We start from the raw sequence: 72,089 nt of genomic DNA, 5'->3' as shown, positions 1-72,089 counted from the left end.
CCACCTGGACCCACTGCAGTTTGTCTGTCAGACAAAGACTGAACTGGATAACACAACTATCCATCTGCTCCACAAGGCTTATTCTCACCAGTACGAAGATGGCAGTACTGTGAGGATTAAGTGTCAGTACCATCCAGCCATCCCTGTTAAGGGGTAAGCTCAGAGATATGCAGGTGGATGAGCCTAGGATTATCTGTCGGGCAGACCAAGGACTGTGTTTCTGATGGGGATGTGAGCAACACTGGAACACCACAAGACACAGTCCTGTCTCGTTTTCTCTTCACTCTGTACACCTCAGACTGTAAATATAATATATATATAAGTCACTTGCAGGAATTCTAAGATGACTCTGCACTTACAGGGAGCATCGAGAAGGGATGAGACAGCATAGGAGTCAGGTGCAGAACTTTGAGAACTGTCTGCATTTTAACATCAGCAAAACCAGGAGGCAGTGTGGCATAGTGGGTAATTTTTAAAACTTCAAACCTTGAGGTTGTGGATTTAAGTCCTGCTGCTGATACAGTGTGACCGTGAACAAGTCACTGTGCCTGTCTGTGCTCTAAATGGAAAAGCAAAAGAAGTGTGACCAATTGTATCTCAAATATTGTAAGTCACCTTGGATAAAGGTGTTAGCCAAATAATAAGAAATAACAATGAAAAACTGGTTATTGACTTTCACCACACCAAAAAAACTCTGCACCCGGTAACCATTCAGGGAGTGGATGTCGAAGAGGCGCATTGTTACAAGTACATCGAGATCCACATCAATGACAGGTTGGTCTCGTAACACAGAGGGCTGAGCAGGCTCTTTTTTTCTTAGAAAACTGCGTTCCTTTAATATGGGAAGTGTCATCCGTCACATCTTTTACAAATGTGTGATGGCCAGTGTGATTTTTTACACTGTAGTGTACTGGGTGGGTAACATCACTTCAAGAGAGGCCCACCGAATCAACAAGTTAATTAAAAGGGCTGCTCAGTTATGGGGCACATAGTGGAGGTGGTTGTGAAGGAAAGAATGAAAACAAAAGTGAGTGCCATTATGAACAAGGCCAAGGTCCGGCTTACTTGACTGAACTTTCTCATGACTTACAAACCAGAGCGCACATTAATATATCAAGATGTCAGTCTGCTTATGATTCCAAGAATTAATAAAATAACAGTGGGAGGTCAAGCCTTTAGTTACAGGGTCCCTAAACTGTGGAATGGTCTGCCTACTACTATACGAGATGATCCTTCGGTCTCAGCTTTTAAATCCCGGCTGAAGACTCACTACTTCAGTTTAGCACACCCTGACTAGAGCTGCAGATTAACTGTACAGACTGCATCTCTGTTGTTAGTCATTAGTACTAAAACAAAAGTAACATGATCGTTATAATTTGTTACCAACTCTCACCTATTCTGTTTCTCTTCTCAGTACTCAAATGTGGCACTTGTTATTACGGCCCTCCTGCCAACTTGTTTTGCCTGCCTAAGGTAAAGTCATCCCTGATGGAGGATCACAGGAATAGTCGGGTAGAGGGGTCCTTTCATCGGACTGGCGGTCTCAGCTGTGGAATGGCCAATTTGAGGAGGCAGCTTGATGGCTGAGGTCTCCAGGACTCTAAACAAATCCAAATCATATTATGTGATATCATCTACTGTTAAATTCTGCTCCATACTTGTAATATTTATATACTGTATTGAGGATTACTTGTGTTCTGTTCTGTGTATTGTATTGTATTGACCCCCTTCTTTTTGACACCCGCTGCACGCCCAACCTACCTGGAAAGCGGTCTCTCTTTGAACTGCCTTTCCCGAGGTTTCTACCATTTTTTTCCCTACAAGTTTTTTTTGGGAGTTTTTTCCTCGTCTTCTTAGAGAGTCAAGGCTGGGGGGCTGTTAAGAGGCAGGGCCCGTTAAAGCCCATTGCGGCACTTCTTGTGTGATTTTGGGCTATACAAAAATTAATTGTATTATATGAACAACACTACACATCCTCTCACTAACACTGAGGACTTTCAGCCAATTAATTATTCAGCAGAAGTGCTATACCAACAACATTACGCCTGCATAATGCCTCACCATCACCGGGAATGCCAGGTCAAATATTTGTTTTTTTGTAATTTTCATCCTTTTTGTCATTCTGGTGTGTGTTCAGACCATAATGTGTGTGTATATCTATCTATCTATCTATCTATCTATCTAATGAGCTTCTGTTAAAAGCCAAATTTCTGTCTGGAGACAAATAAAGTTTTATCTATCTATCTATGCATCTAAAAATGGGAAAACAGTGAAGGGGTCTGAATAGTTTCTAAAAACACTGTGCATCATTAAAAACAGATTTGCTTCTATTAAGCCCAACTGCAAGAGGTTGGATAAGATTTTCTTTCTTCTTTCAATCCAAGCACACCGTGCTTCACTTCCCATCTGGTATTGTCTCCCTGACCCCCACGACGTGCCACATGCCCAATAACAGATTACGCTCGAACATTTCTTATCACCGAATGTCAAGAAGCTATCGCTCTCAGACTTGAAGCCTGGCACCCGCAATGCCATTAGTTCTGCTGACAGCAGTTAAGTGAATCCTCCAGGAGCCAAAAATGAAGGTGTATAGGTGTGCTTGGGGAGGCCGTTACCATGGTGACCGTTTGCAGTTGAGTGCAAACAAACACATTTGGCCTCGCCAGCATGCCGAGTGCAAGCCGCCCCTGTTTTAATCCACGGGCCAAAAAAAACCCCTGAAGGGTGTTGCGTCATAACAATACCATACACATAATCCAAACAAAAAGAAGGAAGACTCGATGGAGTTCGAATATTCCCTCCACCACAAGATGAATTCAAGCCGTCTCAAAGGAAATAAGCCCTGCTGAAGAATTTTCATGAAAGAGGCATAAATGCCCTAAACGCCCTTCCTTTAAAATGGCACTAAAGTCTGCGGGAAGCCCGACTTTATCCCTTAATACTTTTTTGTCTGTCCCGCCGCTTTCCGAGTAATCCCTGCCAATATCATTTCCGTGGAATGTGTAGATGCTATGAAACAATTATAAGGGAGTTGCTTAACACGGAACATTTCACCCCAATAAGCGGTAAAACTGAGCTCATTTCTCCGGATGACTCTGCTTTTCTGGAGCCTCGCTCAAAATGCGCTGCACTATTTGCTGTAAATCTCATTAACTTTGCCTACGTGCGGCTGTCAATAAAACGTCCCCTGGTGCCCTAGCATTTTGCACGTCTCACCAAGGCACAGGCTGGAATTAAGCAGCTCGTTAATTAATGGAGTCGGGAGGCAAAGTGAAGCGGGGTTACGTCAAGCAGCCCTGTAATGAACTGGAGGATGCACGCATAATTCTTTTCAGCAGGAGCATTTGGATGGCAAACCGCCGGCATCTCGTGCGAAGCCAAGCTCTAATGAATCCAGGGGATCAACTAGCAGCGGGTGGTCGTGGGGTTAAAATTTTGGCCTGGCAAAATGGCCCTTCAGTTTGAGTTTAGTGAGAGTTTAGAACTGTCAGTTGCACCTGCACACTTTATTCAAAGAAAACAATAAAAAGAAAAGAAAAGAAAAGATGACAGGCCCTTAGACTCCAAGGTGCATTGTCTTTATTTCCATACACTCCTAGTCCAATTCGAGGTCATGGCAGGGTGCCACCATACAACATCACGCTGACATACGGAAGGCAGAAGCCCACCCTGGATGTGGCACCACTCGATCACAGCACGGCGACCATTTCAAGCCACTAATTCAGGATGTAGGAATATCAGATAAAAGCCTACAGAGACATGGAAAGAATGTGCAGAGCTGAGGCTTTGGACTTCCAGCCCTGAGGCTGTGAATTCAAATTACTGACACTGTGTGACCACGAGCAAGGCACTTGTCACCTTGGATAATGATAGTAGATACACAAAGACAGTGACTTGAACCCTGACCACTGGATCCACAAGACAGCAGCACTAATCCCTGCACCATCTTGCAGCCCCTGTAACAAGGGGCTGCTCCACCAACAAGTTCTTTCAACAAAGAGGTGGCAGACAGACGTTCATCTCTAATGTGCCTCAATCAAACTGGACAGCAGCAAAGTCAGAGTGGAGCCGAGCCATCTAAACAGCAGGATGTTGATGAATATTCTCAAAATTAGCTCATCTTTGAAATATTGTATTGTGTTGCTCATACAAACTTCCTTAGGGTGCCATACACAGCATAAAGAAGGATTAGGAGCTCCTATGAGTACGCCATATTTAACAGACAACAGGAATTAAAATGACGTATAGAAAAAAATTAAGATACATTTTGCATAGACTTACAGTATTTATATATAGAGAAACAGCAATAGTTCTTTCACATATATTTATAAGCATCAACTAGACAAGAATATAGTACAGACGCACTGATAAGCCGTGTTCTGATTATTAGTTTAATATAATTACGCTGCGAAAACCAGAACCAGTGTAGTGTACAAGTGATAGGTGGGGATGAGCAAGAACGCATTCGGATTGATAACGAAACGAAATTATACATTGTGAATTAGTTGTTTATCTTCCTAGAAATTATTATCAGTGTAATGAATTTGTGAATTTCCCCTTGGGATTAATAAAGTATTTATCTATCTAATGTTTCTGTTTATTTTTGTTATTGCCTCATAAATTTCAACTGCCGTGCCTGATGCCATCACAGAAGGACCGCTTGAAAATGATTTTTGAAGCATTTGTGGATGAAAATCAGAGAATTCATTCACGAGTGATATTTTTCCAAACCCTGGTGAAGGGTACACGTGAAGTGTTCTGAGCCTTTTGGCCAATAATGCCGCCCCCAAAAATGTGCCGACCGGGGCGGACCACCCCCTCCGCCCGCCCCTAGCTACGCCACTGCTCCTGCTTCCTGTTTCTGTGTTCTTCTGTTTTGAATTCTGCTCAATCCATATTGATCAATGCATAAAGATCCTGAAGGCCCGGATTAGGTACAAGTGGCAACATGGCATAATGGTCAGCACTGCTTCACAGATTCAGTGTCCAGGGTTGGAATCTCATGCCTGGTCACTGTCTGTGTGTGTTTTCTCTCCAGGGTCTTCAATTTCTTTTGGGATGACTGGCAGCTCCGATTGCTTTCCTTGCAATGAACTAATGCCTGCTCTAGGGCTGGTTGCTGCATTGCACTCAGTACAGCCCTCCTGAACTGGAATTATGGTATCAAAACCAGAACTGACAAACAGGTGCCAACTGACTGGCTGCACAAGTAGCAGTCACTGCCTTAAGTGGAAAGGAGATGGGTGAGAAGCTGTTTGGGAGACCATTTCATGATGGCCACTGACTATAACTTTAGAAGGTTGCAGCTGATGACAAAAATGATGTTTGGCTTTGGCCCACATGTAACCCCAAAGATGGAGGTGAAAGGTCTTCCCTGCCTGAATATAGGTGACCACAGAATTAAGAGGAGATTTGACAGCATTCATGCTGAAGGAAGGAAGGAAGGGTGTCAAAAGAGAAATGGAAGGAGAGAAAGGAATTTGTTTTTAGGTGGCTAAGTAGGTGTAAGGATTAATTTCTAGGTAATATAAATGCATGTATATAGTGTATACTTAGATATATTTATATACATACATACACAACATACACTGCACACACACAGAGTGGCCACTAGGGGGTGCAGCAGAGCCCCAAACACCAGACACAACTTTATCACACACCGTCCTGGGTTCAAAACAAGTATTTTTATTTAACAGAGTACCTTTAACGGACTTCTTTTCACTACAACGTCTTCACTTTTCCTCACGGCCTACACAGAGCAATTCTTCTTTTCTCTCTCCTCCACTCTTCCCAGGTGAGTGCTGCCGGGCTCCTATCTGAACTCCGACTCCCCAGGCAAAGTGGAAGGCTCCCTTTTAAACCCAACACTGGAGGATTTCAAATGCCAAACCATTGTCTCTGGGGGAACCCAAGCACTCATTTCTCATGTGCTCCCCCTGGCAGCCTTCAAGGAACCCAACAGAGCAGCCTTGTGGGATCAAAACTCCAAAGCTGCCCTGTGAGCAGCCATACTGGGACTCACCACAAGGGACACTGCCACCTAGTGCATTAGGTAATGACCTGTGCGGTCTCCCACTGTCCCGCATATGTTGCCTCCCAACCAGGAAAGGGATTCATTACCCATTCCAGCCAAGACGGTGCTCCATCCAGTTTGTCAGTCTACTATGGGAGCCTCCCAGCTGGGTGAGGTATTCCCATCCATTGCATCAGTGTCAAACCTTCCTTCCTAAGGCTTCACTGGCCAGGCCAGGCCTTCAATGTCTGCCTGGAATACACCTCAGCCTGTAGGCCAATTCATACTCAAATGGACTGCCTCAGGCTTTGCAGGCCTAAAAGGAATGCTAGCCCCAAATCACCCTTAAATGTCTTAAATACCTCAAGAGTCCCAAAAGAGGAGGGTAACTGTAAACCTCGGCTTGTGCTCAGGCGAGCAAACAAATAAAACAGTATTAAAAAAGATTTATTTGAAAAAACACCAAGAGTGCAGCAAAACACTCACGGAGTTAACAGGCACATTAAAAGAGTTGCCAAAAAGGCAACCCACAGTGAACAAGTCCCAAAAAAACCAAGACCAAAATTATGAAAAATCCAGAAAATTCAGCCATAAACAGTAAATTCACAATATCGATGACAATTATTACCATTGAACTGCATGTATCCACCACCTTTATAGGGCTGGGGCCGGTTCCTAATTGGAGGCTGACAGGTGGTCCTGCCTCTTGGGGTTCGACACAAAAAGGAAATTTTAAAAGATAGTATACAAAAAAATAATCACATATGAAACAAATAAAAGTAACATGAAAAAAATAACTCAAATAAACAAAAACTATAAAAAAACATGCAATACCCATGAATTTGCTTCAATACTAGGGGGCTCTGCCCCCTGCTTGCTTCGCCCACCAACCCACCCGGCCCAGCCACTTCGCGTCTCTGCCGCTCGTGTTTGTGGATTTCAATTTCGCTAAACAACAATCTTTTAATTCTCACGGAATTAAATTAAATACGCCTCTTCATTGGGAAGAAACACTACTTTCCCTGATGGCAACATAAATTAGACGATCTACAAGTCTCCAACTTATTGTTTAAAGCCAAACAATACCTACATACTTCTGTCATATCATCTACTGTATTTCCATATATTCAATCTCTTTTCGCTGTTCCGTTATTTCACCAAGTAATAATTTCCATTTGTTAGCGCTAATGCGAGCTTCACTATCAGTTTTTTGAGACTTTCGAATTTTTGTACTTTCATTATCTCTAACCTGCTCTGTATGTGTATTGCGCCAACGTTTTTTAACCTCTTTTCGACATTCTACTTTGTCTTCTACTCTTTGTCTTTTATCTCCGACCCCGCTTGGAGCTGTCTGACAATAGCATTCACACGAATGAGAAGTGAGTAGATCGAGGGCGTGGTTGAAAATGTTTGAGAGGAGGGCGGGACTTGTCAAAATCTCTTGGCAAAATGTCTCATCTCATGGGACCTGAAATTATCTCTCGCGAGAGTTGAAATTATCTCTGAGAAAGTCTTGTCTCAGGATTTCCTTTTTTAATACAGAGACATGATAGTATGTTTTAGTTCAGATAAACTAACCAGTGTGTATATGCTTGAAAGATGTAAAATAGGTGCTTTGTTTACTTGTTTCTCATACCTTACCTCATCACTTACTAAAAATAGCCATCAGGCCATAGTGTAAGAAAAGTCACCTCTATTGGCTTGACGCAAATGTTACGCTGCTTTTGAGAGATGCAGATGACATATGGCTTTTGATATGAGAAATGTGAAATGCAGCAGTATGTTAAGTCTCTAGAGAGAATATGAGAAAAGCTATGCCATGGCACCTACATTTAAAGAATGCCTTATTTAGACTAAGAAGAAAGGACTCTCTCTGCACTATTAACATTGATTTGAATCTTCAGGTTCCATATTTTCTTCTACTTCTGACTGAGCATTATCTCACTGGGTCATATGCCTTGTCAGTGATTTGTAGTCTTCAGGTTCAATCTGTGCTTGATTGAGTGATCTGTTGTTTGTTCATCTATTTCAGATGTAGTGTTCCAGGGCCCAAAGGATATAGGAATCCTGGTAGGAGGGTCTTCTGGCTATCTCCCACCTCCAACTTGACCCATCTGAGGTAAGGCAGTCCTTTTTTATGCCAGACACAGGAGCACTTCTGGTGCCACAGCAGTACATGACAAGAGTGTTTCTACATCAGGTGGAAGCCCCTCAAAAACAGTTGGCTCACAGGACAATAATACACAACACACGTTTGCATTGGTGTACTGGCCTGTGAGCTCTACCACCTAGTGTATCAGGGAACTGTAAGACTTTGAAAGACTGCTTCCTATGATCCATCCGTGTTACCATTCTGTCCAAGAACAAGAATGGCCTCCTTCTGGCTGGAACATCAGTCCAAACCTCCTTCTATTACTATTAAACACAGTATATATACATATAGAGTGACTGGGCTACAGGTACTTCAAATAATACAAAGAAAATACACTATCAGGCAGCTAAGTTTAGCCATGAAGGATCAGCTGCAGACTGCTGTAGCTCATGGTGTGTACTCATATATCTTATGGTGATAGAAATCTTTAAAGTTGAGCAACTTACCCAGTAATTTGTTCTTTCTCTGACCAATCTACTTCCCTTTGAATAGCTGTGCGGTGCTGCCCCCTTTCAGCTCGACATTCTTTTAATCCTGAAGAATCCTCAAGTGGAACCCAACAACTGTCCAGTTTGCTGTGTGCTTAATCAAGGCTCCAAACCCTTTAAATTCAAGAATAAGGTTTGTTTTCAGGCATCTTCCTGGCTGTTTTTTATGCAACTCTATATATTTTATATATCCATACATATATATATATATCCATCCATTATCCAACCCGTTATATCCTTACTACAGGGCCACGGTGGTCTGCTGGAGCCAATCCCAGCCAACACAGGGTGAAAGGCAGGAAACAAATCCCGGGCAGGGCGCCAGCCCACCGCAGGGCACACACACCAAGCACACACTAGGGCCAATTTAGAATCGCCAATCCACCTAACCTGCATGTCTTTGGACTGTGGGAGGAAACCGGAGCACCGGAGGAAACCCACGCAGACACGGGGAGAACATGCAAACTCCACACAAGGAGGACCCAGGAAGCGAACCCAGGTCTCCTAACTGCTATATATATATATATATATATATATAGCCTGTGAATACTTATGTACATGTGCTTTCTCAATTTTTTTACTTTTAATAAATTTGCAAAAACCTCAAGTAAACTTTTTTCACGTTGTCATTATGGGGTGTTGTGTGTAGAATTCTGAGGGAAAAAATGAATTTAATCCATTTTGGAATAAGGCTGTAACATAACAAAATGTGCAAAAAGTGATGCACTGTGAATACTTTCCGGATGCACTGTGTATATAAATACACACACACATATGATATATATAAATATACACACACACTTTGACAAAAATAACAAGAATTAAAAAAAAATAAAAAATAAAAACTCTTTCTGAGACGCAATACACTTGTCCCACCACTTTTTCCATTGTTCAAAACTGTTCTGAAACTCTTGCAAAGTGATAGCCTTCGGTGCCTCCGTTGTTTCTTTCTTGACCTCCTCTACATCCTGAAAACGCTTTCTTTTAAGGTCCCGCTTCATTCTTGGAAATGAAATCTTGGAATTTTGGAAAAAAATCGCAGGGTGCAAGGTCCGGAGAGTAGGGGGGGAGGTGGGAAATCGTTGTCATACAATTTTTCATGAGAAACTGACGCACGCTCAATACTGTGAGGGCGGCAGTGTTGTCATGATGTAGAAGCCACTCGCCTGATCACCACAATTTGGGTCGTTTTCTTCTCACTGCATCACACAATCGCTTGAGCACTTCAAGAACACCGCTTGGCCAAATGATGCAGAGGGCAGTACAGTACACAGACTTAGCGGCAAACGTCAGAACTAATGCCCCTCCAGCCTCCAGAAAAATTTTTTTTGCTATATCTGGGTCCCCCCTCGTGTGTGTGTGTGTGTGTGCATATATATATTATATATACACACACACACGCACACACACACACACACACACACACAAACACACGCTGCTTGCAGTATTTGTTGTTAGGATTTGGAGAGACCAAAAGGCTCCCATTTTACACAGTGTAACAATTAATATTTAACTGGCTGATTTGCTTCTGGGTAATGTGTTTTTTTTGGTTAATAAAATTGAGTGTCTTCGTGCTATTTTTGCCATTCTAGGGCTTTTTGTTCCACTAAATTTCACCCTCTGACACCTCTGGTTAAGGGAATCGCCAACTGACATTCAATTGTGGAGGTACATGCTGACATTGGATAAATGATGAACACGTACAGAAATCCGAGAGAACCCATGGAGGCTGGGTGCTGTTGATTTGTGTACAAGCACCTCCCGAAAGGGGCCATCGGCTCACTTTGTGAGAGTTTGTGCTAGCAGGGCAGCAGCACGTAGTGTGGTCTGAAGAGCTGGACTCTGGGGCCCACGGCAATTAAGGGCGGTGTAATCACATGGGCCAGGACCTCCTGCGGTCACAGACACGGCTATCAGTTTCCTAATCATCCTGGAACAATTAGATTCATCAGTTATATCATGGATTCGTTTAATTAGCTTTTTGTCAGGCAGTTTTTCTACTTTTTGCTCTTTTTGAGAGCAAACTGAAAGAAAAGAAAAAAGACACAACCAAAACCAAAGAAACGCTAAAAATGAAGATCTTCAAAAACAACAAATCACCCAGAAGACAGTGTCAGGCACTCAAAGATAATCAGAGAAGCTGACAGTTCTGCAGACTTCAGGAGTGCCTGAGATGTCAAACGCTAGCACACATGCACCAATGCACCTTCACAGTGTAAGCACACCATGAACACTAAGATCATGGAGGTAACGTCACCAAAGCACAGCCACTTGGGACACCAGTAAAATGAAACAGGCAAGACAAAGAAACCAACAATAAAACACATAACATTGTAAAAAGCACCAAAAATCATAGTAAGGTGTGATTTTTGGACTAAAAGGCCAGCTTTAGGGAATCTCTACTATTGAATGAGAGTTAACAACAAAGATGTGCATTCTGGGATAGCCAGTCTGAGAGATGAGAATGAAATCTTGGCAGGTGAGGAGTTCCTTGCTTAGCATTAGTGAGAACGGAGACAAGGCCAACAGTTATGAGGAGATCATTGAGAACTTTATTATGAAGTCATCATATACTGGGTGGCAACGATGCCAGCATTGCCTTACTGTTAGATACTCCCCTTTACACTCATGACTGCCTGACATTGAAGTGATATGAACTCAAAAAGGTTTTAAAAGTGAGATAACGGGATGATCACTCGTGTCAATGGCAATGTATCACATAATCGCTCCAAACTGGTTGTTGGTACACCTCATCCAAAAGATGCTCAAATGGATTGAGATTTGGTTGATTAATCGTCGTATTTCCTTCTTAGGCTTGTGGCCTGACGCTCTCACTAACACATATGGCTGGTCCCAAGTCCTCATGTGTGGATGCTGGGCCCGGACTGGAACACGGATCCCTTGAGATAGAAGACAGTAGCACTCCACGTGCCATCATGCGACTCATGAACTTATCCTTTTCCAGAGCTCTGCCTACTTTGGTCCATCCACACTCTGAATATATTCAGCCCTGTTTATGCCCTATTGGTTTTGACATTGGATTTACGACATTTAAAAAATCGTGAGTGCTGAACCGCATTGCTATTAATTTAACATGAAGAAAGTTGTATTTCCCAAAGTCATATTTCATTCCCTATCTGATAAGCCTGTTTGCTTATGCTAAACTACAAAGAAGAGAAAAGTAAAATCCAGGGAGGAGTATCTGCTTCGAAGGAAACAGACTGATAACGCAGAAAGGAGGAGGAAGGGAGTGGAGGACTGTGGGACGCCCGACTGGATTTCAGACTTCACGCCACCTTCCTGAGAGAAGCAGCTCCTCCATTGGAGTCACATTTATTGTTCTTCAGTTTCTGTATCTTTGTAGAACAGACATACACTTCATCACACATTCCATGCCCTTCCAGAATGGCAAACTAATTTAGAGAGTACACTCACAAGCAATGCTCTTCCAAATCAGTCTCCCCTCCTGCCTACGCCCCTTTAGTCCATGTCTGTATGCGGCCTTCATTTCTGGGGTTTGAGCAGTAGTTCTGGAGGTCACCTCAGGCGTATCATTGCAACCAAACAGTTTTGCTTTCCTTGGCATTCAAATTGTCTTACTTTGAAGACACCGCTGGTGACTTTAGGCTGTTTGAACTGGCCACTTTGAATTTGAACTCCCACGCTTGATTCCTTGTGTGAGCCCGAGTGTGTTGATTAATATGCCTGGACTCCCAACTGTAAGAAAAACAGCAGCAAGCATTGGCAACATATTCTGATCCTGTAAGTCAACTTGGTAAAGCCATCAGTCGACTCCACTAAACCTAATAATCCAAACAGTGAATGAATTGTTTACAATCAATGCTTAATATCCTGTAACCCTAGCGTTACAAAAGATACATTTTAATATTCTGCCAAGTGGGGTGTACCTTATTTATTTCATACAAACAAACTGGATATGTTGATGCTGAGTTAAGTACTTGGTTCAAAAATCTCTTGTGGTGGGCCAAGTACCCACCACAGCCTGCAGTCATTCTCTTTTTGTCAGTCAGTCATTGTCCAACCCGTTATATCCTAACTACACGGTCACGGGGGGTCTGCTGGAGCCAATCCCAGCCAACAGAGGGCGCAAGGCAGGAACAAATCCCGGGCAGGGAGCCAGCCCACCGCAGGGCACACACACACCAAGCACACACTCGGGACAATTTAGGATCGCCAATGCACCTAACCTGCATGTCTATGGACTGTGGGAGGAAACCCATGCAGACACGGGGAGAACATGCAAACTCCACGCAGGGAGGACCCGGGAAGTGAACCCAGGTCTCCTAACTGTATATTATATATTATATTCTGTATATGCACACACATGCAAATGGTGATCATAAAGTTTTCTGCCCACTTTGTATCCAGGGGCACCATTACAGCTGACTTCAAATCATAAGCCATGGCGATGAAAAATCCTTAACAGCCTTGTGCCCCTTGAGACATCATTTACACTTTCCCCAAAATGCACTGCGTCTCCTGGGACCTTTGCTAACTGTAGTAGTTAGGCTCCTTTTATTCTCATCAATCCGTTTGGTGAACCTGCTTTCCTTTTTTTTTATTTTCCCCGAGCTGCAGGGACTCGAGGTCCTGTCACGCCAAACATTACCAGTGAAGTCTACGTTGGCCTACCTTGCGTGCAGCAGCAGCTCTCAAAGTGTGGTTTATATGCATGAGTCAAACGGTTCACAAAATGACATTTAAATTGCTGAGGTACCTTAATTAATTTTTATGTTATTTATTTTTAATGATTAGGCTACCATCTAACCTATGCACTTCTAAAGGAACTCCCCACCCTTAGGTCTATGAGAAACATGTCAACTGTCACCATGGGGCACACCTTTGGACTTTCTTGCAGACAACACCACTGTTTCTTGTAATGGAGTGCTTGTTGTTGGGTTTTCTCTGTACTTCTTCAAACAGATTTCTTAATCTCTGTCTCTACTTAGGTCTCTCTGTCTGGAGGGCCTACCTCTGGTCGAGGAAATCTCCAAATTCCATGTTGCTGGAGACTTTGCCACTACTGCTGCCTTACTGCTGCTTGTTGAAGCATTCATGGCTGAGAAGTCATTACAGAAGTCTGGTTGAAATTCCAGTCTTTGAACGGCACACAACCAGCATCACTGGATTAGAATCCTAGTATTTTTCAGATAAATGCCTGTAGTAACAAATATGTCACCTGTAGCACAGAAATACACCAAGATGGGATTTAGGTGGTATGGTGGAGCTTTAGCAAGGTGGTTTTCTGTCTGAAATACTTCAAGAACCACTGATGCAAGGTGTGAAATATAGGTGGACCTTGGGAATCTCAGACCCCTTAATTAACCTAATGGATCTCCCTGATGGCCTGAAAATAAGCATTGTGGGGAGGTCCCCCTGCAAATAAACTAAGAACATGGTACTGCATTTTCAAGAAAGGATTTTAGCACAGAAGCTCTTGACAGGCAGGCCAGAGCCGGCTGCCTGAGTGACACCATCCCATCTGGCCCACCTAAAAAGCATCAGCATTCTTTTAGAAAGTGGGTGCAGACGTGAGGAGAAAAAGCAAACAAATGTTCAGTGCCTGCCTTGATGCCATTGATACAGAGGAGAGTGATGGCAGCAGAAACTACCAGAGTATGTGGATACTGCGACAGCAGCAGTTCATGTTGTAGGGGAACAGCAGGACGTCAGATACATCTTGTCCCCAGTTTGGATTTGCTGTTTTGGAGTCATTTCCCAGTGGCCCGTAACAATAGGAAAGTTACGTAATCAGTGTTATTAGACTCCTAGAGTATTTTTCAGTAATAAACAAGCCCAGTAGTGGACCGAAGCATTATTAAGTGTGTGCCTCAGTGCTTACAACAATATGCTTAAATAGGAGTTCAGAATAATGTTAGGGTATCTCCTTTAACTTTAGCGAGGCTTACCATCTCAATGGCATGCTTCTGCTTTCCACGCATGTAATTAGAGCTGTAGTGCCAGTCTGTGACAGGATGGCACAGTAGATGACCAGCATACAGTTACCTGATGAATGATTAGATAGCGGCTTTAGCATTTCAGAGTGTCTAAGTGTGTGTCTGTGTTTTGAAAACTGGTTGTTCTGTGTGATGCTGGGCAGAAGTACACAGTGGCAGGCGTTTGTGTGCAGATTATCTGTGTATGATATGACTTGTCTACTTATTGTATTGTAAGTAAAAAGTGTCTCCCATTGTTTATGCAAAGATCTGCAGTGCAGGCTCTGATGCCACTTTCCACCTTATTTAAAGAATGGCTCCCCTGATACCACGCAGACGATGGGCACGCACATGGCACTGACACCCATGGAATGGCAATGGACACAACATTTACATCATTTAAGTAATGCACAGAAACTGCTAAAAAGACAAGTAAAATGTTAGATTATGCTGTAAAAACTTGACTATAAATCAAGGGACATTATGCTCAAGCTATATAGTAGACAAGATAGACTGCGTCTGGTGAGCTGTGTGCAGTACTGGGGCCTCATGTATAAATGGTGCGTACACACAAAAATGTTGCTTAAGCCTGTTTCCACGCTCACATCGCGATGTATAAAAACTAAATTGGTGTAAAGCCAAGTTCTCCGCTTGGTTTTGCAAACTGGTGGCACTCAGTGTCAAAGCAGTGACACTGTTCCAGTGTGGTTTCCCTTTATTAATGGTGCACAGAATGGCCAAACTATTCCAAATACCATACTTGCTTTAGTGTTGTTACTCTCAGTGCACCACTCAAAGAATTTTACTCCACTGTATCCGAGTCTGGAATCACAGCTCTACAGCAGCTGATCGGAACGAGGATTATTGGGATACAGCATCAAGCACACGCTGCCTCAGCCATGCGCACAGTCTATTTGAACTGCTCTCAAACGGCAAACGCTTCAGAACCTCCATGTTCAGTACTTAGAATTACAATTACCTCACTGTAAACTTGCACTACAGTTGTGAGATCTGCACTATATGTACATGTATATTGTACTTATGCTTTCATATTGTATAATTTTCATTGTTTTTTTTTTTTTAATTGTATTATTTTTTATAGGAAAATAAATTTATGGAGATTTGCATATTGCATCTCATTGTACCATACAATAACAATAAAGGAATTCAATTCATTTCAATAGAAGAGAGCGGTATTTACATATGATGACTGGCTTCTAAGTCGATTTAGATTTCCAAGCGCTATCTTCTTGGAGCTCTTGGTATCATTTTTAAGATGAAATGCAGTAAAATATGTATATTACATTATACAGATACATTTTTAACTTCATTTAAATAATGCATACTGTATGCTTCCTAGGACTGGCCCGACCCTGGATGGATAAATGGATGGTATAATTAAACATGTACTATGAAGATAATTCAATGTTCCTTAAATGTTTTGAAAAATCAGCGTTCTAAGCTTACAGATGGCTTAACGTCTATTACAGAGCTGATTGTGTGGCGATTGGTTACTTGGAGAAACAAAAGGAAGGACAGGAATTGGAGGTTGGTACTTTGAAAGAGACATTACTGCTGCAATAAATTATTTCATCGAAGGTCGCACACAGCACAGCAAGCATCCTGTGGGAGGCATGAACAATCTCTGGACAAGGCGCCAGCTCGTCGCTACCATTGCGCCAAAGTGCCCTCATGTTTAATACATGCTTTAATGCATTTTATCATGACAATAATATCAAGTATACATATTAGTATTTAAATTGTTCAGAGAGCTGTAAAATCACAAATGTAATGGATTCTGTGTCCAGTCGGAGGAAGAGAAAGCCTGTTTAAGAAGCACGTAGTGATTCACACACATAGAGCACATAGAACAACTACAAAACAAAGCATTTAAAATGCTACTTTAGTTACGATGGGATTTGAGAAACTAGTAAATTAAACGATTTTAAGATGAAGTTTATGATGCTCTACTTTAATGACAACATAAACTACGTGATTAAAGTGGAATTTTAGAGATTAAAGTTGACATTTGGACATTTTTTTCCCCCACTGTGTCCCTATTTTTTTTCTTTTCTCTGTACCCTAATAAGCTTCCATATGACACTCAGACAGTGGGCTACGGACTTGCCTTTTCACAGAGACTTTGATATCTGACTACTTCTTATTTATTTCGGGCACTGTGTGACTTTCTGAACTTGAACTTTTGAGTTTCTCCGCCACTCGATCAACTTCCTTTAGTTGTTTATACCACTGTTTAAACCAACAAATAGTACGTTTTTCCTTGCCTCCACTTGGTATTTGCTGAAATTCTTCTATTTTCCCCTGTGCTTTTGCCATTGTCTTTTCACAGAACGCTGCACTTAAGGGCTATTTATATTGATTTCCATATTCAAAGAAGCGTAATTCTGGGAGGGGCGGCAGGCACGTGCGTTACTTTTCACGCAGACCGGAATTTATATAGCGGAAGAAGGTGGAAGTTGGCTTACGCGTTGTTTTGTGCATCCAAAATGTTTTGTGAGTACGCACATTTCTGCTTTTATCCGTACACCATGATTGTGTGTGAATTCTACGCACGGCGTTATACATGAGGCCCCAGGACATGTCCTACTCAGACAGACTCAGAGAATTAAATCTGTTCAGTCTCGAGCAGAGGAGACCACGTGGGGACCTCATCCAGGTCTTCAAAACCTTCAAAGGCATTGATAAAGTAGATTCAGCAGAATTCTTTCAACTTAATAGTGTATCACATAATCAAGGACATCAGTGGAAATTATGGGGAAGTGCATTTAGGACTTAGGCCTGGGAAAACTTCTTTACACAAAAGAGTTGTGGGATTTTGGAACAAACTACTGAGACATGGAGGTGCAGCAGAAACCTTGACAACCTTTTCAGAAGAATATGGATGAGATATTGGGACAGTTTAGCTATTAGCGAAAGAAACAAGCTTGATGCAAGACTCCAAAGTTTAATATTCTTCTTTGGATCTCCTATTTAATTATAATGGTTGAATATTGTTTTAAGTGTTACGGTACCTGGAGTTGTAAGTTAAACTTTTTCAAAAGCTGAAGGATGTCTGCATTGTTCCAGTTTACACAAGATCATTTTTTTTCTTCGTAGGTATATATTTCTGCTTTCAGATCATCACAAATTCTTTTTATACATGCGTTAATATTAATATGTTCAGTTTAGTTAATGCCTACAACTAGATGCCAGTGACGAATGCACCAGTGCATGCATCTACAGTAACAACAGAGGCATTTAGTAATTATCACGCCAGACAGCGGAGCTCTGCTTTCTGGTTTGGGTGAGCTCAAGCCATGGCAGCGAGAGGTGCAGTCAGAGTCCCATCAAATTCAGGCTATTCGCTGATCAACGCCAACTTTTGCAGTAGCTGCAGCTGATAGAAGGCATTATGACTAACGGCTGACAGAGCTGCTATAGGGGACACAGTTTATAAACACTGGCCTAAGCTGCTCCCTGGGAAATTTGGGCAAAATTTGGCAGAGACAGGTTCAATGGTTTTTGCTTAACCAACACACACCAAATCCCCAAACAACCCAACTTCAGCTTGATATATTAGATAAACTTATCAAATGTGTGCTTTTGATTTATGACGTCTTTATGATTTAATTTTTGATCATTTGAGTCTTCTCTTTCGCAGATCATAATGGTAAATGAGAACTGATTCTCAACTGACTTAGAAATTAAATAAAAGTTAAATAAATAAGACACCTCATTTATCAGCAAGGGAGTTTAAACACCTTTACTCTCTTCGTACTCAGTCTTGGCACCACTTGTCTTTATTTCATTTTAACCCATATTGCTTTCTTAGACCTGTGACCCTGAACTGGATTAAGCAGGTCGGACAATGCTTATTTGCCAGTGCAGAGTCCGATTGCTTTGCTTGTGTTTAAGTTGTTTAGATGGTGACCTTGATGCCTGTATTTGTCAAAATGTCCTTGCCTGCTAATTATTTTTGCCAACCTTTTCTGTTTTGTCCTTGGTGCTTTGGCCTCCAGCTTTCAGTTTACTTCACTTAATTCCGTCCACGTTTTACTAAAGGCACCCACCACTCTCTCCTCCTCCTCCTCCTCCTCCCATAAAGCCGAGTCTCGTGTGTTCACAAATGGCCCAGCTCTCAGAGGGCCAAGGAGGAGGCCAAGATGTGTTTGGGCCGGGCTGCTTTGACTATTTTGATGCTATTTACTTATTAAAACTGTGAAAATATGTGCAGTGCTCTCAGAGCAGCACATAAAACAAACTGAACAGAACTTTGAGAAAAGCAAAGTCAAAGGAGGCATTTTAAATAGACAGTGGATTCGCAGAGTATTCAGACCCCTTTACTTTCTGCACACTTTATTGCGTTGTACATTTAATTTTAATAGGAAACATTTGCCGTTCTCCCCATCAATCTACACTCAATAACCTCTAAAGACAAAATGCAAACATGCTTTAAGAAAGGTTTGCGAATTTATTAAAAATTTAAAACTGAAATCTCTCATGTCTGTAAGTATTCAGACCCTTTGCTGTGGCACTCCAAACTATGGTCAGGCACACCCTGTGTGCTTTACTGATCTGAAGTAACTGGACATCACTTAGAAGAGCACACGTTTACCTGTGTATTTGTTTTGTCTTGGTAGAGTAATATTATACTCTACTTTCCCCTTTTGTATTATTAATATGTAGCTTTTGTCAGAATGCCTCAAACCTCACAGACTTACCCCTTTTTATAAGGTATTATACCATATAACTTCTCCCCACCTTCCTTTCTACATCTATAACCTCAGGCAATTAGGTGTAGTAAAAGACAAGCAGGAGTTTAGTTACAATTTAATCAATGTATTATTGGTAATATTCATAAATAACAACAATATGCAAAGTACATTTGAATATTGACAACCATACAACCTGATAAATGGTGATGTGTAGCGTCAGGCAGCACACAGACGTGTTAGTTACTTAAAATGTCTCTAGTTAAGGCATCATTTGTGGTCAGCTTTCTTCAGAACAGGCCGCATGCCTGTCTCAATATGGCTGCCGAGCTGTGCTCTTCATTGTGTTGTCCTTTTCAGTTCATGGTGTGTGAGATGCTCCTTCATCATTTGGTAAGAGAGAGAGAGTGAAGGAGTGAGCAAATTTATAGATTCTCTGTCCAACCCTTAGAGCCAATAGGGCGTCATGGTACTTAAAGGCTTCTAATACAAGCCAGTCCCAAACAGCCATACTTCAGACCAATGGAGGAATAGAACACCTTCACACCTGCCCTCCAAACCATATGTTAAGGTAAAGCTTGGCAGTTAGGCAGCCTGGCTTTGTGTGGGGATTGAGAGACGTCAGAGAAACATTTACCAAACTTGTTTCAAGCACTTCCCCCAACACTATCATAAAATTCACTTTCCTGACTTAGTTTTTGCCTAAGTTACAAATAAAGACATACAAAATATTTATCAACTTGCATGCAAAATATCACATCGCAACAGTATTGATGACCCCACAATTCACTCTGCACGTCAGATCAAAGTCCAAGCCATGAAGTCCAAGGAACTCTCTGTAGACCTCTGCAATCAAACTGTAGTAAGGCATAGGTCAGGGCAGGGCAGGGCATTAAATCTATTTCTAAAGCTTTGAGTGTTCCCAGGAGCACAGTGGCCTCAATAACTGTGAAGTGGACAATGTCTGGGACCACCAAGACTCTTCCTAGAAGAGTAATTGGGTCAGAAAGGCCTTGGTCAAGGAGATCCCCAATATAAACAGAGCTTCAAAAGTCCTCTGCTAAAATGGGAGAACCTGTTGGAAGTACAACCATCTCAGCAGCACTCTTGAGTAAAAGGCATAAAGACAGTCCACTTGAAGTTTGCAAAAATGACATTTAAACGATTCTGAGAGGATGAGGAAAAAGATTCTCTGATCTGACAAGACAAAAATTTTACTCTGTGGGCAGAACTGCAAGCACCACATCTGTCAAAGACCAGGCACCACTCTTCACCCGCCTAACATCATCCTTACGGTGAAGCCTTAAGGTAGCAGCATCCTGCTATCGAGGTGCTTCTCAGTGGCAGGGACAGTGAGACTGGTCAGAATTGAGGGAAGGATGAATGAAGCCAAATACAACCTGCTCCAAAGTGCATGCAACCTCAGAGTGGTCCGATGGTTCACATTTCAGCACGAGTCCCAGGGTTGTCTTAACAGCTTCATAGGCCTCTGGGCAAAGCAATGCACTAGGGTCCATGTTTTGGTAGGAAAACAGAAACATACATAGGCATCAGAAACATCACAGGCTCCTATACTCCTGGGGCCACCGTCCAGTGCCCATACTTTAAGATGGCCCTGAACATGACAATGTCCCAAAGCACTTGAGTGGCCCAGCCAAAGCCCACACTTAAACCCTATAGAACATCTGTGGGCAGACCTGAAGATGGCGGTTTCCAGATGGTTCCCGTGTAATCTAACTGAGCTTGAGAGGATCTGCCAGGAGGAAGGAGAGAAACTGACCAAATCCAGGTGTGCAAAGTGTGCCAAGACTTACCCAAGGAGACACGATGATGCAATTGCTACCAAAGGGATGACTTCTACAAAGTATTGAATTAAGGGTTGGAATATTTATATGAATGAGAAATTTCAGTTTTCAATTTTTAATAAATTTGCAAACCTTTCTGAAAACATGCTTGAACTTTACCATTATGGGTTATTGAGTGTAGACAGAGGGACAAAAATGGCAAATGTATTAAATTAAAAATAAATCTGCAGCACAGGTGTCTACTTTTTAAATTCACTGTAAGTGATGGGCCTCTTTTATTATGATACATAAGAGAACTCCCATCAATTCTATTTCTAGACCTTCTGAATCCAGGGTCACAGGGCACCAGTGGGCATCCTAATAGTACTGGGCGCTGTGAGCAGTCCGCTCACCTACCTGTACACCAACACTTCACCTAACATTTGTGTCTTTGAGATGTTCAATTACACCAACGATGCGCACAGAAAACCCATAAAGACACAGAGAGAACATGCAAACTCCACTGTGTGACCAGGCCAAAAGTCAAACCCAGGACTGTGCAGCAGCACTGGCCACCAGTCGTCAACAACAAAGAAGAAATCGACTACAGCAACTGACTGGGCAAACCTTGAAGGTTTAGGGAAACGGTGCCTGTTGGCAAAGACAGAAAGCCAGTCTTCAAATCGTATGTTTGTAGCCACTGATTTGTAATTATTTCACAAAAGCCATATTGCAAGAACTGTTTGCAGCTGCCAAAGCATGAATTTCTGCTCAAACACCACAAGCTGTTGCTGAAAGAAATCTAAATGAGTAACTAAAATAAGTTTAGAGAGAGCAGGCGGAGACTGAAGTTAATCAAATGTTAAGTCAAAATTCAGAAAAAGGTCAGCATACAGCAAATGGAGGAATGGGTCAGACAAAATGAAATAATAAATGTCTTGTGAAATGAGACAAATAAATAAAATGTCAACATAAATAATTGTTTTATGAAATGCGCTTTGCTGCTTATTTCTCTGTGTATTTATTTATTTCAGTGACATCACACACAACGTGAACCACAGTATGAAATGAAAAACAGTCATTTTTACCCGTCAGAGTTGAGATGGTGGGCTCTGGTGAGTACTGTGTTTTGATTGGTGAATTCTCAATACAGTGTGCGTAGATCGCAGGCCATCAGTCACGTCCCTCTACACTCTTAGGCAGGCGCCACACGTCAGAGACGGACTTCTGAGAGGATCAGCAATTCAGGGCTCCTTGAGTGAGAGTGGCCACTTCATGCAGTAGTGCTGCCCGACTTGACTGGACTCGAGTCCACCACAGTTGTGCAGGTGCAAACTTCATTTCTTTTCATATTTTGTATTATGTGCAGTGTCGCAGAAATAAATACATGAAGAATAAATTAAAAAATACAGAGAAATAAGCAACAACAACATATTTAATTATCTATTTCCACATACAATTGTGTTTTTACTTATTACTAGTGAAACACATGGTCATAAAATAAAATGCAAATAAAAACCAAGTTAAAGATAAGGAGCTGTCTTACGTTTTCTAAATTGTTACTTCTTTCAGTTCCTCTAGCAGTCAGAATGTATTTTATTACTTCTGGTGGTTTATTTCCAGAAAAAAGGAATGTTTCTATTTTGGCCACACATTATTTTCTTTTCAACATGAAAGAACACAATGACATTGACACCTTCGCTGATGTAGCATTATTAAGTGATAATATATGCTTGATGCTCAGCAGATGCTGCAGCTCTTTTTTTTTTTTTTTACTTCATATTATGGTGTTCTTTGTCACATTCGATGATTAATAAACACAAAACTTGTATTCTGAACACATATATCCCATGTCCTGAGAGATTAACAATAAGTGGACTTAGGGGGACCATGCTGTTATGATGACAGTAAAGTGGCCATCATTTTTTCATGACAGGAATTTTTTTGAATTTCCAGAACATATCAGGCTATATTAAACATTACTTCCTTTTGTCTATGTGCTTCAGCATATTTTTTCTCAGTCTCCATCATTTAATCTCCTCCTGTCACATAATCATCTTCTGTGATTTGCAGAACCTCAGCAGATGTCACTGTTTTTCTTCATTCTTTATGTCACATCACTTTCTCCATCACTTTGCAGTGATAAACAAACAACCACAAGTCACTTTGCTGAGGATGCTGCTACCTACATTTTTGTATTTATTTCCAGAACAGGCCAGGTCATAAGCTTTCAATTAAGACTAAGATCCAAGGTTCTAGCTTCAGCAGTTCTCAAGTAATCACTAGACAGAAAGACATTAGCATTTCGTATATGTGGACTGTCACATTTACAACACATTTTTTATGTGTTTATTTATTTAATTTTGTCTGAAATATTCCTCTATGAATAAGAACCTCTTGATATAAAAATATATTTTGAGGTAGACTATGCACATGCATCTAGGAGATTTCATTTTTGGGATGATTTCATTTTAAATAATGTATGGCTCACAAGCTGGGATGATGGATGCATACGGTTTTCTTGTACTTTAAAGAAAAAGAACAGATTGGGGCCAACACTCCCAAAATGTGTAGATTTATGTTAATGAATACAACAAATAGCAATGAATATTTATTTTTATAATCAAGATCTTGTGTACAATTAACTTTTTATGCCAGCCAGGGTCAAATCTGTCTGACCTCTGTCAGTGTGGGCTTTGCACAGTCCCACCAGATCCTCTGGTTTCCTTCCACAATTCCTAGAATTAAGCAAGTAAGGCTGACTGGCAATATGGTTCTGTGGTTAGGGTGCTGTAGGCGGCCATAGCAGTCAATGTCAAATAACGTGAGTTAATAGCATTGCTGCCCCACACCTCCGGAGGCACGAGGCATGGGTTTGTCTCTGTGGGGTATCCATGTCTTCACCCACATCCGTTAATGGGCAACTTTGAATTGGTGTGGTGTGAGTGACTTAAGGCCTGTGTGTGAGTGTGTGTGCTGTGATCAGCCCCCATCATGCCACCATTCAGCCTTCAAATTAGTCTTTAAGCTTAGAAGACCAGCGCTCTCTCTATTTTGAGGGTACCCTTCTTCAGACAGAAGTGTTTATTTGCTCAGTTTAAGTCAGTGTACTCAGATGGAGTGAAACATGACACGGCATACTTTAACAAGTCTTAAATCACCTTTTCAGAAAACAGCATCACATTAATATTTCTTGTGTGTCTGGATCTCATACAATTTAAATAATATATCCAGACTGTGCCATAATATGGTAGAAGCAGCTGAAAGGCTGCATTTTACCCCCAAAAAAAAAAAGTAAATGCCTAATCATATTATACGATGAAACTTAATGAAAAACTGGATTCAGCTGGTCATATGTTGACGAAAGAGGAATCATCAAAAACCAAAAGGTTAAAATCCATGGAACTGGGGCTCTTATTATGCAAGGTAATAAATCAAAAATCCTATAAGGTTAAGATTCTACTATGACCTGCGATGTAATGACAGTATAAGATCTGCATGGGAAATTAGTCTGAAGGGCCTTTGAAGTAAAAAAGAATTGATGTATCATAGATAGACAGATTAAAGACTCGGCCACAGCGCTTAAAGTGGAATCACTATGACAACCGCTGCGCTAATTAGCATTCGTCAATTGGTCTTGTATAAATATGGCAACCTCACCTGCCTGTCTCCTTGTCTTTGTAACAGATTGCTGTTTACTCTTGTCTTGTCTGCCCAAGAAACAGCAGCATTTGGTTGTTTTCAGTCAAGTTAAAAGTTTGATCAAATGAAATCTCAAGTAATGAACACTGCCACTGGAGTGCCGGTGTATTCATCAGAACCCAGTCATGATCAGACCTTCCATGATGTTAGGCCAAAAGAATGACTGGAAGGACCTTAAACATGGTTGGCTTCTTGGGGTTTTCAGAAGTGTAAGCGTCCAGGCTGTGTTAAACATGACCCAACAAGCAAACAACATTCTGCCCGTGCCAGTCCAGTGGCCAGAAGCAGCTGGTTGATGAACAAGGCCAAAAAAAAAGAGTCCTGTTTGATTGTTAGTGGCCAAAATATACTAAATGAATACTGTGACGGCCAAGACAGCACCACAGTGCCACACGGAGAAGCAAATCAGGTTATGCGGTAGTCTGTCAGCTCTTCCTGGTCGTCAGAGGGATATGGCAGCTGATTTTGTCTCCAGATTAAATGACTAAAAAAATTTTAAGATTGTCACGACGCAACAAGTTGTTTATAGTTCCTAAATACCAAACGGTCAGTAAAAACAATGAGAACAAAAAGTCATTGTCACACTATGTGACTTGTAGTCATTGGGTCTGCCAGTCCTGCTGACTGCAGTTGCTGAACTGCTCATCTCATCACCAGACCACTTGTCAAATTTAGTGACTGCTGTCGACTTTCTAGCTCAGTCGTGCCAGCTAATAACGAGCTGCTTGACGGAGCCGGTGCTGTAAGAAGGGTTAACAGCAAGTCCAGCCACGTTCTTTGCTCCTTTTTTCTTGTTTCCATTTTGTCCTGATATGTAAAAGACGAGACATCAGACAGATAAGCTTCTCTTCTGTTTTTGAGGTCCAAAACATCCATTTTCCTTTTTCGGCCTCAGCTTCTGAATGTAGCTGTCATTGATTGACAGCTCATGTGTACACAGAGTCCTATTTGATGACTAAAGTCCTAGTCCTATGACTAAAGACAAAATCTAACCTGATGGATTTCATTGGAGCAAGTCATATTACACAAGTTACTCGCTAAAATTATGCAAATGAAAGTTACGACAGAAAAATCACTGGAAAAGTCGTCTAACGTGACATGGCCTTAAGTAAGGTAACTGTTGACAGAAACACAGTTGGCATTTTGATTTAGTGATTTGAGATTACAATAAATGACTGGAGATGGTGGTACTGTGGTGTTAAGTACAACAATACATGTGAGAATGATCTTTGTCAGAAAGGTAAAGGATCACAAGAAGCAACTAGAGACGTAACCCAATGTGAAACACACAAACCAAAAACTGTAATAAAAAAAGGTCCTAGGCTAAGTCAGACATCACAAGACTGCTGAAAGCAAAGCATGCAATAAAAACTAGAGAGCTCTAAACAATTCTTGTGTAATTGTTAAGAATACTGCCTGGCTCTCTATCCCTAATGAAGCTTTAGTTTCCGGTTCCTCTGGTACCTAAAAATGAGCTTATCCCCAAACTCAAACTCAGGCTGTGGCCTTCATACACTAGGAAGAGCAAAGGCCTTCAGAATACTCAAAGGCAGGAGGAGAACTGTCAAACCCCTGGGCCGTACTAAAAGAATAAAGATTCTATTGTGCTGTAGGAAACACCAAGATTTTATAGGACAGATTGGAATAACTGACATAAATAAAATAATGCGAAGATCAAAACCAAGATATCAAAACAATCTTAAGAGAAAGTACCAAGATGTGCCACCGTGGGTAGCGCTGCTGCCTCACAGTTAGGAGACCCAGGTTCGCTTCCTGGGTCCTCCCTGCGTGGATTTTGCATGTTCTCGACGTGTCTGCATGGGTTTCCTCCCACAGTCCAAAGACATGCAGGTTAGGCATACTGGCGATCCTAAATTGTCCCTAGTGTGTGTCCTGCAGTGGGCTGGCGCCCTGCCCAGGGTTTGTTTCCTGCCTTGTACACTGTGTTGGCTGGGATGGGCTTCAGCAGACCCCCATGACCCTGTAGTTGGATAATGAATGGATGGATGGAAAGTACCAAGACATGAAACAAAAATGTTACAGTAAGAGTCAAACCAGAAAATACAGTAAGAACGAATCAAACAGACAAAAGTCAGCATGAAAAAGGGAGGTTTCTATCCGGAAACTCGGATGAGGAAGTGCTCTGACTGCATGATTAACATCCGAGTCGTGACCCCTCTGACTCCACCCCTAACAACTGTCAACATTACCTAGCAACTGGTGGACAAAAATGGCAACTCCCATTATAAACAAAATGGTGTAGCAGATGTTCCAAAATATAAATATTCATAAATGGAATAACACAAAAAAATCTCAATTCTGATCAGAGTCCAAGGCTAAGAGCTTTAAATTGGGTAAAACCCAAAAGGAAAATATATAAAAATTAATAGATAAATCACAACACTTCCCTTGTGACTCAAACATTTCTTTAACTTATATTCAAAAATAAAAATCAAAAACAAAAAAAAAAAAAATCAAGCACAGCAAACAATACCAGTCTAAAATTCTTAATCATATAAAACCGAGCGAAGACCAGAAACATTTGCAATGATCCACGGAATTACAACAAAACCCAAACAGGATAGAGAGCAAGAAAACCCCACAATCCCACACTGAACATTAGCCCTGAATATACTGAAAATTAAAATGCAAACCAGAAGTTAAGATGCACACATAAATGAAAAATTAGAATGAAAATGGAAACAAAACTCAAAACCAATGTGGTATCAGTAGAGAACCACGAACTTGATGGATTAGTGGCAAGAAACGGGAGGAAAATTCCAGGAAGGCATTTCATTGCACTTGAGTAGACCTTTAAAATCATTTTTCGCCACATTCCAAGGCTGCCCCAGGAACAGAGGAAGACACTGACATAAGTAAGGAGTCAGCGGTGGCACTGCTCATTCCACTTGTGCCCATCTCAGGTGTGCCGCACTCAGGCTTATGAGAATCTCTGCTTATCAAAGGGCATTGGTGATACTGTGAAAAGTTCAAGTTGCGACCACCTGAATGTGTCTTAACAACCAAGCCGTTGTGGTTGGAAACGGTGATCGCTCCAGACAGGCAATATAATTTTATGTATAGGTAATATGCAGCTTTTGTTATTTATATTCACTTCAGTCTGATTTTTCACCAAGCGGCACGATGTACGCTCTGTTGCATTCCAATCCGTTTGAGGGTGTGATCTTGTTGTGCAAGCGTTAAGTTTCCGTCCCATCCTGGGTATACCGGGGCAAGTGTCGTCATCCAAAAACTTGCTCACTATGAGTGAACGTGGGCGTCTATGACTGTACTCTGCGCCGGACTTGTGACCAGCGCTCCCGACTTGCCAGTGACACCCCACAACCTTGATCTGGATACACAGATTTGAAAGGGGATGGATAGATGGATGGATGCAGGAATGCGCTTTAGTATGTTGCTGACTGGATTAAAGGAAATTTCCAGAGGAAAAATTGTAACGTAACTAAATATGATAAATAACATTCGAGTAACAATGTTCTCAAGACTGTTTATTTATTCTGTTTCAAGGTCACAGGCTGCCAGCGCCTATCCTGGCAGTCTCACACACAAGGCAGGGAACAGTCCTGGGGCCAGATGTCCAGTACGTGTTTAATAAGAAACGAGTCAGCATGCAGCCACTAAGTACTCTACAACAATAACAACAGGCACAGAGCGCCCCATTCTTGATGGCTGCTTTCGGCCTTTTGAATTTTATATACGTGTGTAAAATGAGTCCGTTCAGCAGCACGGCATTGCATTTCATACCAAGAGATTGTAGGTCCATCTCCAGACTTGGCTCCCTTCACTCGCCTGTGCACCAATTATATGAAGTACATACACAGAGACAGCTGTGACGTCTGAATGGCCTTGTAAGTCATGCAGAATTAAGCGGCACAAGGACTTCTTGTAGGACGAGCAGACCAATAACGGCGCTCGACTGGCTTGCTGCTCTACAGTACGTGGCATTTTAAGACAACGACGGAACTCCATTCATCCCCCTACAGCATATCCTTCAAGCCGGTACATTTGGGCTGCACTGACTCTTGCTGCTTCATGACTGTAGCCCGTGAAAATCTCAAGTGGAGCTTTGTGTTCAGTGAGAGTGAGTTAGGAACAGCACCCCAACAGTTTTGACTCCCAGCCCTCGAAAGCCTGCATTAATAAATTATAGACTAAATGTAAATTAGAAGCTGCAAGTGAGCCTCCTGCTAAGCGACTTAATGTACATTTGATTTGTCTAATTGTAGCTTTTTAGCTCGAGGCATGCTGCGTAGTTACTCCATATCTGACTCGATGCTTTTCGTTTCACTCCTCTCCGTATTGCTTCATACTTTTATAAAGCACCTTGTGATTGCATTTATTAACAAGAGCCACTCGGTGCAAAATGAAGATTGATTCATCGACGGTGTGAGGAGCAGCTGTCAATACACGGGAGGAGCATTTGCGATGTGCCATGGCCTTCCTGCTCTGCTCAGTTTCAAAAGGTTAAAGTCCGACTATCCTGTATATATGCAGATCAGGCGCACAGCTTAGCCGGGATATTCGAATGCCACCAAAATCTATGCTCCAGTTGAGTGCCTCCTGCAGTCTCAAAATTCCATTTATTGAAGGGAAGACTTGCAAGTGATTGAATACTTAGGTGAACAGCCCTCTGGGAGTGCAGAGGAAGCCAATCTCCAGTCTGTGCGAATGTGACTCACTTGTGAGGAGGAGGAGGAATGGGCACATCCTATAGTGCCTTTCATCATAAGCATTAGCAGTGTCATCCAACAACAGGAATGGAGCCTCGCATTTAAAGAAAACGGAATGAAATAAAACAAATGCAAAAAAGTAGCTCTGGATTGATAGCAGTAATCAGTGCTGGACAAGAGAAACAGAACACAGGATGGTGCACCATTTCTCCTGACATGCACATCAATGACAGGGCTTGGAAGAACATCACACAGGACAGCAAAGTCATTGACTGGGGGACTCGGGTCACCTGAACTGCAAAGCCACGTCTCTCACACTCTCATATATGCCGTTTTCCCCCGATGTACTCTTAACCACGATCAGGTTACAGGTAAGCTGAAGTCTACCCTCTTGTCTGAGGGCAAGCAGGGACAAACCCTGGACAGGACACCATTCATTCACAAACACAGAGTTGCCATTTAACACAGCAGGCACGTCTCTGAAATGTGAGAGGTTGGCCGGTGTGCCTGAGGAAATCCACACGGTGCAGACTGAAAGGAAAAACTGTACACTGGTAGTGACTGGGCCAGAAATGGAATCCTGCTCCTCTTCAGCTGTGCCATGCTCATTCACACTTAATACAGAATCACAGAGAGTACCCTAGCATTATAAGGGACAAAAAACCAATAGCAGCAAGAATGCCAGTCACTTACAGCATACCCTAAAACAACAACCTGTTTTTTGGATATTTGAGTACCCTCAGAAAACCCCATGAAAACAGAACAAAAAATAGAAATCGAGTGGACTAGGGAGGGAATTTGTTGCCCTGTAGCCAACCGCCATTTATTTATAACAGACATATTCTTTCAATCCACTTAATGCAATTTAGGGCCCCAAAGTCAAAAAGCACAAGAGAACCTGAAGCAAGCCAAGCACTAAGCCATCGAAAGTTCTGAATGGAGCCAGGAATTCACTTAAATACGGTATGTATGTGCCTGACTTGGCTACAAACAATGCTGACTTAATTCATTTTTCCAGACAACAGCAAATGGTGTGTGGCTAAGGAGAAAGTAGATTATATATATATATATATATATATTTTATATATATATATATATATATAGATACTGTATATATAGATTCTGTATACATAGATTCTGTATAGATAGATAGATAGATCTCACGCTCCATTCTTCCCTCACTCGGTCTGTTGTGGTGAAAAAGGAGCTGAGCCATAAGGCAAAGCTCTCAATTTACCAGTCGATCTATGTTCCTACCCTCACCTATGGTCATGAGCTATGGGTAGTGACCAAAAGAACGAGATCGCAAATAAAAGCGGCTGAAATGAGTTTCCTCCACAGGGTGTCTGGGCTCTCCCTTAAAGATAGGGTGAGAAACTCAGTCATCCGGGAGGGGCTCAGAGTAGAGCCGCTGCTCCTCCACATCGAGAGGAGTCAGATGAGGTGGCTCGGGCATCTGATCAGGATGCCTCCTGGACGCCTCCCTGGTGAGGTGTTCCAGGCACGTCCAACCGGGAGGAGGCCCCGGGGAAGACCCAGGACACGCTGGAGGGACAATGTCTCCCGGCTGGCCTGGGAACGCCTTGGGATTCTCCTGGAAGAGCTAGAAGAAGTGGCCGGGGAGAGGGAAGTCTGGGCATCTCTGCTCAAGCTGCTGCCCCCACGACCCGACCTCAGATAAGCGGAAGAAAATGGATGGATGGATAGATAGATAGATACTTTGTGAATTTCCCCTTGGGATTAATAAAGTATGTAAGGCTTGAAAGACCGAAAAGGCCTCCATGAGAGGCACAGCAACACCAACCCTAGAATACTGAACTGAAGAGATCCTGGGCTATCTGGAGGGGTGTGAAGCAGGAACCAGCCATATAAAGGGTGCCAGCCAGTCCATTTCAGGGGCCCACTCACACACACACACACCACTACTATAGAACATATGCTTACAGTGTTGGCGACGAGGGAGGAAAATCCACACAGACATAGAGAGAAGGTGCAAACTCCAGTCAGGTGGGTGTAGAATTCAAATCTGCCGAACCTGTGTGGCAGCAACGCTAATCACTGCACCTCGGATCTGAAGTCGTTCAAAGCAGTAAATGAGAAAGATGAAAGGTGAGTTTAGAAGAAATGAAGACAAAAATTTGGAGGAAAGAAAAGGAGAGTCTTCAACAGAAATCTGAACACTCAGATTGACAAATAAGGCAGGGGGGCACAGGGGGAGAGATTTTTCCCTTTTTGGTTGCTGCTCCTTAACAGCATCGAATTCATTTTCAAAGAATGGCTCTATTCGCCAGACATCTGCCAAGTATTTAGCCCAGGCAGAAGCAGGAAATGCAGACTGAACAAAAAAAAAAAAAAAAAAAAGGCAGCAGGCGCAAGAAGTCGTGCAAAAGATCCCCCCGGCAGAGCACAAAATCCTCCATTAAGTATTAGTGCAGGATTGCAGGGCACAAATCCCATTTTCAGCTCAGAGCATTATCCCATAAATCAAGTGATCCTGCGGATACTACATTAAGATCTCACACCGCTGCCCTCTCTCAGCGGTCTCCGCTGATTTGTGTGCCTCTGATAAAGACCCCTTCAGGAATTTTAATAGCGGCCTGCCCTGCTTCACAGCCAGGGTGATGGGGCGGGGAGCAGCAGCAGAAAGTGAGCCTGATATATTCACATATCGATTGCAGGGCTCCTTCTTGTCTGCCACCAAACAACGACGCTTTTTATGGACAACTCGCAGTCAGTTACTGGAAAAGGAAGACGAGAAATCTCTCGTCGTCAGCCAGCTGGCCAAAAAGAGCTGTGAAGTGTGCCTTGGGAGAGGCCAGCCTCTCAAATTCGAGCTGTGCATTAAGCACAAAAGCACCGTCCTAGCTGGCATCCACACAGGGTCTCATGTAACTGGAACTTTTTGCTAAATGGAAATGGGAATTTTTGGATGTGTCATCGTACCAGTGACATGCTCTCCGAACAAAGAGCAAAGAGCTTGTCCCCTTTACGCACTCCTTAATGAATGAATTGTGCCAATGTTTGAATGCCCTTTGTTGCTTAAATCCTACAGATTCTTTGCCCCAGTTTTGGCCGCTAATATCATTCAGGCTGGGGGGCCCAGCAGCTAGGGAGCTGGGGTGAAGCACAAGTGAGTTGATCCATTCCAGCCATCTTCTAACCTCCTTAGGGCTCCACTTGGATAACTAATAATAAAAAAAAAAATTGTTCAAATGCATAAAATACTTTGAAAAATAAAATATAGGCTGTTGACTTAATAACAGTATGGAGATTAATGGCAGTGGCTAGGAAGCCTATTCGTATTCTTTAAATATGTTGATCTTCTTTACCCAAATTTGTCTTTGCTTCATACCACGTACAATGTGCTTTATCTTGCAGATTTACATGATGCCATGTCTTACACACTCCGCAGTGTTGTCGCTTGGCATTGCTGCTTTAAAGCCCCAGGGACTTGGATTCAATTCTGGTGTGCATGGAGTTTGCACGTTCTCCCCAGGTTCACGTGAGCGTGTGTATAATCAGGATACCAAAGAATGGTGATACGTTGCGAGTTAAATTTCACTGTAACCTGTACATCTGACAATAATGTCCAGGTTGGCATTATAGTATCTTTCTCTGTGTCCTGGTGCTCTGGAAAGGCACAATGTGTCAGCGTCTGAGTGGGTAGCCACTGTCACCTGGCACATGTACTGACGTGATCGCTGTTACAATGAATATTACAGGCCTTATGAAACACTGTGGGTTCAGCCAGTTACCTTCCCAACAAGCCAACCACCACGTGCAGCACAGTCACATCTGCCAAAGCTATTTTGCCTCAAAAATAAATGAATCACGGTCTGACCCAAGCTACCGAGACACAATGTTTCTCAGCCAAATCTTGGCATCACAGATGACTTCTGCATTAATGGGAAGTCACTGATTACACGTAACAAAAGCAGCCTCCTCCTCGCTAGAGCAGGGGTGGGCAATGTCGGTCCTGGAGAGCCGCAGTGGCTGCTGGTTTTTGTTCCAACTCAGTTTCTTAATGAGTAGTTGATTATTGCTGATGAAGCATTTATTGCTTAAATGACATTTTGATCCTTCATTTTAGTGGTCTCGCTTGTTAAGGTTCCCCACCCTTAACTGCTTATTTCAATCTTAAACCGCTGCATTCAGTGTTTTCAATGGCTTCTTATTTAGTAAGAAGATATAAATGACAAAGCAGCCAGCAGTTCTCCATCTAGCTTGTTGCCATTTATATCTGTGTGTGTTCTTCATGCACTGTTTGATTTAATAAAAAACTTAATAGAAAAATGTGACAGACTGAAAATTATACGGTTTAGGCCTCAAATGATTTGCACGATATCTTTGTAATGGAAATACATTGTAGACTAACAAGCCATAAAATTAAATAAGGTCTGAGATTGGCAAGGATTGGTTTCTAATTAAGCAGTAGGGCTGGAATGAAAACCCACCCCTGTGCTAGATGTCCTAATTGTAATATTCATCCATCCATCCCTCCATTATCCGACCCACTATATCCTAACTACAGGGTCACGGGGGTCTGCTGGAGCCAATCCAAACCAACACAGGGCACAAGGCAGGAAACAAAACCCGGGCACGGCGCCAGCCCACTGCAGCCAATTGTAATATGAGTGCCTTAAAGTTTTCTGATGACATTAGGAGAACTGGACCCTGCTGCAAATTTCCTTTTTATGTTGGCAAAAAACCTGTAAATGTTCTATGTATGCGCACCCACACCATATGAAAACTGGATACAGTGTCTCATGAGTTGGTCAATGGCTTCCAGCATAGTAGGCACAATGGAGCTGAAGACTGGCAGCATTTACTCTCTTAAAAGGGAACAAAAATAAAGTCTGTACATCACACTCATCACTGAGGGGTAATATTTTTGTCACATCAATGCATATTATAATTGGATCAGTGATATGATAGATAGATAGATAGATAGATAGATAGATAGATAGATAGATAGATAGATAGATAGATAGATAGATAGATAGATAGATAGGATACTTTATTAATCCCCAAGGGGAAATTCACACGTTTTATACATGCGAGTCGTCATTTGGCTGCACTTCCCTGATTAGTCAAGAGTGTCGTCATTTCCCAGTTTCTCCGGAATGCTGTATAAAGAGTTGCTGTAAATATAAACATTTTCTTGTCAAATTTTCATTTACAAATCTCGACATTTGCGTGGAAAGCTCCATTTGCACATTTCGAGCCTCTTTTTGTGCATACTCAACTTTTATAAATCCTGTCAGCCCTGGACCAAACGCTGGAATGCCACTCTTAATGCCGGGCACACTCACTCACACTGGTAGAATTTACAACAGCATCATTAGCTACGCATACCTGCACCTTTTAACCTAAAAGAAGATGGCAACGTATATTAAAGTCTCTTGGTCACCCTGATCAGACAAAGGCCTCCTCCTCCTCATTCCTCAGGATGCCCCCTAACAGCTCTACCTTGATTATGAAGTCGTGGGGCATCAAAAGCCACTGCAGCTTTTATGTCTCCCGTGATGACAGCCACTCCGACATTTATCTGTCAGATGCACTTCATATCCTCCAACCACACACATCCTTTATTTTGCCCGGCACTCTCCTTACATTTTCCTCTGACAATATTAAGCTCAGTCATGTGGCACAGGTGCTTTGTGTGTATTAAAGTGTGTTTTATGGCTGTGCATGCAGGGCTGCTGATTTTCTCAAAGCAAGGCAATTACGCCATACGACCTTCATTGACCTGGACATAGATTTATGTCTTAACGCACCGTGGCCCTACAAAAGATGCTTTAAAAAAAAAAAAAGAGTAAAATAAAGCAATGATGTTTAAGCAAGTCAAAAACAGAAGAGGTTAACCCATACTTGTCTTTACACTCTGGTATGGCTGCTGCAGTTGTTCAGACTTGAATTTGTCTCATCTGTCCTGGCGAGGGTCAAGGTGGTTATGCTTGGGCAGGTCTGATTCGACAGCCTTGTGCCCTACAGGTCTCTGTGGGAATTCCCCTGGGCCAGCTGAGAGACATGATTCCCCCCCCCACCATGCTCTAGGTATTCTCCCAATCGGCTGTGCCCCATGCGCCACCTGCAGGGTCTCCCAAAGCCGCAGAATTAGCTTCTCTCATTCCAGGACAGAAATGTGCCTTTTTAATGACAAGGACTTTTACTCCTCACAGGAATATAGTAAAGCACTGCTGGGTTCCCAGTGGGGGACACAACTGAAAAGATGGGCATTACACCGAGACAGGGGTCACACGCAAATGAGGCCCACTCTGAGCAGCGCCTTTGGTACAGCTGAGTGCACCGGCGGTGACAGAAGAGTTTCACGCATCTGCGGAATTTGTAAGCATCAGCACAGCTGTGCTGCAATGGATGAACTCTGGGAATACAAACCTTTGCAGATTTTCTGTTTGCTAGGTAAGTAACTTTCAGTACGAGCCAATCAAGTGCCTGCACACGGCCACATTAGCCAAAATGAATAACGGCCATAATCAAATAAGAACCAGGGATTTAGGATTGTTAAAGAAATGTAGCAAGCATACAAAGCACAGGAAAAAGCCAATAAAGTAAAACAGAAGCAACCATAAAACAAGAACATCTTCTTTATAGGGTCATGTTCATCACCTGGACCAAGTACAGTGAAATTCTTAACTGCATGTGCTAATCAACCAAAAATAAGACCCCACTCTATTTACAAACTTCCATGATGCTCCCACAGTCCAGCAGCTTAGGATCACTCTGCTTCTTACGTGTCTGTTATTTCCTAGCATGGCCTGAACTCCACATACCTCCTTGGTCACATCATGGATGCCGGTCCAATCTCTGCGGTCAACCTCACCTGCTCATCTGATGATGCTTGTAATCTAGAAATGGAGGGGAAGAGAGAGACAGCCTGATGTTGCACACATGGAAGCACATAAATGGCAGATTTGAGGGTGTCCCATTAACAGTGTGGGAAACATTTCTCTCAGTGATGCGAAAGCTTCTGTCTCTCTGTAAGCCAAAGGTCACCGGTGTACAGCTAAACAGCAGAACTTGCTGCTAGAGTGAATGAATGCCATTGCCATGCACCTTGAAGTCTGCTGTTCACTGGACCATGGCCCTCTCCCCACCTAACACTGATGTCATGTCAAACTTGCAGAAAGAAATGAAGATTTATCAGCTTAGACATTCATTTCTGAACCCTGAAATTCTAATGTCCCATGCAGAGTTCTGGGCTCATTCTTTTCCTTACCATTATAATGTCTCAAGTCACCCTTAGCCACATCTTCAATTGACAAATACTACCTAGACACGTGAGCCCTGGACTGCTGACTCACTGCACATCATTCACACCCTTCTATTCGTATGATCTTACTAATTCTCCAGCTTGGATTTCCGTGACGTTTTTCAAGGGTGAAAGATATTTGTGCACCATACTCTATGATTTACAACAGGAAGCAATTTTGGTGTCAGAGAGACCAGCTTCATTTCTGCCCGAGCCTTCAGCCAAGAGATTTGTGCTTGTGTGCTGAAGAGAGCAGCCAGAAACCCAATGCATGTGAAGGAGGAGTGCTGGACAACAAGCTCTACAGCAAGGAAAGAAGAAAAATGGAGACAATGACATGAGACTGGAAATGCACAGGGGCAAAAAGGAAGAGTATGAAGGTAAAATAGAGAGGGAGGAGTTGGAAAGTCCGACTGTCAGATCAGAGAGAACCTCTTAAGATGCAGTGATCCAGAGTCAAGTAAGAATGAAAGTTATTGAGGAGAGTGAGAGCTGAGGTAGAGCGGTCTGTACAGATGCTGATGTTACCATGGTGGAGGACAGCACGTGGGATGGTGCACAGCACATACAGGAATTCAGTTAACTTTGAGAAGAATGAAGCGTTGTAATGAGAAGCACAGTAAGTGAAAGAGAAGCAGGCCAAGAAGCATTGTAGCAATGTGGTCAAACAAAAAAAAAAAAGGAATTGGATGAAGATCACTCGCCCATCTACATCCAGTCAAATGGAGAATGTCAAACTGAGAAGATGGGCACAGCACTGTAAAAAGAAGACTGATATTAAAAGAAACAACAAGGTCATTAAGAGAGAAGGATTTGGACAACACAAGGCTGACTGAATTCCCTGTGATTTAAATATGGTACATGCTGTGTAGCTGCTTAGTCAGGAGGGCCTACCTACTAGCAGAAACTAAATTAACTGGTACATATGGAAAACAGGACACAGGATGGCCGACCATATTGTTTCCGATGGGTATCATCGCTCCATGCAAATTAACTGGCACTGGACATCTTCTTCAAACAGCTTGTTTTATGTCCTCCACAATACACTGCAGAAGCAACCACATTAAACTGAATTCCTGTGCGTCTTTGTGAATCCACATCTGGAATGAATGAAGTGTTCTGTAAACAACCATTTTTCGATTTCAGTACAGCTGCTATAAAAGGATACTAGGTCATGATATTTAGGGTTATTTAGACACCACTTTCTACCTTAATAAAAGGACAACCATTTATGTGTCTGATTGTTATGTCTCTGTCATTCCAACAAATGACACATCACTAACATTAACGCTGCTTCCATGAATCCCATACCAAATGGCATATAACAGAGACATATGTATTGTATTTGTCATTTGAACTGATGGTACATCACAAACATTTATAGTAATATGTTTTATTGCTGAAAATGTTTATGATGTGCCTTGTGTTATTACTACGTGCATTACAAAATACATCTCAACAGACAGTGAACTGCAAACATTAACACCGAGGTCTACATTAATTGCTTACATTTCAACCCATATAAAGGAACAATATTTGTGTCACAAACCCATCCTGAACACCATTATATTAATACAATTGGAACCACTTCCCATTGGCTCACCACCTATGGGAGGGGCCAAGGAGGTCGGGTGCAGTGTGAGTTGGGTGGTGGCTGAAGACGGGGACCTTGGTGGTCCGATCCTCGGCTACAGAAGCTGGCTCTTGGGACGTGGAATGTCACCTCTCTGAAGGGGAAGGAGCCTGAGCTTGTGCGCGACGTTGAGAGGTTCCAGCTAGATATAGTCGGGCTCACCTCAACATACAACTTGGACTCTGGAACCAATCTCCTTGAGAGGGGCTGGACTCTCTACAACTCTGGAGTTGCCCCCGGTGAGAGGCGCCGAGCAGGTGTGGGTATACTTATTGCACCCCAACTTGGAGCCTGTACATTGGGGTTTACCCCAGTGGACGAGAGAGTAGCCTCCCTCCGCCTTTGGGTAGGAGGACGGGTCCTAACTGTTTGTGCGTATGCACCGAACAGCAGTTCGGGGGAGTCCCTGTAGTGGGTGCTAGAGGGCATACCTTCTGGGGACTCCCTTGTACTGCTTGGAGACTTCAATGCTCACGTGGGCAATGACAGTGAGACCTGGAAAGGTGTGATTGGGAGGAATGGCCGAGTGGTGTTTTGTTATTGGACTTCTGTGCTCGTCACGGATTGTCCATAACACACACCATGTTCAAGCATAGGGGTGTTCATATGTGCACTTGGCACCAGGACACCCTAGGCCTCAGTTCGATGATCGACTTTGTGGTCATGTCGTCGGACTTGCGGCCACATGTCTTGGACACTCGGGTGAAGAGAGGGGCGGAGCTGTCAGTTGATCACCACCTGGTGGTGAGTTGGCTTCGATGGTAGGGGAGGATGCCGGTCAGGCCTGGTAGGCCCAAAAGTGTTGTGAGGGTCTGCTGGGAACATCTGGCAGAGTCCCCTGTCAAAAGTAGCTTCAACCCCCACCTCCGGCAGAACTTAGACTACATCCCGAGGGAGGTGGGGGACATAGAGTCCGAATGGGCCATGTTCCGTGCCTCTATTGTTGAGGCGGCTGACCGGAGCTGTGGCCATAAGGTGGTCGGTGCCTGTCGTGGCGGCAATCCCCGAACCCGTTGGTGGACACCAGCGGTGAGGGATGCCGTCAAGCTGAAGAAGGAGTCCTACCGGACCCTTTTGTCCTGTGGGACTCTGGAGGCAGTTGATAGGTACTGGCAGGCCAAGCGGAATGCGGCTTCGGTGGTTGCTGAGGCAAAAACTCAGGCATGGGAGGAGTTTGGGGAGGCCATGGAGAACGACTTTCGGAAAGGAGATTCTGGTCCACCGTCTGGCGTCTCAGGAGGGGGAAGCAATGCAGTTTCAACACTGTATATGGTGGGGATGGTACGTTGCTGACCTCTGAGCTGTATTTTGAAGACCTCCTCAATCCCACTAACATGCCTTCCAATAAGGAAGCAGAGCCTGAGGACACGGAGGTGGGCTCCCCCATCTCTGGGACTGAGGTCACCGAGGTGGTCAAAAAACTCCTTGGTGGCAGGGCCCCGGGGGTGGATGAGATACGCCCAGAGTTCCTCAAGGCTCTGGATGTTGTAGGGCTGTCTTGGTTGACACGTCTCTGCAACATCGCATGAACATCGGGGACAGTGCCTCTGGATTGGCAGAGCAGGGTGGTGGTCCCCCTCTTTAAGAAGGGGGACTGGAGGGTGTGTTCCAACTACAGAGGGATCACACTCCTCAGCCTCCCTGGAGAAGTCTATTCGGGGGTCCTAGAGAGGAGAGTCTGTCAGACAGTCGAACCTCGGATTCAGGAGGAACAGTGTGGTTTTTGTCCTGGTCATGGAACAGTGGACCAGCTCTACACCCTTGGCAGGGTCCTGGAGGGTGCATGGGAGTTCGCCCAACCAGTCTACATGTGTTTTGTGGACTTGGAAAAGGCATTCAACCGTGTCCCTCGGGGAATCCTGTGGGGGGTGCTCCGGGAGTATGGGGTACCGGACCCCCTGATTAGGGCTGTTCGGTCCCTGTACGACTGGTGTCAGAGCTTGGTCCGCATTGCCGGCAGTAAGTCGAACCCGTTTCCGGTGAGAGCTGGCCCTTTGTCACCGATTCTGTTCATAACTTTTATGGACAGAATTTGTAGGTGCAGCCAGGGTGTTGAGGAGGTCCGGTTTGGTGGACTCAGGATTGGGTCACTGCTTTTTGCTGATGATGTTGTCCTGTTTGCTTCATCAGGCCGTGATCTTCAGCTCTCTCTGGATCGGTTCGCAGCTGAGTGTGAAGTGGCTGGGGTGGGAATCAGCACCTCCAAATCCGAGACCATGGTCCTCAGCCGGAAAAGGGTGGAGTGCCCTCTCAGGTTTGGGGGCGAGATCCTGCCTCAAGTGGAGGAGTTCAAGTATCTTGGGGTCTTGTTCACGAGTGGGTGAAGAATAGAGCGGGAGATCAACAGGCGGATCGGTGCGGCGTCCGCAGCGTATGAGGGCTCTGCATCGGTCTGTTGTGGTGAAAAAGGAGCTGAGCCGCAAGGCAAAGCTCTCAATTTACCAGTCGATCTATGTTCCTACCCTCACCTATGGTCATGAGCTATGGGTAGTGACCGAAAGAACGAGATCGCGAATACAAGCGGCTGAAATGACTTTCCTACGCAGGGTGTCTGGGCTCTCCCTTAAAGATAGGGTGAGAAGCTCAGTCATCTGGGAGGGGCTCAGAGTAGAGCCGCTGCTCCTCCGCATCGAGAGGAGTCAGATGAGGTGGCTCGGGCACCTGATTAGGATGCCTCCAGGACACCTCCCTGCTGAGGTGTTCCGGGCACGTCTAACCGGGAGGAGGCCCAGGGGAAGACCCAGGACACGCTGGAGGGACTATGTCTCCCGGCTGGCCTGGGAATGCCTCAGGATTCTCCCGGAAGAGCTAGAAGAAGTGGCCGGGGAGAGGGAAGTCTAGGCATCTCTGCTCAAGCTGCTGCCCCCGCGACCCGATCTCGGATAAGCGGAAGAGGATGGATGGATGGAAGGTATTGGAACCAATATTAATTCTTAACACATGGCATGATATTTTCATAAAAACATAAGAAATGGGACTCATGAAATGAGACCATTCAGTCCACCAAGCTTGTTTGTTTGGCTAATAGCTAACATGTCCCAGTATCTCATCCAGATTTTCCATAAAGGTTGTCAAGGCTTCTGCTTGAAGTACATGCCTTGGTAGTTTGCTCCAGATTTCCAAAACTCTAAGCATAAAGAAGTGCTTTCTGGCTTTGATCCTAAATGCACTTCCGCTTAATTTCACTGGTGTCCTGAAATATTTGAGTCAAGCTAATGCCTTTGCCATAACAAGAAAGTAGTTTCATTAACACTAGAATCCCTGAAGCCTATGAAAAAACTGGTAATCCCGGCCCACCTTAAATTCCTTCACACCTCTCCATCAGTGTCTTTTGTTTTGTAAATGTATCGATCAGCACAAGCAGCCTGCTATCCCATCAACCCCTGACTGCCGGAGCTCAACTCGGGCAAAAAATTCTACCAGCTCAAATGTTCTCTATCGGCTTCAGGGATTCTAGTGTTAACTCAAAGGGTTATCAAATATCCTGAGTCAGCAAGAACTGGGAGAAGAGTGTCAACTGTCTGTGTCCCTTAGTCCATTCTCACTAACACGACTCCTTTGGTTCACGGACTGCCATACTGTGATAAGATACAGGCTATATGACCTGATATGCCATTTTTAGCAGCATCCCCGTACTCAGATAACTGACTACTAGTCCATACAAGTTACTTAAGTCTTTGTTAGTCCCTTTCATCAGAGAACCTTTTCTGCCCCATGGATCACTGCTTGCTGACATATGTATATCATTTATGAGTGATGTCCTACCCTGTATGTATTCATGAAAACCCAGAATTATTGGCAATCATGCACTAACGCCAGCATGTATAGTGTCTACTACCATGTTGTGTTCAAAGACGCCTCATTAAATCTTAAGTCTTATCAATTCATCCACTCAAGTGCCCATAATGGTCAGTACCGGCCCACAGAAAGTGGCTACTCAGACTAGAGATGATGTTGACAAAAGTGACATAAATAAGGTATTCACCAATAGTAAATATTTTGGTACTGAACGGGAACAAACATGGAAGTATAGACAGACAGATAACTATTTGTGTTTGGGTAGTAGGTGCAGCCCCACTCATTTTTCCTGGACAAAATGCTTCATGTACTGTAGTCCTACGGTAACAAGACCATGAATTCTTAGAAAAATTCCCAGCACAGAGTAATGTTGCAAATAATTCATCATTCACCATAATCTAAACTATTGGAGCTGGGTAAGGAGAATTTGCATGTTTAAAGAAAGAAATAAAAGACTGGTGATTCTGCCTTCCATTGCAATGCATGAGTAGCCAGAATGACTTATTTCAGGACAGAAAGGCCAATCTGTGCCTAAACTGGTCACTCGCGTTACTCCACCACTCAATCAATGACCGCACTCTGAATTTGTCTCGATGAATTGGATGAATTGACAAGACTTAAGATTTAATGAGGGGTCTTTGAACACAACATGGTAGTAGACACTATACATGCTGACGTTAGTGCAGGATTGCCAACCATTCTGGGTTTTCATGGATACATACAGGGTAGGACATCACTCATAAATCTATAAAGGCTGATGTGAGACAGGGAACACAAAATGGAGCCTCACCCTCAGTAAGGTGGACAAGTGGGCTTTAGCCCCGACCAAAGCTCATAGGGCAAGCTTCCCTGGGGGTCATACACTTCTGAAGACCACCTGGATTGTGCTGCACACCTGCACTACCACACATTTTGTAATGCCCTGTGGACCACTAACTGGTCCGAGTAATTCCTCACCCTTACAGTCTATGACATCACCATACTACCTGGAATTTATTCAGCTAAGCAACAGAAAGAAATGCAAAGAGAAATGTAAAATAAAATGAATGATTATGGAACATCTATTAGTTAGATCATACAAAAAAAAAATCAAATAATATTACAGGAATCACCCAAGTGGTTAAGCATGGCTGGCAAGCAATGATCAACTACTGTTCATATAATTTAAAAGACTCTGTTAACAAACATCATAAGGTTATTCAAGGGCCTTGAGCTGCACGCCTGTTTTTTTTACAAGGCCTCGTCAAGTGTGTGAAGCAGTCAGCCTTTATACAGAGTACTAGAGCATCAAGGTAAACATGAAACCCCACACGTAAAATAATGGAGATGCATTAATGTCAGCTGTGAAGATGTATGCCAGTTGGTTTCACTTAATGGTCTCTTTAGCCATGGGCTTTAAGACAAGGTGACATTTTCAGACTGCAAAGGAAAATGACTTGAGAAATCTTCTCGGGGCCTTTCCATCACCTTAGGCACTGCGAGCAGCACTGAATTGTCTATTATGAAGCAAGGCGGCTGCATAGCCTTGATGATTCCCATTTCAGTAGTTACTTTTGTACTGACACATGATGACCAGTTTGGTAGGATCAACCATCAGAATATACAGAGTCTGAGCAATATTAAAATACATCAGCCAACCATTACTAACGTGATTCAAACCTAATGAGAATCTCAGGGAACTGATGTCTATCCTAGCAGCGCCAGACTCAAGGTAGGAATTAACAATATAGTAAACAAAGCATGGATGGCTGGTATCTCTGATAATTGTCTTTGCTTTGGCCCACAATTGCTAGGTGTAGACGTTCTAAAAGTTAGAGAGCCTTGTGGTCCTACTGCATGCGGTCTACAAACCAGGCGATAATACCTCCTGTCAGGATACATTCAATGGTGGATTTATAGAAATTCTTTAGTATCTGGGAGAGCAGCCTAAAATCCCCAGCAGTGTCTGAGGTGGTTAAGATGTTATTGGCATCTTCACTCTCTTCACCCAAGTGTCAATATGCTTGGACCAGAACAAGCCTTTTGTGATGTGGACACAGAGGTATCTGAAACTGGCCACCCTTTCCCCCTTGTCTTGTTAATACTGAGGGGGTGTTGGTGCCATTGCCATTTTCGCCCAAAGTCCACAATCGACTCCTTTGTCTTGCTGACATTCAGAAGAAGGCTGCTCTCCTGACACCAGTGCGACAGAATCACCACTTCATCCAGGTAAGCCTGCTCATTCTTATTAGATATCAGGCTGTGCCATCAGAAGATCTGACAACAATGTTAGTCATGTGCAGCCATGCAGTCAAATGTACATGGAACTCAGCCCTATGGTGCCACTGTGTTTTGGTGGGGGGTTGTGATGCAGTTTGTCCACCCACTTGAACCACCTGAGTTAAGACTGTCAAGAAGTTAAAAACCCAGCTATAAAGTGAAATGTTCAGATGGAGATCCCTGAGCTTGAAGAGTTTAGACTGGTTTATTGTGTTAATCCTGAACTATAGTCTATAAACAGCATTCACACATAATTCCCTCTCCTATTGTCCAGGTGGACCACTACTGTATGTAAAAATCAAGTTGATGGCATCATTCATGGATGTACTGGAATAATTTATGAACTGAAGGGCATATACAGTATAATACTTGATTAGCCTCTCAAAACAGTTTATTGCTATAGGCATTAGTATAATGGGACATTAGGCCTTCAGTCTGGTTGATTTAATTTGTTAGGCCAGTCCTCCAAATATCCATTTTAAATTTCAGGAGCCTATCCTAGAAACATTAAGTAGAAATCATCCAAAGATCTAACAGTCCATCCCAAGGAGCACTCATGAACCCAACTGCATGGGTCAAATTTAGAGTTGTGAATCAACCAAATCTGCACATATTAAGGACCTAAGAAACATACAGACATACATTCTATACAAAAAGGAACCAGGACATGATTTGAACCCACTGGGCAACCAACTACACCCTATAAAAATATAAAACCAAAAGAACCCATTTTGGCTGGTGCTCTGCAGATCAGCCCATCAGTTATGAACAGGATCATGGAAGGCAGCATGTACAGTTTCTAAAGTCAAGTAGCTTAGGACAACAGAGAAAATTGAAAGAAAAATGAACCACAGACATGTGTAAATGTTAAAACGAATGAGTCTAAAATCAATTAATCTGTGCTTAGTGGAGAGATATAAATTTACTGGATGCCCTGGGCAGACATTCCTAATGTCTGCATTAAATAATGTTCAAATGAAATGCCTGTCCATAAATGTATGCACATCAATAAATAACCTCTTCAAATGTTTTAATTTATCAGTAAATAATTTTTATTGAGCTGGCTACTCTGTCAGTGTGGTGTAATCACACCAGTGAAGAACAATGCCCACAGATTACTCTCCCATATATCTCACTTTCATGTTGATAAAAAAAATTATGATGCCTGAAACTCAGAGGAATAGCTGCTGAAATTCAGAAACTCCCTTCACAATGTAGTTGGCCATGTTTTCCTCAACTCATAAGTGGCGTTCTCTGCTTTATCAGCCTGCAAACACATGCAAACATAAACAAATGTTCTGTTTTGTTACCCAAAATAATATAAACATCAGAAAATGTACAGGCAAGTGAACATCCAGACCATCAGTTCTGTGGTCACCCCCCACCCCTGAGGTCCTCACAGGTGGCGCAGTGGTAGTGCTGCTGCTTTGCAGTAAGGAGACTGTGGAAGGTTGTGGGTTCGCTTCCCGGTTCCGCCCTGTGTGGATAGCGCTTTGAGTATTGAGAAAAGCGCTATATAAATGTATCCATCCATCCATCCATTGTCTCCCGCTTATCCGAGGTCGGGTCGCAGGGGCAGCAGCTCTCCCCGGCCACTTCTTCTAGCTCTTCCGGGAGAATCCCAAGGCGTTCCCAGGCCAGTTGAGAGACATAGTCCCTCCAGCGTGTCCTGGGTCTTCCCCGGGGCCTCCTCCCGGTTAGACGTGCTCGGAACACCTCACCAGGGAGGCGTCCAGGAGGCATCCTGATCAGATGCCCGAGCCACCTCATCTGACTCCTCTCGATGTGAAGGAGCAGCGGCTCTACTCTGAGCCCCTCCCGGATGACTGAGCTTCTCACCGTATCTTTAAGGGAAAGCCCAGACACCCTGCGGAGGAAACTCATTTCAGCCGCTTGTATTCGTGATCTCGTTCTTTCGGTCACTACCCATTGCTCATGACCATAGGTGAGGGTAGGAACATAGATCGACTGGTACATCGAGAGCTTCGCCTTGCGGCTCAGCTCCTTTTTCACCACGACAGACTGATGCAGATCCCGCATTACTGCGGATGCCGCACCGATCCGCCTGTCAATCTCACGCTCCATTCTTCACTCACTCGTGAACAAGACCCCGAGATACTTGAACTCCTCCACTTGGGGCAGGATCTCGCTACCAATCCTGAGAGGGCACTCCACCCTTTTCCGGCTGAGGACCATGGTCTCGGATTTGGAGGTGCTGATTCTCATCCCAGCCGCTTCACACTCAGCTGCGAACTGATCCAGAGAGAGCTGAAGATCACGGCCTGATGAAGCAAACAGGACAACATCATCTGCAAAAAGCAGTGACCCAATCCTGAGCCCACCAAACCGGACCCCCTCAACACCCTGGCTGCGCCTAGAAATTCTGTCCATAAAAGTTATGAACAGAATCGGTGACAAAGGGCAGCCCTGGCGGAGTCCAACTCTCACTGGAAATGGGTTCGACTTACTGCCGGCAATGCGGACCAAGCTCTGGCACTGATCGTACAGGGACCGAACAGCCCTTATCAGGGGGGCCGGTTCCCCATACTCTCGGAGTACCCCCCACAGGATTCCCTGAGGGACACGGTCGAATGCCTTTTCCAAGTCCACAAAACACATGTAGACTGGTTGGGCAAACTCCCATGCAGGCCTCCAGGACCCTGCTAAGGGTATAGAGCTGGTCCACTGTTCCGCGACCAGGACGAAAACCACACTGTTCCTCCTGAATCCGAGGCTCGACTATCCGACGGACCCTCCTCTCCAGGACCCCCGAATAGACTTTTCCAGGGAGGCTGAGGAGTGTGATCCCTCTGTAGTTGGAACACACCCTCCGATCCCCCTTCTTAAAGAGGGGGACCACCACCCCGGTCTGCCAATCCAGAGGCACTGTCCCTGATGTCCATGCGATGTTGCAGAGGCGTGTCAGCCAAGACAGTCCTACAACATCCAGAGCCTTGAGGAACTCCGGGCGTATCTCATCCACCCTCTGAGCCCTGCCACCAAGGAGTTTTTTGACCACCTCGGTGACCTATATAAATGTAATGAATTATTATTATTATTAAAGGATGCGAAACATCCACAGACGACTTTATCAGACTCCCACACTAACTTCCAATGTGTTTTGCATAATCATTAGAGTTTTTTTTTTTGGAAGGAAGGAATTTCACTGTACACATGACAATAATGACCCTACAGATGTCTATATTAGCAATCCTGTAGTACTAGGGTGTGGTAACGTGTTAGCCATTATGAATGTAGTGAGAAGTCAAGCAAAATGACACCTTTTATTGGCTAACTGAGAAAGATTACAATATGCAAGCTTTCGAGGCAACTCAGGTTACATCTTGCCTGAAGAAGGGTCCTGAGGTGCCTCGAAAGCTTGCATATTGTTAGCATTCCTGAAAATTTTCAGGGAAGGAAGTCAAAACTTTTGAGTTAAGGTAATTATTGTAGGTACGATGGAGAAAAGTTTTGATTCAAGACATGCAAGAAATGTACTGTACTCTGTTCGTATGACAATAATGACCCTACAAATCTATGTATGCAAGGTTCTTTTATTTGCCATTTGTGCATAAAACCAACAGTTAAAGCACATTGGAATTCTTACAAATCGTTTACATTAAATTATATAACTGCTGACTTCAGGAGGAGACCAACCTTTAAGAAACAAAGTGATCCTTGTACTATCAGCCTTTGTCCATTTTCTGTGTTTAATTACTTCTGTTCTCATTTTAACAAACCTTGAAATCAACTCACCTGGGGCAGCTTTACTGACTGTGGTCAGTTGGAGTTAGCTAGAGCAGCAAACATGTCAGCAGTCTTGATCCTTCTGGATCTCTCCTCTGCCTCGAACATGGTAAACCACAAGATCCTTCTTGCCACCCTCTCTGACATTAGCATCATTGGGGCTGCTCTTAGATGGTTCAGTTCATACATTTTGGGCAGATCCATACAGTGTGTCCAAGTAAGGAGAATTGTCAACGGTGCATCAGAAATGCACAGGGTTGCGCCCCAAGGACTGTTGCTGTGTCCCCTACTCTTCTCTCTCTAAACCCAACTCACTGGGTTCCATCATCCAAAACCGTGAGTTCTCATATCAGTGCTATGCTGAAAATGCACCGCTGTGCCTGTTGTTTACTTCTGAGGTATTGGCTGGAGTCTCTGCATAGATATTGCAATCTGGATGAAGGACCACCATTTACAGCTCAACCTGGAAAAGACAGAACTTCTAGTCAGCTTGTCTAGCCAGTCTCTTCAAGATAATAATAATTCTTTGCATTTATATAGCGCTTTTCTCACTACTCAAAGCGCTCAGCAATTGCAGGTTAAGGGTCTTGCTCAAGGGCCCAACAGAGCAGAGTCCCTTTTTGGCATTTACGGGATTTGAACCGGCAACCTTTCCATTGCCAGTGCAGATCCCTAGCCTCAGAGCCACCATCCCATTTATGTACAGTTTGGCTCACTGTCACCAACACCTGCCAAGTCAGTACACAACCTTGGGGTGGTGACTCATTAGCAGCTATCTTTCTCTGACCACATTTCAACTGTTTCTCTAATCATGTAGATTCACAATGTATAACTTCTTCAAGATTAGACCTTATCTGACTGAATATGGTCCAGTCGTTGGTCTTGTAATGTCTGGACTACCGCAACTCACTACTAGCAGAAGTACCCGCACATGCCATCAAGCCACAATCTGTAGTCCAAAACACTGGGGCCCATCTAGAATTCAACTAGTCAAGACAGTGCATGTCACTCCTCTCTTCAGGTTGCCACATTGGCACATATATAGCAGCATGTATTAGTTCAAATCCTTAATGCTTGCTTACAGAGTAGTCAATGGGTCAGCACATGTGTATATGAAGACACTGGTGAGGTACTATGCTTCTCATGCCTACTCAGATCTGCTAGTGAACAGAGGCTAATGATGCCATCAGGGCATGGCATCACATCTCAGTCCAGAAGCTTTTCAGTTGTAACTGCTATTTGGTGAAATGAGCTGCTCACCTATGTGTTTAAGAAGCGATTGAAACCCTCCTGTTCTGTGAAGATCTGTCAAATAGTTAAGGGATGTTTTCCGCTCTGTGGATCTGTCATTCATAACTTGTGATTTGTTTGTTAGGCTAGCTTTTGTTGCATTAATACCAATTGTTAATTGATGATTTTTCAATAAGTGAATTTTACACATCTATGTACACATGTATATAGTGCCTTCCACTATTATTGGCACCCCTTGTAAAAAATAGTAAGAAGGGTTAGAAAAAAAAAAAAAAATCACTGTTTGCTGAAGAACCGTCATCATGCACTGAAAAAATGAGAAACATCTGACTTTTAATTGAAACAAGTTCATTCAGAGAAAAACAAAGCCCGCATCAAGAAATAAACAAAAACACATGTGCCACAATTGTTGGCGTCCTTAAAAATTAATGTGGGGTACAAATGTGAGGAGACACAGAACCAGATTTCCTTAGGCAACTATCATCATGGCAAAGAAAAAAGAACACTCAATCCAAATGAGCGAAAAGTGTGTTACCCTTCATAACTTGGGGAATGGTTATAAAAAAAAATAATAGCTACTCGCCTGAAAATGACCATTTCTATACTTAGGGCAATAATAAAAAAGTGGTCATCAACTGGAACTGTGACAAACTTGCCTGGAAGAGGTCCCGAGTTTATTTTACCCCCACGAGCAATGAGAAGGATACTAAGAGGAGCAATAATATCTCCAAGGATCACTGTTGGGAAATTGCAAGGAAAAGTAAAATCCTGGGGATATCAAGTCTCCAGAATCACCATCAGACAGCATCTCCATACCAACAGATTATTTGGAAGGTACAGTATGCCAATAAGAAGCCTTTTCTGTCAGTTATCCACAAAAGTAAGCATCTGGAGTTTGTAGAACTTTGCTACAACTTTGACTAGAACCGTTTTCTATGGTCTGATGAAACAAAAATTTAACTTTTTGGCAATAAACACGCAAAGTGGGTTTAATGTAAAAAGAAGGATGGCTATAATGAAAAGAATCTTGTCCCAACTGTGAAATATGGTGGAGGTTCTGTGATGTTGTGGGGCTGTTTATCCTCCAAAGGCCCTGGAAACATTGTTAGGGAACATGGCATAATGGATTCCATGAAATATCAGGAGATTTCACATCAAAACTTGGCTGCTTCCATCAAGAAGCTAAAACTGGGTTGTCATTGGGTCTTCCAGCAGGATAATGATCCAAAATACATGTCCAAATAACCCTTGTAATGGTTAACTGGCCTCTAAATCAAAGTTCTGCCATGGCCATCTCAGTCCCTGACCTGAACCCTATTGAAAACATGTGGAATAAGCTGAAGAGGAGAGGACACAGGAGGCATCCTAGGACCCTGGATGATCTGGAGTGCAAGATGATGGTTCTTCAGCAAACTGTGATTTTATTTCTAACTCTTCTTATAATAAATAAATAAAATACAGTCATATGAAAAAGTATGTGAACCCCTCTCAGCCTGCATAATAATTTACTTTCAACAAAAAAAGATAACAGTAGTATGCCTTTCATTTCCTAGGAACATACTGGGGTGTTTTCCGAACAAATATTTTTAGTGAAGCAGTATTTAGTTGTATGAAATGAAATCAAATGTGAAAAACCGGCTGTGCAAAAATGTGGGTCCCCTTGTAATTTTGCTGATTTGAATGCATGTAAATGCTCAATGCTGATTACTTGTAACACCAAATTGGTTCGATTAGCTTGTTAAGTCTTGAACTTCATAGACAGGTGTGTCCAATCATGAGAAAAGGTATTTAAGGTGGTCAATTGCAAGTTGTGCTTCCCTTTGACTCTCCTCTGAAGAGTGACAGTATGGGATCCTCAAAGCAACTCTCAGAAGATCTGAAAACAAAGATTGTTCAGTATCCCATCCAACTTGATGGAGCTTGAGAGGTGCTGCAAAGAGGAATGGGCGAAACTGGCCAAGGATAGGTGTGCCAAGCTTGTGGCATCATATTCAACAAGACATGAGGCTGTAATTGCTGCCAAAGGTGAATCGACAAAGTATTGAGCAAAGGCTGTGAATACTTATGTACATGGGATTTCTCAGTTTTTTTATTTTTAATAAATTTGCAAAAACCTCAAGTAAACTTTTTTCACGTTGTCATTATGGGGTGTTGTGTGTAGAATTCTGAGGGAAAAAATGAATTTAATCCATTTTGGGATAAGGCTGTAACATAACAAAATGTGGAAAAAGTGGTGCGCTGTGAATACTTTCCGGATGCACTGTATACACACACACACACACTATATATATATATATATATATATATATATATATATATATATACACACTTACTATATTGACCTCTTTTGTAATTTGCTTTGTACATAAGGATCTGCAAAGCAAATGTAATTGTAAATCCCTCTTGCTGTTTATGTTTGCTGTTCTCATCTTAAGCTTTCTATGTGTGCAGATTCTAAAACATGTATTCCAACCCTCTTGGAAGCTTCCACATTTTAATCCGTTCAGTTGGCCAATAAAATGTGTCATTTTTGCTTCACTTCTCATTGCATCCATAATGGCTAACACAGTGCAACACCCTACTACTATTATTATACAAAAATGAATCCCAGTGGATTTATTTTGGCTTTATTGACACTGATTTAGAAAGAAAACAATTCATAAATGTTAAAGTGAAATCAGAGCTTCCCAAAGTTATCTAAATGAATTACAAATATAAAACACAGCATAATTGATCTCATAAGTATTCATCCCCTTGACGGCAGTATTTAGTTAGGGACACCTTTGGCTGCCATGACAGCCTCAAGTCTGTGTGCACAGGTGTCTGTTAGCTTTGCATATCTGGACATTTTTCAGATATTGTTCTCCATTCCTCTTTCCTGAATGAACAACCTTTAACAAGTCCAATCACAAATTTTCAATTGAATTGAGATTAGGACTCGGACTCGGCCACTCCACTCCATTCCTGTTTAGAGTTGGCTTTATGATATATGCCATTGCTTTGTTTTCCAGCAAGACTTCTGCCACAGTGCAAGTCCCTTGCAGACTGCATCTGGTTTCACTCCAGGATTATTTGTATTTTTGATTCATTCATTTTAACTTCTACCTTCACTGATCTTCCAGATCCTGCAGAAGAGAAGCATCCCCACATCATGATGCTGCCACTATCATACTTGATGGAGGAGATGGTGTGTTTTTGACAATGTGCAGTTTCCTGACAGGCAGTTTAGTCTGATGGCCAAAAAGCACCACTTTGGTCTCATCAGACCATTGAACCTTCTTCCATTTGACTTCACAGTCTCCAATGCGCCTTCTGGTAAACTCTTGTCATGAGTGTCTTCGTTCTCTTTGTCACTCTCCCATAAAGCTGCGACTGGTGAAGCACCCAGCCTACAGTTGTTGTCTGCAGTGTCTCTCCGATCTCAGCTGCTGCAGCTTGCAACACCACCAGAGTCCTCATAGGTCTGGCTTCCCTCACTAGTCTCAGTTTTTGTAGATGGCCTGTTCTGTGAAGATTCACAAATGTGCAATACTCTAATTCTTAACAGTTTATGTACCCAGACACCAAGGGACTTGGGTATCTCCTTGTCTCCATCACCTAACTTTTCACACCATTACTTGAGAGTGTTCTTTCGTCTTCATTTTGTAGGTTAGCTCCCAACACTGACTCACCACAAGCCTGAATGAAAACCTCAGACCAGTGATCTTTGTTAAAACTCATCATAGTGATGATTTAGTGTGTCATATTAAAGGGGGGGAATACTTATGAGATCAATTATTTTGCATTTTATATTTTGTAATTAATTTAGACCATTGTGCAGAAATCTCTCATCACTTTGACATAAGAGAGTCTTTATCTTCTGGTCAGTGTTAAAAAAGCCATATTAAATCCACTGTCTTTGTTGTATAATAATAAAATGTGAAAACTTCCAAGGTAGTGAATACTTTTTTATAGGCACTATATCATAAAGCCTGTCTATGAAGAAAAGCCATTTGTAATTAAAGGCAGCCAGTGCTGCTGGTTGCTTAAAATGCGAAAGACACTTTATTCGGCCATGGTGTTGGCACTGCCACTACATAAGCTGCAAGTTTAGTCTTTTAACTCCAAGCTTTGTAGCTTCCTGAATTACAAAGTCAAATAAATAAAACAAAGCACACATTCTCCAAGTAATTTCAGTTTTACGCTGGCCTAGGTTTCTGTTAATTAGTATTAAATGAACATGGCAGATTGTACTTTGCTCTTCTCGATTTTAAAGCTTAGATAGTCCACTTTCACTTTGATACTTGACACTCTTATGTATCCATCAGATATACTGTGATTTACACAAATATGTGAAACTAAAGAAACCGGCGAAAATGTGAAAATGTCATGGGGGAATGAAAGAGGGTTAATAATTAGACACTCACGAGTTACCCCATCAAAAGCTCTTTGAAACTCACAGGACAAAAGAGAAGAATAGACGGCATTATGTCATTTTTTCCCCCCCTTTAGACAATGCATCCTCCAGTCCCTGCCATCCTTGTTACCGAGTTACAGTAGGCACATGGGGGGTTTGCTTTTTGAGTGTGTGGTTTTCTTTTATGTTGCTTTGACTCTCGGCTTTCACACCTGCTATCAGCTAAAGAAAAAAAAAAAAAAAAAGAGAGAGAACAAAACAAGAAACTTGCACACCATTTTCTCAACCCTCTTCAGTCAAGCCTTGAATTCTGTGAATCTGCTCAGTTTTGCCACAACAGTGATTTAAAAAAAAAAAAAAGCAAAAAGAAAGGAAGTTTTTGGCATAGTTTAATTGTGGGTCACATGGAGGCCTGCTTTCAATCAGATCGGTTTTATATTTAATGAATTACTCCATTTTTATATGACTCGAAGGCGGCTCAGCCCAGTAAGTGGCATGTTCTAAGTTCTTCTCTTTTAAAGGGTGGTTTATTTGGTATCCTGCTTTTTGTTCTTCACTTTCATGTTTACTTTATACACCCAACTAAATAGAATATCCCAACATTTCTTTTTTTTGGAATTCAGAGTAGGAAATTTTCAATTCATTTTTAATTCATCTTCCAGGGAGAAGTGGGACAAGTGGCTCAATCCCTGGTGAAAGGCGCAAGTGTGACAGCCGAATCACCCAGTTAAGTAGGAGAGTGCAGGCCAAAATGTCAAGAGTCTTTCTTATTCACAAGAGGGTTGTGTCTAAGGCTGCATCCACACTACTAAAACAACCAGCATTTTAATACTGTTTGCAAAAGTATATCCATCCCTGCTAAAACAACTAAACGTAGAGGACGTACTCATCTGTCTACAGTGGGCATTTGCACAGTTTTTCGGCAAGAGTGAGAATAGGCATCACAGTTGTCAATCCTTCAAGGGGTGGTAACAATGCCAACCACATGATTTATCACAAAACTATAGTGATTGGTAAAGTATTTGCCTTTTGTATATAGCATTCAAATTTTACAGCATGCAGTTTAAATGCATACAGGTAAGCAAAACACCACGCGCACCATGGAAAACAACTCTTCTGTGACCGCTATGTTGAAGTATGTTTTTCTTCTGTAAAAAGTGACCAATCAGAACCAGTCAAGGAAGGGCTATATAATGAGCACAAACGAGTGCCTGAATGTTCGAAAAACAGTATTTTCACTGGTCCACACAACACTGAGGCCGTGTTCTCAGAAGTCTCCAATTTCAGGGGTTGAAAATGTCAGGCTGGTGTGTACCAATGGGAAAAACAAAAACATAGTAGCGTGGATGAGGCCTAGGCCTGTGTCAAGGGGTCCAGCATCTTTAGAGCTGCCAATGTGCAGTAAACACTTCTGTGGAGGTGGCTGAAAGCTTCTAGAGACACTGATCATAGAGGCCGTGAGACTTGAAATTGTACATCTGGGTGTCTAGTAATCATATGGAACATGCTGTCCACTGTGGAGACAAAAAGAACAGGCAGATACTATTGGCGCAGAGCAAGTAAAATGTCTGTTATCTTTCTTTATCCTGTGATAAATATATTTAGGGCTTTGGCACCATTTGATTCCCATTTCAGGGTTAGGCCAAAGAGTATGTGAGTGTTTTACTACAAATAGGGCTGCCGGTTCAAATCCCCGTCACTGCCAAAGGAGATGGACCCTTGAGCAAGACCCTTAACCTGCAATTGCTCCAGGGGCGCTGTACAATGGCTGACCCTGCGCTCTGACCCCAAGGGGTATGCGAAAACGAACAAATTCCTAATACAAGAAATTGTATAAGGCGAAATAAAGAACAAAAAAAATACTAATCAGTGTCTTAAAATGAAACAGAAGCACAGAGGCACAGTAGTGCGCTCAGCAGCCTGATGTCACAGCTACCACCATACAGTATATGATGTGGTTTATTTTCCAGTTTACACATAATGCATAACCTTGCCATTGGCTCATGTCAATAGCGATCTGGTTTCAGTTATCGCTGTATTGCAGAATTTTCTTCTTTCTTTGGAGTACATTTGATAATCTCCAAGTAAGATGGTACCTTAATCAAGATGACTGCTATCTTTTGTCTTAACCTCTTGTAATACTTGTCTATGCATTTTGATTTATCTTATTACGTTTAGTTTTTGATAGAAACACCTGTCAGTGCTGTCATTATCTTGTCACAGAAATGGCTACAGAGAAAACAGGCATGGAAAACTGACATTTTAGACGAAAGGCAAGGCACAGGGTGGAGGGTGACACCAAGCAGATGTCCATTCTGAACTCTCAGGGTCATGAGAATCCTTATACCATGGTGCCATGTATGGAATTGCTGGTTACAAGTGAGGATCTGTTGCATGTGACCCCTATTTTATATAGAGTACAGCATTTTGTATTGTATAGTAAGAAACACATGGAGTAGCATACTGCTGACAAACCATGACAGTCATCATCTCAAGTTTATTAAGTCTTCAGTGATATCGAAGGAAGCAAACTTTATGCAGTTTTCGCTACCTGGCACTTGAAATTAGGACAATTATGATGACAACAGGCCATGCACCCCGACATAGCTCATCAACCTCTATCCCAGGGATCTCAAACTGCGGTCCTGGAGGGGACGCAGTGCCTGCAGGTTTTCATTTTAACCCTTCTTTTAATTAGTGATCTGTTTTTGTGGCTCATTAACTTCTTTTGCATTAATTTAATTGGCAATTCAGGGGATTTGTTCCCCTGAATTGTTTCATTTCTTTCCTTAAACAGGAATGAAATGTGAAGTGAGTGAGCCATCAGAAGACCAACTAAGTCAGGGCCTCAAACTCCAACCAGTTTCACTCCAACCAGTTGCTTAATTAGGCGCAGATTCTTGCTGTTAATTAAACCAGTTCTTTAATTCCATGGCTTGTTGCTGCTCTCATTGTGCAATAGCATACATTTTCAAAACTGTTAATTTTTTCTTTACTTTTCCAAGAGTACTATTAAAATGTTTTGGAGACCTTCGCCCTTTTTATTTTCAGATACAGTATGATGGTCACAGTTTGCTGGTTATGTTTTGGTTCATTTTGTATCTCATTATTGTCTGGCTACTAATTAAGGAAAAAGAAATAATTAAGGGGTCTGAGTCTTCAAGAGCAAATCATTTAAAATGAATTCAAAAGAAGTTAATTAGCAGCAAAAACAGGTCACTAATTACGAAAAGGGTTAGAATGAAAACCTGCAGCCACTGCGGCCGTCCAGGACTGGAGTTTGAGATCCCTGCTCTATCCATGGAGCTCCTGTATAAAGGCCTTGGTCTTCATAGTTCCACGGGTCTATCACATTACTTGGAAGCTGTAGGTGGCAGTTTAGATCAATAATCAATGCATCATTATGGTCCGCATATTCAATATGGTTTATACTCATACAAATAGCCTGCTTATGATATATGAGTTTTTCATATACAATACACAGTATAGTTTATGTATACTTTTAATCATCATGTTACATTAGTCAATTTTCTGTTTTATAATGCATTGTTGCTTTTGTTATTGTGATATATAAGCCAATTCTAAAGCTCTGCTAGAAGAATAACCAAGAAAGATTTTTATTTACTTGAGATTTCCAAAAAAAGGGTATGAAGCTCTCACTTAAACACTGACTGGTTTATTGTTACTAAACAATATGATCTTAAAACTACAAAAGTGTTACCATACCTCAGCATTTGAGAACCCCAGACCTACTGTACTCTCAACCGCTGACCTGATTAAGCTTGAGCTTTCTGAATTGCTTCCCTCTGTAATCTTCCATCCTTCAATCTTCTAACACACTGTGACAGCACCTGGATAAGACAACAGTCTGAGTACAGAGAACACCTCAGCTAACTGCTGCTTTCAGCTCTGTTGGCTTTTATGTTCAGTCTCCTAGCTGCAGATCCACAGCCTGTTTTCTTTGATAGAACCTAAATGTAAATGTATTATTTGTGTTATGATTGAGGTGGCACTGTAGGAAATAGAACAGAATTTAACTTATCTAACAGCATTGCCAAAGACAAAACTGATTAACTACTAAATAATTTGGTAAAGCTGTAACTTTATTTTCCTTACCTTTCTCTGTTGATGGTCTTTGATGCCACCACCATCTACCCAAAGCACCATGATGTTCCAACAATGATGGATGGATTAAAAGCCAGAAGTCTGTATAACCATCAGCATCAAGTGACTCCGTGAGAACCCTAACTACAAAGAGGACTATTTCATTTATGTTAGGTAGAATGCCCAAAGGGGACTGGGCGGTCTCGTGGCCTGGAACCCCTACAGATTTTATTTTTTTCTCCAGCCTTCTGGAGTTTTTTTTTTGTTTTTTCTGTCCACCCTGGCCATCGGACCTTACTCCTTCTTATGTTAACTAAGGTTGTCTTATTTTAATTTCTTATTTGTCTTTTATTCTTCTTTTCTTCATTATGTAAAGCACTTTGAGCTACTTTTTGTATGAAAATGTGCTATATAAATAAATGATGTTGTTGTTGTTGTTGTTTATTCAGACTTTTATCGAGGTAACTGAAGCACACTCAATTTAAGAAACAGAGAAATACAATTTACTGATAAACACAAGGATTATAGAAATATGATAACTGTATATATATGTTGATTTAAGACAGGATGCAAACAATAAAATAATCTAGACAAGAACAGGCCATTCAACCCAACAAAGCTCACCAGTCCCATCCACTCTATTCTTCCAAAATAACATCAAGTCTAGCTTGGAAGGTCCTTAAACTTCTACTGGCTCCATTTAGCAGGCACCCACACTGTGTAAGTGGCTTCCGCAATGCACTATTTTATATACTTATTATGGGATAACAGCAATGTTCTGGTAGATTTGTTGATTGTCCATCAAATCTTGTCCCATGCACTCGTTTATATAAAGTTGCACTGCAGTCACCATGAGCTGCTAACCAAGCCGTCTAACTTACGTTAATGAGGGAATGGCAGGGAACCTGGGCAGCTGAGTTTATTATCTGTTATTTATTAATGGAAATAGTTGCTGATAATAAGACAGGGCTAGCCTTGTTCTCCATGAACATGGTTCACCTCTCCTGTGTCATCCATAACTGTCACTATACATTAGAGAGGGGCTTCTTCTAGTTGGTTCCATCCCCTGTCTGAGTGTACATTAAGCAAGGGGATGTGTGACTAATGCTTGTCACAGGCACAAAGAGCGCAACTGTCCTTTAAAAGGCTGCTGCTTTAATAAAGATTCCGTCTCATTCTGCCTTCTCTGTTAAAGAGCCCGGCAACACCGCAGTACTTCAGTTTAAGGTTCTTTAGACCAGCATGTCAGGCTCTTCTAAGTGAAGAGCATCCCTGCAGGGAAGGCTAATGAGGATTTGTGCTGTTGCTGTTGATGGAGAGCATCATTTTAAAATCTGGTCAGCAACAGCTCTCTCTCCTGTGACCCTAATTAACACCAGAGCAATGCCAGGGGGGCCTGAAAGACTGCACATCATCATCACTCTCCTGCAACATTTAGAGTGCCTCTCCTTTAGCTAGTCCCTGGGCATTGGGCACTTTTGTTGGTTGCATGAAGGAAGCATACACAAACAAACAAACAAACAAAAACACACAAATAAAGTAAATAATACAGTAAAAACACCAATGTATGTCATCATGGAATAACTAGGGGGGTGGGGGGTCAAAAAAAAAAAAAAGAAAATCAATGGCAGGCTACCAACCCTGTCGATAATAATAATAAAAAGGCCTGCGTGCACCAAAATCAATCAAATAGTAGGACACAAATCATCATGTGCCCTTGTGAATATGAAAGTGCATCAACAAAAGTGCAACAAAGCCAATCAGATGAAATGAAAGGCAGTCACTCAGATACATGCAACATACCAATATGTCTCCATGAAATAAAAAAGATCAAATCAGTAGTCCAGTGGAATTCCCGGCTGGATCGATCTTTTTGAACTGCTTATTCAGACTGATACAGCATCACAAGGTGAATCGGTTCTCCTTCACCGTGGTTTTTATAGAGTGTGCCACTCATTCTAGTGGAGCTCACAGGATTAAAATGCCTTGTAATGACAACAGTCAAAAGCCGTGGATTGCTGTGTCAAGTACTTCAAAGGTGGTTAAAAAAAAAAAACACACCGATACAAATGGCCACAGGGCACATACAGTACCAGCTGTACCTGTTGTTCCCTTCAGAGGACAGAGAGATTCTCACTGATGCCGAATCTTTACTTTGATGAAGGAACACCATCTTAGTTCATCCTGGCAAAGATGGGACTCTCCATGATATCCCAGTCAGCCTATCTATTCAGCACCCTCTCTCTTTTCAGCTTTGGCGACTACAGCAAACACCTACCAAGTCAGTATGCAGGCCTGGGGTGATGACTGATGACCAGCTATCCTACACCGACCATGCTGCAACTGTCTCTACTTCATGCCGATTTCACACTGTAGGACATTTGCAATTTAACGCCATTTTTGACAGAGTATGCAGCACAACTTCTGATTCAGACATTAGTCCTGCCACATTCAGATTACTGCAATTTCCTACTGACAGGAGCACCTGGATGTGCAACCATCTACTGCAGATGATTCAAAATGCTGCAGCAAGTCTTGTGTTTAGCCAGCCAAGACAGGTGCATGTGACTCCTTTTTTCAAGTCACAACATTGCCTTTCTGAAGCAACACATTAAATTTAGATCCATGATGCTTGTCTATAAGGTTCAACAGGTCAGCACCTATGTACACAGATGTGGATACATTTGTTGGTACCCTTACAGCTCAAGTGCTGTACGACTACTATAAGTGATTTAATGAAAAGCAATTGTCCCACGAATACCTACATGCCTTTGATATGTCATCAAGTAAAGCAAGTGTGAAAAGTGATCAAGTACTACTTATTCTATAAAGATATTCTAAAAGTGGTCTGGACATATTTGTTGTTACGCCTAGAAAAGATCATAAATAACTGGATTCTAGTGATTTTTCAAACTAGCTGTTTTCTTGAATTCAAGAATTCGTTCAGCCAATTTAAATGGAGAAAAATAGTCCCTCTGTTGTTTGTATCATCGTGTGTCCCACGAAACATGGACCTGACAAAGTAAAAGAAAGAGCTGTCTGAACAGGTCAGAAATAAAATTTTAAATAAGCAAAAAGGTAAAGGCTAGAAGACAATCTCCAAGCACAAGCATCTTGATGTTCCTGTGAGATCGGTTGTAAATATTAAGAAGTTCAAGATCCATGGGACTGTAGTCAACCTCCCTGGATCCATGCATGAGGAAAATCAACCCCAGAATGGGCAGAAGGATAGTGAGAATAGTAGACAAAAAGCCAAAGCCAGCTTCCATAGAGATGGAAAAACAACATTTATTTATATAGCACATTTTCATACAAATGATGTAGCTGATAGTGCTTTACAAGATGAAGAAAGAAAAAAAGAATAAAATTAGGCAATACTAATTAACAAAGAATAAAGTAAGGTCTGATGGCCAGAAGGACAGAAAAACCAAAAAAAAAAAAAAAAACTCCCGAAGGCTGGAGAAAAAAAAAAAAAAACAAAATCTGCAGGGGTTCCAAGGCCATGGGACAACCCAGCCCCCCACTAGTTATTCTACCCAACATAAATGACCTCAATCAGTCCTCGTGGTATTCAGGCTTCACGTGGAAGAATTAGACGATGATGGTCATGTGGACCTCTGGCCTTCAATCTATCAATGTAGGGACAGCACGGTGCACTGATCAGGTGGTTGTGGTGCAGATCGCCACCAAAGAAAACCGGAAATGGAGCAGTAGAGAAAGTAGGAGTTAGTACGGATTTTGGAGCCACGAAGAAAAAAAAGATAATTAAAATGCATATACAGAATATCAGGGTTACACTAAAATGAAGCTACGATAAAGCCATGTTAAAGTATTGGGTTTTTAGCAGTTTATTTGAAGTGCTCCATCATATTAGCCTGGTGGATTTCTATCAGTAAGCTATTGCAGATTTTAGGTGCATAACAGCACAATGTGTGCTGTTCAAAGCAAGAGGACACCACTGTTGAAAGAAAAACATAAATAAACCAGACTGAAATTTGCTAAAACACATATTAACAAGCCTCAGTGTTTCTAGGTGAATATCCTTTGGACAGATGAGACAAAACTGGAGCTTTTTGACAAGTCACATCAGCTCTATGTCCACAGACAAAAATTGAATCTTTCAAAGAAATACCATACCTACTGAGTAAAAAAATTTTTTTTAGTTCCGGCGCCGCTGAGAGTGGCAGCCTTTTCAGCAGCTCTGTGTATGACTATGTGTATAACTTTATTTTTTCTACTTTTATTTTTCTATTTTTATATATTGATCACTCCTATCACTTTATTTTATGTGGATTTGTTCACTGGACACACTTACTTTTACAACGTGGGAGAAAGTGCCGTTTTAAGCCTTCGGTGCCTTCTGTGATTCTGGGGAATGTGAACTCAATCTCAAATAAGATTGACGAACTGGCTGTGCTGGTGAAAAATGTCAGAACCTACAGAGAATGCAGTTTGTTGTGTTTTTGCGAAACGTAGCTAACTACCACCATCCCAGATGCTAACGTGGAGCTACCCTGGTTTAGCACAGTTAGAGCGGACAGAGATGCAAGTACCTGCAGGAAGCACAAAGGAGGAGGACTCGCTCTCTATGTTAATACACGGTGGTGTAACTCTGGACATCTTAACGTCAAAATCTCCACTTGCTGCAGGGATATCGAACTGTTGGCCGTAAGTTTGCGTCCCTATTACTTGCCCAGAGAGTTTGGACACGTCACTCTTGTTATTGTGTACATCCCTCCTCGGGCGGACGTGGAGACAACGAGTGACATCATCCATTCTGCTGTTGCTAAGTTACAAACGCAGCACCCTGAGGCGCTTGTGCTAATCGCCGGAGACTTTCACCATGTGATGCTGGACAAAACATTACCTGCCTTCTCCCAGTATGTGGACTGTAACACCCGGGGAAAGAAGACTATTTATTTTCTGTATGCAAACGTTAAAGACGCATACTGCGCCACGCCACTGCCTGCGCTTGGGAAAGCAGATCATAACCGGGTTCTGCTTCAGCCTCACTACAAACCAAAAGTGAGGGTCCTACCTGCAACCACACGATCATTCAGGAAGTGGACCCCGGAGGCTGAGAATGCTCTGACAGAATGTTTTGGAACTACAGACTGGGATATCCTGCAGGGATCACATAATGAGAACATTGAGGAAGTTGTTGACTGCACTACTGACTACATCAACTTCTGCTTCAACTTCTGTAGTTCCAGTAAGAAGAGTACGCTGCTATGCTAACAAGCAGCCATTGATTACAAGTGACATCAAGGGCCTTTTGAACCAGAAGAAAAGGGCTTTTAAAGGCGGTGATCAGCATGAGCTCAAGCGCATGCAGAAGGAACTCCAAGTCCAGCACAGGGCGGCGAAGGAGCAGTACAGGAGAAAGCTGGAGCAGAAGTTGCAGAATAACGGCATGAAGGAAGTGTGGGGTGGGATGAAGATCATCACTGGCTGCAGCTCGTAGCGGGGTACCACCATCGAGAGAGACGTGAAGAGAGCAAACCAAATGAACAACTTCTTTAACAGGTTTGACCACCCTAACTCACTCTCACCTCGAGGTACTGCACCCTCCACACATCCTTCTGCTGATACCAACATAGGAGAGACATCCCCACCCATAATTACAACAGCGCAAGTGATCAGAGAGCTGAGGAGACTTCGTGCCAGCAAAGCAGCGGGTCCAGATGGAGTATTGCCACGACTGCTGAAGGTCTGTGCATCGGAGCTGGGGGGTCCTCTACAGCGCATCTTCAACCTGAGCCTGGAACAGGGGAGAGTCCCAAGGCTTTGGAAAACATCTTGCATCACCCCAGTCCCAAAGGTATCACGTCCTAGTGAGCTGAATGACTTTCGGCCTGTTGCTCTGACATCACATGTGATGAAGACCTTGGAGAGGCTGCTGCTTCACCACCTGAGGCCACAGGTTCAACACGCCCTCGACCCTCTGCAGTTTGCATATCAGGAGAAGGTGGGAGCGGAGGATGCCATCATCTATATGCTACACTGATCCCTCTCTCACTTGGACAGAGGCAGTGGTGCTGTAAGAATTATGTTTCTAGACTTCTCCAGCGCCTTCAACACAATCCAACCTCTGCTCCTTAGGGACAAGCTGACAGAGATGGGAGTAGATTCATACCTGGTGGCATGGATTGTGGACTATCTTAAAGACAGACCTCAGTACGTGCGTCTTGGGAACTGCACGTCTGACATTGTGGTCCGCACCACAAGGGACTGTACTTTCTCCGGTCCTGTTCAGCCTATATACATCGGACTTCCAATACAACTCGGAGTCCTGCCACGTGCAAAAGTTCGCTGATGACACTGCTATCATGGGCTGCATCAGGAGTGGGCTGGAGGAGGAGTATAGGGACCTAATCAATGACTTTGTTAAATGGTGCAACTCAAACCACCTACACCTGAACACCAGCAAAACCAAAGAGCTGGTGGTGGATTTTAGGAGGCCCAGACCACTCATGGACCCCGTGATCATCAGAGGTGACTTTGTGCAGATGCTACAGACCTATAAATATCTGGGAGTGCAGCTGGATGATAAATTAGACTGGACTGCCAATACTGATGCTCTGTGTAAGAAAGGACAGAGCCGGTTATACTTCCTTAGAAGGCTGGAGTCCTTCAGCATCTGCAATAAGATGCTGCAGATGTTCTATCAGACGGTTGTGGCGAATGCCCTCTCCTACGCGGTGGTGTGCTGGGGAGGCAGCATTAAGAAGAAGGACGCCTCACGCCTGGACAAACTGGTGAGGAAGGCAGGCTCTATTGTTGGCATGGAGCTGGACAGTTTGACATCTGTGGCAGAGCGACAGGCGCTCAGCAGGCTCCTGTCAATTATGAAGAATCCACTGCATCCACTAAACAGTGTCATCTCCAGACAGAAGAGCAGCTTCAGTGACAGACTGCTCTCACTGTCCTGCTCCACTGACAGACTGAGAAGATCGTTCCTCCCCCAAACTATGCGACTCTTCAATTCCACCCGGGGGTAAACATTAACATTATATAAAGTTATTGTCGTTTTTTACCTGCATTATTATCAATCTTTAATTTAATATTGTTTTTTGTATCAGTAAGGTGCTGCTGGAGTATGTGAATTTCCCCTTGGGATTAATAAAGTATCTATCTATCTATCTAAAATAAAAGGAGGCTCGGTTATGTTACGGGGCCACCTTGTTGCATCTGACATGGGGTGCCTTGAGTTTGTGTAGAGTACAATGAAATCTTAAGACTATCAAGACATTCTGGAGTGAAATGTACTGTCCAGTGTCAGAAAGCACAGGATAAAGACCAAAACACACAGCTAAAAGCACCCAAGAAGAAAAAAAACATTGGACTATTCTGAAGTGGCCTTTTTATAAACCCTAATGTGAATTCTATCAAACATCTACAGAAAGAACTAAAACATGCAGTCTGGTGAAGGCCCACTTGGCAGAGCTGTTTACTCAGGTGAAGTGGGCCAAACTACCTGTTGACAGGTGCAGAAGTCTCATTGAGACACTCCGGAATCGCTTGTTTGTAGTGATTTTAAACTCTGAAGGTCGTGCAAGAAAATATTAGGTTCAAGGTCCCATCATTTTTGTCCATGCCACTTTCATTTGTGTTATTGTTTGAAATAGTCTATTGAATCAAAACTCTAAAGCAAAGTCCAATTTTTGTTAAAAACGGAATAAAATATGATGGGTGCCAATTACTTTTGTCAGTTTCAAGTTATTTCAGAGACAATTGTGGGTTCTCCTTTATTTGTGGAGGTGTACCAACAAACTTGTCCATGCCTATATGAAGATGCTGGTGAGGTCTTATGCTCCGTCTCACCCACTCAGCGCTACTAATGAATGGCATCTGGAGTCAGCACCTCTGAGTGGCATCAAATCTCAATCCAGACTCTCTTCATGTGTGGCTCCTAGCTGGTAGAATGAGATGCCCATCTCCATCTGAACCTCTGACTCCCTTAACGTGTCTGAGAAGTGATTGAAGACTCTTGTTCTGTCTAACTGATACCGGATTTGATGTGATGTTTATAGTAGCTATGAAATGAGTAATTAGTCTTGTGTTATTCTTTTTGGTTTAAATCTCTTCACTTGTGATGATCAGTAACTTTGTCCTATAACACTCATTTTAAAACAAATTGTTGATGCTTAGTACATTATGTTGACTTTTTTTAATAATGCTGTCTTGGAAAAATACACCTGCTAAGTGATAAATATAAATTTACCAATACTGATAATACATCTTTATATACCTGCTGTGACATTCTTCTAAATTGAGAAAACCAGCCAAATTCAACTTTAAAGTTGAAGTGACCACTGGAATTGATGCATCGCTAAATTAACACATTCACTTTTGGCAATGTGGCCTAGTAGTTTAGGTGTTGCACCCTCCACAATGGCCACTGACTCCGCGTGTGGCACTAAACCAAGCAGTGCTCACACATTTAAAAGAAGTGTGAATTTCATACTCCTACTGAAGAGGAGTTGTGTCCCCTATATAAAGAAGTGTGACTACTCATTCAGGACCCTACAAACTTAAAGTTATAACAAAATCAGTCATAGCTAAAATACACTTGCAAATGTGAAGAAAATACATTATTTGTAAGAACTCATTTAAAACCAGGGAGATCGGTAGTGAAGGGCAGCAAAGCAGAAAGGAGACAGTCAGCCCACTGCATAATGAGATGCCCACACAATTGCCCACCTGCTCAGATGAGGGGATTCCCTTTAGCTTACCTGGAAAGGCAGTTCATTTTGATTCTCTGGTCTCAAGATCATGGCTAGCCTCTTTGTGTGAAGACATGAAACACAGAGGGGCAGGGTGCGGAGGGATTTCCTGTCATTGACATCTGGGGTTTGGGGTCCCTTGGGATTGTTCATGGGAGGGGGGTGAGTGAAGCCAGGTGGAAAAGAGAGTGACAACCCGCTACGTTACAAGTCAGAAGTCCCCTTGCTCATGTGAGCAGGGGGAAGCTTCCTTCATCTCAAAATGGGTAAGCAAGTGTTTCCTGAATCGGAGGACCCAAGTTTGCAGCCATTTATGGAGGAGTAAGGCTCCAAGGGATTTCTTGCTGGTAACAACTTTTTAAAATGAGCATAAATCCAGACAGAGGAGCAGCTTCAGCGACAGACTGCTGTCAATGTCCTGCTCAACTGACAGACTGAGGAGATCGTTCCTCCCTCACTCTATGCGACTCTTCAATTCCACCCCAGGGTGTAAATGTTAACATTATACAAGTTATTGTCTGTTTTACCTGCAATTTATATCACTCTTTAATATTGTTTCCTTATCAGTATGCTGCTGCTGGAGTATGTGAATTTCCCCTGGGGATTAATAAAGTATCTATCTATCTAACTAACTATAATGAACACCAGCAGGTATGGTGGTGTACCAGTTAGTGCTGCTGCCTCACAACTCCAGGGATTTTGTATAAGAAAACTGTAGTGACAGGTGAAGAATCGGCATTAATAAGGGGTCCGTGACCCTAAATGCTTTATACACATCTACACTCCACTTATATATACACACACACACATATGGAGGCCAAGGTCTGTGATATTGTTTGCATATTTATAGCTAGAAATTCACAAAGAGAGTAAAGGAGTAATGTATCTTAAAGTAGTTTTTTATTCCTAAGCTTTCGACAACCTACTAGGTGTCATCATCAGAGGAAAAATGATTAGACATACAGGAATTTCCCCCTGGGATTAATAAAGTATCTATCTATCTATCTATCAAAGACAATATATAGCAAATTTTGGAAAGGGGGGATATGAATTCATTCAGCTGGTCGCTTTTTCACATATCGAATGTGTCATCAACATAGCGTATCGAAAGTTTGCGTTTGAACTGAGTTAGAGCAGCGCTTTAAAATTGAGTACACACTTGTGGACAGGCAGGCAGTGTGGCCCAGCAAGCCTCTTTATAAAATTGCCTCTGTCGGGGTCATATGTTCTCCTGCAGTTTTCTCTCACACTCTAAACACATACTGTTTTGTACAGGTGGCACTAAATTGGCCTGGCACGAGTGGCTGACTGTCCCCTGCAGTAGCTGGGTGTTCAGTCAAGAGCGGATTCTGGTCTGGGTACACTCCAGCTCCCTAAATCCTTGTATTGTGGGGTCAAATGCAGTTGTACCACACGGACAGATGAAGTGAATTGCATTCCTTTTATGGAATAAACCTAACAAACTGAACCAACTTTGTGTGAGATGGTAAGCAGCCTGTGTAATGCTTGCTTAACCATGCAAAGCTAAACCCTCAACCGGAAGGCACGCAAGCCTGTACGTTCCTGTGACAGTTGCCAATATTCAGCCTGCATTGTAAGCTGAAAGCTTCTTTAATGAACACTTTTGTATTTAATTACCTCTGAAACAAAAATGGGCCATCAAAGTCATTTAAGTGGCTGACACTAAGTGGCAATGGAAAGTAGAAGGTTGGCATTGCATCTCCATAAAGCAAACATAAGACAACGAAAGGCCTGGCTGGACAAGTAATCACAGCCAGTCCGTCCTGAAACAGAGACTTTACAGTACTTGCATTCACTTCTAGACTACAAAAGCCTGATTTAATTATCTGTTGGGAATCCATAATGGAGGCCTAATGGCTAACTATGCAGCCCTGTGTTCAAATGTTGACCGAGTTTCACTGTGTGTCTGAAAATGTGGCCATTTTATGAGGCTGGTTTAACAGCTCATGATCACTAGGAAAGGCTCTCTGTAAAGAGTGACACATTCAGAGGATGCTCACTCACTTTTATCTCCTGCTCTTCATCATGAGAGAGGGGTGTTCAATAATTTATCTACCCAAGTATCATGTATTTGAGTTAAACATCTGAACTTGTCCCTGGAGATCAGGACATCCTGGCATGCCACACACACAGTTTAAGGTCATTTCTTGGCAAGCACATGGAGAGGTGGAGTGGATGGCAAAAACAGCTAGCTGCAAGTCAATGAAGAAATGGACAGATTGGAAGAATCATTCTGTTATTAAGTACCATACAATGGACGGGAAGAAGCTAAAGGAAATCCAAGAGAGGTTGAATACTATGGTCATGATTGTGAGAGATGACCGGCAGTTTATCCCGGCCAGCACCCCCAGGCCGCTAGATGGAGTCCCCCTGCAACATGGAGGTGCCCCGGATCCCTGCAGGGCATCATGGAAAATGCAGTTCGGCTTCACAGCCCTGCTGGATACCGTAGGTGCCGCCAGGGATTGTTATTTTCCCTATAGCCCGGAAGTACTCCCTAGTCACGGGGATGGAAGAACTGAAGTACTTCCGGGCTGAAGAAAAATAAGAGCTTCCATCTGACCCGGAAGTGCTATGGATTCACATGGACTGAAGGACAGAAGCACTTCCGGGTCATGGACTATTTAAAGGACCCAGCAGGAACAGCTGGAGTTGCGAGGAAGTGTGACAGAGCTGCTGGTAGTGGAGGATTGATTTATTGCTATTATTGTATTGATTATTGTGTATTGTGGAGGTGCTTTGTGCACATTATTGAAATAATTAAAAATATTACTGGGACTTTTACCTGGTGTTTGGACGTGTTGTCGGTGGGTTTTACAGGGCAACAGCGACCCCTAGTGTCACATGATGTACCTTCGTACTATAAAGACGTTTTGGGCCAAGCAATTTAAATAGGGTGGTCAGGAGTTGATTGAATAAGACCCTCACACAGGGAGTCCTGTGAAAGCATCTTTACATGAAATGTGCCAAGAAGTGGAGGCCATGATTATAGAAGATTGTCATGTTAATGTCAAACCCCATGAATTTGGCATTTTAGTTGGCACAGTTTCCACAATCACCCATATTCATCTGATCAAAAGTCAGCTCCTAATGGGTTCCCAGAATGCCGACGTCAGATTAGGAAGTATGACACCAGGTGTTCAATCACAAGAATTTGGATCATCTTAGAAAAAAATTCCAGTTCACCACCATGACCCCGGAACCAAACGAGTTTATACCATGGAAGCAAAAAAGAGTACCTAGTCCCCACACAGTTTCATGTGCAACTGTTGGAATTCAACTCAACTATCACTGGAGAAATCTACCCTTCTACAATGAAGTAATTACATGAGGTCATCAAAGAAAAACGTTGTGGGAAACTGTCAGCAGGCACATTGCTGCTTCACTACAACAAATCATCCCACAAATACCAAAAATAGAAGGTTGCTATCAAGGACTGTGGCATCATAGAGCTTAATCCCACCATACAGTCCAGACCTGGCTCCCAGGGATTTTCTCTTTCAAAACCTGAAGGAATTCATACATGGACAGCAATTTCTAGGTGACATTGACTGAGGAGGAGATAATGTGTTGGCTGGAGGAGCAAGATGAATCCTATTCTAAACAGTTTAAAATCACTGAAGGTAAAGTGGACCAAGTGTGTTGGAGTCTAGGGGGATCATATTGAAAAGTAATGAGGGGGACTTCAGATCATCATAGGTAGATAAATTATTGAACACCCCTCGTACGACGCTTTTTGATAGAGGAGTTTTTCAGAAAAATCAAGTAAATGATTTACTTTATTGATCTTTCATCTTATGAGATTTTAAAATTTGCACTTCAAGATGAAAAACCTCTTTGTAAAAGAGCTCCTTCTGTGAAGAGGACATGAAAATACCACAGACACAAGGATAATTAAGATGGCCTCAGAAATAGCAAAGAAAAGTGCATTGTGGGTGGAGGAGGCCAGCTATGGAGTACAAAAATGAAGAGGTGTAAAAGTCATCTGGTGGTCCTAACCTGCTGCAGTGTGGCCCTGTGAATGACAGTTGCCCACTCCATGGTTGACTCATGCACTGTGGAAGAGGCTTCAGTTCTCTTGATCCTGAACTAGATTAACTGAATCGATGAATAGTAGGGAATCCAAAGAAACAGGGGAGTCCACCTTTCATTAATACACTTCCTTCCACAACAACTGTAACATAATAACTCAATCAGTGGTGGGAAGAGACAAAGCCCTCAATGAAACACTTCTTATAATATTGAAGTTCAACATCTTTCTTCTGATAGAGTCTTCTCTACAACTACAGTAAGTCTAAAACTAAAACCAGGCAAAAATGGATGCAATCAAGCAACTGTTGTGCTTACTCATGGGAAGTTTTCAATTCCTCTTTTTTAACACGCAACACAGAATTTACACACCAGATGACACAGAATGGCTTGCATAGTGTCACTAGAAAGCTTCACTTTTGAAACTCACTTCAAATGACAATCTTTTTTGTAATATAAGGTGAATGTCATTTCAGCATTTTTAAATCTTAGCCATAACTCAATGTGAGCATCAGGCAGCCATTGATGTGTTCGAACAGACTTGAGCAACCATACAGCTGCTTGCCCCCTGATTACCAGTCACATGTTAGGTTCCAGCAGGAAGTGTTATCTGCACAAACAGACCAGGTTTAGTGTTGGGAAATGCACTGTGAAAAGTTCACAAAGCCACAATGGTGATGAAATAACCAAAGCAAGAACACACACAAAACAAACAATATTTTTATACTTAGCTTGCATTAAAGAATCATTCAGCATACAATCCACATCGGTGCCTGTTGGGGGAAACCCCACCAGCAATTCATCAGACAGGCAGGCGTGGCAGTCAGGGTGCTAACTCGCTCGCTCTCTCCATTAGCTATGGTGCTCCCTCGCGCTCCGCTGCTGTCAGAGCTCGTAGAGGGGTGGAGGGTGACAGAGGGCTGCAGTTCTGACATTCCAAGACTGAGCAGCTTAGTGGCTATGGTGCCAAGGTGTGCAATTGCATTTTAGAAAATTAAGATATTATTTCAGAATAGTAAGTGTTTAACTAGGAGCTTTGACAAACATCTCTGGAAACGAAGAACTTTCTCAGTGCTTCTAGTGGCACAGGCCAAGAAATGCTCTGTCACAGACTAATGCAGTTTAATAGTGAAAACAGAAATAAAGGTATAATAAAAGGAAACGCAACCTATGCAACAAAGTGCCTATAAAAAGTACTCTAATGGTCTAAATTAATGAAATAAGTGAAAACATAAGATAATTGATCCTAAAAGTATTCACCTTCTTGAAGCCGGTATTTATTAGATGTGCCTTATGGCTGCCATAAGGGCCTTCATTGTGTGTGCACAGGTGTTTTTCAAATCTACCCACAAA

Source organism: Erpetoichthys calabaricus, chromosome 6 (assembly GCF_900747795.2).
Source record: "Erpetoichthys calabaricus chromosome 6, fErpCal1.3, whole genome shotgun sequence".
In the NCBI taxonomy this organism is placed as follows: Eukaryota; Metazoa; Chordata; class Cladistia; order Polypteriformes; family Polypteridae; genus Erpetoichthys; species Erpetoichthys calabaricus.
The sequence above is the reverse complement of the archived record's forward strand: the minus strand, read 5'-3'. Positions refer to the sequence as shown.